At 43.1% G+C, this 50,985-nt stretch overlaps 3 protein-coding genes across 3 annotated transcripts; all 3 read right to left on the bottom strand.

The window, feature by feature from the left end:
* Positions 1 to 1,167: 1,167 nt before the first annotated feature.
* On the bottom strand, positions 1,168 to 8,275 carry LOC122101644 (cysteine-rich secretory protein 2-like). Its single transcript, XM_042672107.1, has 7 exons — positions 8,195 to 8,275; positions 7,329 to 7,445; positions 6,369 to 6,456; positions 4,873 to 5,018; positions 4,310 to 4,407; positions 3,120 to 3,208; positions 1,168 to 1,295 (listed from the first exon to the last, which is right to left on the bottom strand). The coding sequence occupies exons 1-7, from the start codon at positions 8,261 to 8,263 to the stop codon at positions 1,168 to 1,170; spliced, it is 735 nt and encodes a 244-aa protein (XP_042528041.1). The 5' UTR covers positions 8,264 to 8,275.
* A 5,456-nt stretch (positions 8,276 to 13,731) lies between these two features.
* Pgk2 (phosphoglycerate kinase 2) lies at positions 13,732 to 14,985 on the bottom strand. Its single transcript, XM_042671997.1, has one exon. It carries the CDS (start codon positions 14,983 to 14,985, stop codon positions 13,732 to 13,734), a length of 1,254 nt encoding a protein of 417 aa, XP_042527931.1.
* Positions 14,986 to 17,144: 2,159 nt separating this feature from the next.
* Positions 17,145 to 31,313, bottom strand: LOC122101566 (cysteine-rich secretory protein 3-like). Its single transcript, XM_042671928.1, has 8 exons — positions 31,232 to 31,313; positions 25,009 to 25,082; positions 23,954 to 24,070; positions 23,045 to 23,132; positions 20,682 to 20,827; positions 20,091 to 20,185; positions 18,858 to 18,946; positions 17,145 to 18,250 (listed from the first exon to the last, which is right to left on the bottom strand). The coding sequence occupies exons 2-8, from the start codon at positions 25,078 to 25,080 to the stop codon at positions 18,102 to 18,104; spliced, it is 756 nt and encodes a 251-aa protein (XP_042527862.1). The 5' UTR covers positions 25,081 to 25,082; positions 31,232 to 31,313; the 3' UTR covers positions 17,145 to 18,101.
* Positions 31,314 to 50,985: the final 19,672 nt, after the last annotated feature.

The raw sequence follows: 50,985 nt of genomic DNA, 5'->3' as shown, positions 1-50,985 counted from the left end.
GGGATTTCTTGTTAAAATACCTTTTTTTTGTTAGGAAAATGCACAAGCTGGTATTTGTCCTCGGGACCTACTGGCAATTTTTTAACTAGCTGATAGTTATTTGGTGTAAAATCATTGTATTCTGGTGAGAGTGTGTTCTGAAAAGATGTATTTCTCTGTAGTGAGAACTCTTATGAGAAAGTCTCTAGGTTTTCCACAATATATTGAGTACCATTATTTGAACATTGACATCACTATTCTGATGAAAGTTCCCATTTTTGGAGGCCATGGAATCATGAACTCAATATCATTAATGAGACCAACTAATTCAGAAGATCTGTATTATCTAAGGCATCAGTAGCCAATACTATCAGTAGCCAAGCCATCTTCTTGGCCATCGCTTTCTACTTTCAATAAGCAGTTCAGTATTTATAGATGTTTAGTGTATGCATTCTCATATAAAAATTGGCTATTTAACTGAATGGGCCAGGCAGTAGTGTGCCCTGAGTTCGAATCCCAATACTTCCAAATACGGAGTTACAGTAATTAATGTCTCTAAAATATTTGTTACATTTTTTTAAAAAATCAGACATCTACACTTGCATGTTGTGTTGGGTTACGTTCTGTGTCAGCAGATACTTACATATCAAACAGGAAAGACAGACAGGGTGACTGATTTCTTTTCCATGAAAACCTATTTTTAAAGGTGCCCATTATAGAAATTTTGCTCTGTGGTAATTGTTAATTTGGCATTCTTATGAACATGATAAAATACTACATGAGAAGCAGAGTTGGTTATATTAGTGCTTTATTTGACAGTCGGACTACTTTTCCTTTCATTCCTTTTTATGCAGGCAAAGCACAAGTAGTAGGGGCGACAAGGACATTATAGTTGTTTCTTCCTCTAGCATGCTGTTTTGGGAGACACAGAGTTCTGCTTTCGGATTAGAGTTTCTAGCCTGCAGTTAGTCAGCTTCCAAAATCCTCAACTTGATTTAACTCATGAGGGCAACGTGTTTATATCAGAGTCCAAATTGTCACTGTTGGTGGCGCCACTTTAGCTAAAACTCGCAGTTAAGACGTTTCTGTTGATTTTGTCCCTCGCATCCCTACACTTTCTCCTGGTGAGCCTGGCCGACGGATGCAGCCCTTGTTTCCATGGAGACCCTAACAGGGCACCCTGGTAGTTTAGTAGATTTTGTCTTCGCACAGGCAGGTGGCCTTGCACTTCTCTATGAGCAGTTCATGGTCACAGCCAGCTGAGGTCTTCAGGGAATCGCAGTTGCTCAGGAGATCTTCGTGCTCGCAACTATTGGCTGCAATGAAAACAGGCTTGGTTACCATCTTGCCATTGTGGGAGGAAAGCCGTCTATGTATGCGAAGCGCATGGGAGAAGTGGGCAGACCATTCTCCCTCCGCCCTGAAGGGGCCATGGGAGGGTCCTGGTCCTGGTTCATCTCATTGACTAAACCAGTACTTAAAAAATACATATAAGTTCCGTGATGGAGTTCTGAGATGGATCCACCAACTTTGATCCCTCAGCAAGCAGTGACGTGAACGCAAGCACACCTCTACATCCACAGACTAGTCACAGGAATGGAGGGTAAATGGATGTTAAATTGGCTGTGTGCCTGAGGCTCCCGCCTGTCATCCTGGCTGACATCTGGGGATGACAATGAAAAGCCTGCTCAGGCCCGAACCTCTGCGACACCCTGAGCTCCCATTAACCGGCAAAAAGGCAGAAGGGGAGCCGTGGCTCAAGTGCTCCTTAGCTGCTGCTGTGGGACAGGGTCGAGGCCCTGGGTTCAAGCCTTGTATTAAATGTTTTCATCTTACCAGCCCCCTCTGGAGTACGTGGAAGTCAATATTTCTATCATCCCACATGGCAGCACAGGATAACTTTATGTTTCAATGCTTTCTTTCTGGAGAAAGTTGTCTTCATGGGTGGACGCATGGGGCAGATGCAGTGGCAAACCTCTTTCCTCCTGATGCTGCCTGGGTAGACCTCATCTCATCACACTACCATCCAAAAGGTCGGTTAGCCTTGGGGGTGGACTCCTTATACTCCCCGTGCCAACACATGCGCAGTCTAAGGGAAGTGACCCAGCAGCTCAGTGTTGGACCCGGGAGCATCCTTTCAGGAGCACTCAACCGGCCAGACTCACACACTGTGCTGCTACTTCCTTTACCTGCCAGCCCTGTGCCAATGACCATCACTGTATTTGAAACCTAGATTTCCTACTTGCTGGCTTTTATTTGGTATGTTTGCATTCTTCTGCCAGAAAACCTCTATGAATCACCATGGTGACCCTGCCATCGTTTTAAGATTTTCCCATTGGGTACTCATCACTAATAAGCTGAATTCCAAGCTTCAGAGCAAACAGCTCCTGGTGGAGGATTAAACATTCAACTTTTACCCTTCTGGGTTTCTATACTGCTTTGGTGTCAGTATTCTGAATTACAGCTGTGCAGGTGAGTCTGGAAGAAAACCTCAGGGCGCAGGCCAGCTCATGCAGAGTAATTTGAATGGAACTATCACCACTAGGGAAAGCTTAGGACTTCACACACTTGGTCAGCTTGCTTGCTCTTGGCTGGTCCAGCCAAGCATTTTGCTGATTAACTCAAGTGGGATGTCATGGACTTTTTCTATGCAAGCTGGCTTCAAATCACAATTCTCTAGGTCTCTGTTTCCTAAGTAGCTGGGCTGTGGGCATAAGTCACTGGCATCCAGTTCCAATAGTTAACTTTCTTCTTTTGTTGCTGAGAGTTACTAGACATGAGCTACATACTAGATGACATTTTGTCTCCTTCTTTGCAACAACATGTGTGTTCTTTGAGGCAAAGCTAGGTACATAATGGCTCTTGTCATTAAAATGTACACAAACTACCACCAAATTCCAGAGCAAATGTCAGTTGTTAAGGCAAACACTGCTGGTCTAATTACACTTTAGTAGACCAGTATAATGAACTCATTGGTACAAAAGAAAGCAGCATTTGCTGACGTGTATCATCCTCCTTAGGATATTATGTTTTAATTGTTCAGATGCTATCTTTGTCCTATCAAATTGATAACCTGGAGTACTTGTCAATGATGTGTTTAGTTAAATGTGTTGCAAGGATAAGGTCTTTGGTCGACTTACTGCATAGCTTGTTTTCACAGTTATTACGGCAGCTGGCACAGGGCACTCCTTGTAGGTAAGGGGTGTTCTTTTTACTCAAGTTATTACCACTGAAATACAAAACACAGATGTCTTGTTACCTCTCTGTTTGGTTTGCATGCTAGTCACTAAATACACAGAGTCTTTTTGCTTTTAGTAGTGGTTTCCCAGTGTGTACATCAGGCAGCAATCCAAATTAAGAAAGAACTTCACACATGGCCCCATCTCTGGCTACAACTTCACAGGCTGAACAGACAGAGGTCACTGGCATGTGTGAGTTGATATTGCAACACCCTCCTCGTCCCCCGATGCTCTCCCACAAATTGCTTATCCAGAGTGCCCAGAGCTCTCTCTAGGGACACTGCCCACTCTCCTTAGAACAGAGAGGACTCTGGGATTATATAGTGCCATGTTCTGAGAGCTCAGCTCTTAAGCAGAGATGTGTAACCGCAGAGCCTTTCTGTTTTCTCTGCTTCAATCTAAAAGGTGCTTGCAGGTCACCCCCCAGCTGGGACCCTCCACCGTCTGGATCAGCTACCATCTCTGAGAAGCCCCTCTCTCCTGTAGTAAGGAAGTTCACACATGAGGCATAGTGTGACTATATATCGAGAGGGGATTTTCCTAAGTAACTTTAAACATGCTGCTTGATACAAGTGCGTGCTTGTGGCTAGACATCAAAACCTCAGGAGAAGGTTGGGGTTTCCTTTGAGCATGCTCACCAAAGAAGACTTCAGGTGACACGATTTGGGGGTTTGGAAACATGTTCAGTGCATCCTGAAATACCTTTGAGACACCAGAGGATGGGTTTTCTAATGGTGGCCATGTAAGTATTTACATACATACGTCCATGCACACATGCGCCTGTGTACACACACAATTGAGAAGACATGGCTGAAGCCACTGTATGTCACCTCTCCCTTTTCAGACTGCTTTGCTTAGACTGCAGTGTGAAATGAGCAAAAACGGATGGCACGAGGTCTAGAGAAATGCACACCCCATGGGCCCATGGGGTCACCCCTGCCCCAGGGAAAGAGGAAGGAAACCATTATATAAATGAGGAACGGGAGCTTCTGAGAAGTTAAAGGAAGAACTGTCCCACAAAAGTACCCTCCCTCTTGTCCCCTGTCTATTTTCCGTACAGGGGAACATTTTCGCATCTGGTGGATACTTACGCAGGGCAGTATTGGCAGACATAGTAGTACTTGAAATTTTCTTGATTGGGACAGTATGCTATTCCACACCCAACTTGGTAAGATGAGTACCAGGCAAGCTGAAAAAGAGGATGAATAGGCAGAAAATGGGGGGGGGGACATTAAAATGCAAATAGCAGCAATTCCTGTCATAGTTGCAGCCATGTGTCCCGCAGAGCACTGACGTTATTCAATGAGGCATATGCTTCTCAAACACTAAACTTTGATTCAGATGCATTGTACCCATAAACTGATGTGGCGGGCTGAACCCTTTTGTAAACTCCTTAGTGAGGGTAAAAATATAAACATAACAGAAGGGAAATGAGAAGGAAGGTCCATTTGCCATTTTCCTCGTTGGTAGTGTCGGGTAAAACGTGGTGTGTGTATGTCTGCATCTCTGTCAAGAAGACAGGCATAAGTGGTAGATCTAGATAGAGATCGGCCAAATGACAAGGCAGTGTGCTTAGTTCAGTCCTACAGGCTCAAGTTTAGTCTTCTATAGTAGCATGATTTAGGCCAAGGTATTTTGGACCCACTCCCCTTACCTGAGTATAATGCCCAACGGGTGTGGTAGGAGTCTTGGGTCCTACGCCATAGTTAAAGCCCTCTCTCTCATTGAACCAGTTTTGGATCACATCTGACCAGGAAGTTGGATCACTCGACATGTAGAGATTCTCACCACATTTTACAGCTAGGAGGGAAGGAAGGGGTCTTTTGTGAGGGAGACACAGTGGCAGCCCCCGTGTGGAGGTGCTAGGCATCCACTACTGAGTAAGACTGCCTATGCTCGCTCAGGCCTCACACAGCTGACAAGACCGGGCTGCTTTACACGGAGGGCGGGGAGTCTCCGGTCCTCCAAATCCTCATCCTTCCAGGAGGTCAAATGTTCTGGTCGTTTCTGCACCATTCTTCATGTGTTTATGTGGTGTGCCTTTTTTTTTGTCTTGGTGTTGTAGGCTTCCTAAAAGAAGGAGTGACTTGTCCTCTTTTTCTCCTGCCTTCAAAACCCTTTCCAGACATCTTTCACAAATAAGACCTTGAAAAACAAGGTTCAGTTAGGGGAGCACAGGTGTTTGTTTCAGGGTGTTTTTAAGAATCTCATCGCAGATACGTGACACCAGGAGGGAAAACAATTTTTTTCAGAATTTACGCATCTTCCCTCACCAGGAAATGGGGAAAAGCCACCAGTCTGCCTTTTCCTCAGTTTCCCCTGGATGTTCATAGCCTCGCACCTAATGTGTACATTGAAGTAGATGGAAATGTTGGTTCTACTGTGCCACCTAATTGCTGTGATCTCCTTTAGCAATGGAGCGCTGACTACACTTGGCTCTTTAAAACCTTCAGTCTTCCTGTGAATGGACTCACCTCCTTCCATAATTTTGTTGTCATTATCCTGTCATCATTGGCTGAAGCACCCATCAATCATTATCTGCTTTCCAGTTGAACTTGCCCATATAGATTCATACAACTTTTGATGATGGATTTTGTTGTAAAGTTCATGCATCAAAGTTTTTGATCCCATATATTTTTTTAGATAATTCCTCTTTTTAGATAATTCTTCTACATTTCATGGAGTCTTAATGTATTGTACAAATGAATTTTGAGTATATATATGGGAATTTTTGTCATGGTAATGTTTTATATTTTAGAATGTTACTTTTTGGAGCAAAGCTCAAGATATGAAGCATAATTCAGTGTTTGTAGTTCACTTTGATAAATTACTATCTGGTATGCTCAGAGGTAACTCAGTATGTTTTATGAATATAAAAACTGAAACATCATGTGTGACTGGCTTGGCTCATGAGCTGGCAGAGAGAACAAATGAATCATTGCATCTCAGTCATCTGCATAATGGAAATGACAAACACAAAATTGTTCTGAGCATGATTATCTCTCTACGTACATAGAGACCAAATGGTCAAATGATTTTAAAGAGACAGAAGCATAATCAAGCCTTGATGCATGAAGTTTTCTTAACCTAATACTTTACACAAAGCTCTGGTATTGCATTTATTCATCCAATATTTGCCCGTTTACATACTGGTCTTCCGTTCTTCTGCAAGGCTGTGCTGTAAAGTACACTTATTTGCCCACTTTTGTGCATTTCCAGTTGCATCCAGGCTCCATTCCTAGATATGAAAGAACAAGTATGACACTTAATGATTCAACCACAATGAAACATGTACTCTTATTGGTAGGCTCCTTAGCAGTATTTTAAAACTTCTTTGGAACTATTTTCGAATTTTCTTTGCTATTAAAATGCATTTTTGCAAAGGGGTGATTGCTAGAAAGATGGGTAGGGAAAGAAAGGCAGAAGGCGGGTACAGGGACAAACAGAGAAGGGGGTCCAGGGATAAGTAGATAAGGGATATGGTCAGGTAGGTGTGCATGTGTCTAAGCAATCACGCACGGGAGTCGACAGTCTCTCACTATGAAGCCACACCTACCTTTTAAGCAATGGTGCTACTCTAAATATTGATGAGCATGTGAATTTTTAATGGTATACTGATCTGGATTATCCCAACTTCATCTAAAGCCAATTTCTTTCATGTGTGAATATAGATCTGAATAGATCTGAATAGTTTTTAGGGGTAGGCCCTGGAAACAGAATTTATTCTTTCCCCACTAATAAAGACACTAAAGAAAAGGGTATAGTATCTAGATTTAAGACTCAGAATGAAAAAGTGTAATGGCTTCATGCTGGAGGTTCAAAGATTGACTCCTAATTCTGCCTTTCCAGCTTAATAATATATAATTACATGTTATATAGAATATATAATGTAAATAATAATATGTATAAATGTGTAAATATAATATGTATAAATATAGATATGAAACATATACTGTAACTCTACTATGGTACTTAGCCATTTCTTTTAAAGGAAAGAGTTCTCTCCATAGAAGAGTTCAAATAAAATAGTGTGTCACAGACAGGACCACTATAAACCACGACGTTTTGTGGAGCTGCCATCTGCTTGCCCGCCACACCCCTGCCTCTTACCATTTTCAGCATATTGCTGGCAGTGGGGGAGACAGATCTTCTTAATTCATTGTGCTTGTTTACAATCTCCCTTTGTACTTGTGTCTGAGTGGTTAACAAAGAAGTAAAAGCTGGGTCCTAAAGGAAACAAAGGTATTATTTGTTGGAAAAAAATATCTTGGTAGAAATGGCAAACAATGATCAATAAGCAAATTCAAGAGGGAAAAAAAAATCACCTTAAAAGTTTGTAATAGCTACCAGGATCAATCCATCAATCATTACATTATCAAAAGAAACTGTTATCTGGCAGACCATGGTGTGAGTCCTCAGAAGGCCTAAACAACACTTTAACAAAATGAATACCAGGAAGCTCAAACACAGTTTGTCTGGGTGAGGAAGGTGTTACAGAGAGAAATCCAGATGAATGATGAGGTGTAGAATAGGTGAATACAGTCATAGTCTACGTATCTGTGTGAGCATAGAACCATGGAGCTTACTATGGTGTCGGTGGGGTTAGAACAGATGGGGGAGGAAAATGAAGGTGTGACACTGATCAAGGGGCACTGGATTGAAACTGATATTGAAACACCTTTGTACCACTACTTCAAGATCATAATGAGTCTTATTTTTACATCATTGCAGAGAGGGCTTCCGTCCCCAGGCTCTGGCGTCTTCTGAGTACTTGTGATTGTTTTGTCTTTTGACGGTTCCATAGCCACGTGGCATGGCTGGCCTCTGTGCTGGACAGCACTTACCTTCCTCTCTCACTGGCTTGAATCAGAGCCCTGCCACCTGCCCGGTATCTTCTCCTCTTCTACTCTCAAAGTAGGAGGACAGCCCACAGAGCTGCCAGGCAGCTGTGGAAGGATCTTCCAGTTTAACCTTACCTTGGCCTCCGCGGGTAAAGACGGGAGCAGCATGGTGATGAGAAACAGCACCACTGGGAGAGAAGCCATGGCTGGAAACTGAGTCAAAGCAGACAAAGGGCTGACGTGAGTGCAGCGTGCCACCAAGAGGTAGGAAGACAATGTCATGGTTTGAGGTAGGAAGACAATGTCATGGTTTAAGTTATCCCCAAGGGACATGTGGATGCTGGGGTCCCACACGGGGAACGGGGCACGGGACAGTTGGGTTGTGAAGAGCCAAGCTTGCCTTTAATACAAGCAAGAAGAGGTAAAGCGAAGGACATGATGTTTGGGGTAGAGCTGTAGGAGGTAGGGAAATGACACCTTCTGTTTTCTGTACTTGTTCTGCTACCGTTTCTGCAGCAGAAGTGAAATGTGGTAGAAACAAGATTCCATCAGCGTGGTGCTGACATTTGGCCTGCGCCTCAGTTGTGCGAGGGTGGGGGGTTGGGGGTGGAGGGGGTAGGAGGGGGGGAACTTCTTTCCGTGGGTAGCCTCACTTGGTTTGCTGTCTTCTAGCAAAAGTAGAACCATGACTCCTTATCATTTACACCCTACTGGAATCAAGATTGTAAAATACACAGGAAGATATGTACAACCACCTTAGTGATTTGAAGGAATATTTTTTTTCTTGTACTTGTGTGTGTCAACAACTACAATGGACAAACTGAAATCCTGACCTATTCCAGTTTGTTCAGTCTTGATGGCCCATAGTATCAAGGTTGTTGTTATTTATTTATTTATGGCATTTTCAAAAGACATTCAGCATCGTGCTGTCCATATTGGCAATCAAAAAGCCATGGGACCTTTAGCTGAATTCACCAGAACATTCCGTTTAGGAAGCTCATCTTCCTATCCTCTGTCTTAGAAACTTTCCTCTGTAAATTAAAGTGATGGTGAGTGCCTTGGTTTCCAGACATTTGTCTCTTCTGATCGCCAGGTAGCCTGCTGTCCCATGAAATTGTCAGACAGCTCGGAAAAGATTTTCCAGATGGAGCATGTTTGGTACCTTCTAATTTTTGGAGGGACAACACAACAAACAACTTGTCTATGTGCTTCTCGGGCTCCACTGATTTTCAAGTAGATTAAATTCTCAATGATGTGGGAAAGGAATGAACATTTGTTGATGATTTTGGTAAAAAAAAAAAAAAGAAATTGCCCTGTTACTTTGCGCTCATACCTCAGCAAGTTTGGTTGTATTTGGCAGGTAAGAATTTTATGGCTTGGACGTGTTTGCCTGTGCTACTGGTAAATTTTGGCGTGGCGTCAGAAGTAAGGCTTTTCCGAGTCATGACTTCAGAGTCGATGAACTTTGAAAGTGCATTGACATAGACTCAATTGGGAGAAAAGTTCTGGTTGCAGCCTGGTAGAGGTCCCAGCCTCACTTTATTTTTTATTCTGACCTCAGGAAAGACCAGGTTTATATTAGGACATAACTTTATATGTTAACAGCAGGGAAAAAAATCAAAGATGTAGGAAAATAAAGTGTATAGAGATAGCCATACTTTTTCAGTTTCTCTAAAGGTAGTTATTGCCATTTCTAAAGGCAGGTGAATAAGAAGTAATATTACTTACTTACAGGATGAATATAAAAAATCATTAAGTATAAATGGATTCTTTGCACAACAGAACTATAATTTACTTTAGCTTTAAAAAACTATTGCTATTATTCTCAGTAAAAACAAAATGGATCAACTTTAAACCACAGATAATAAGTTCATTGAATATCTCATTTTACTCTTGGCAACATTATAGTGGTTGTCATGATAAACTATTCACTCTAGATTGTATAACCACTTACCGTTAGTTCTGAGAGCAGGATGAAATATCTGCTGTTTCTGTAGGAAGGAGTAAGGTGTGGAGACAGAGGGTTAGAACTGCATATATTTTAAGCTATACTTCTGATTGCACAAGTAACTACAGTTACTACTCTTCTGAAATAGGACTTTTCATATCCAGTCTCTAGTTTCATTGTCTTTCATCGAGCATATTTTTAAAATTATTTGGTTCCCATATTGCTTTTTTTCCTTTTTTCTTTGGGGGGGGGGCGTTGAACTCAGGATGTGCATCAGTATTCTACTAGTGAACTTTATTCTAGTTCTACTATCATAAGCTTTTCTTTTTGCTTATTTCCCACCATCAACTTCTACTTTGAGTCAGTAAGTCTGATAGCCAAGCTGGTTCATAGGCATATTACTATCTAGACATGTTTTCTGGATTCATATTTCCATGCTGACCTCCCGAAGACTGGTTAATCACTCAGATAACCAGGACTAAATATAGCTGGGTTGCTCCTAAGTCAGGCTTCTGTGGAGTCCATATCTAACTTGATGTTGCTCACAGCTTATGTTGGTTAAAGTTGATTCTCTTCAGGTCCTAGAGTCCACTGATATGTCTATAAGGTTTTGGGACCTTGTAAAATCTATCTGTCTATCTATCTATCTATCTATCTATCTATCTATCTATCTATCTATCTATCTATCTATGAATGAAACCAAGTGGCTTGACTGAACTGCTAATTTCAGAAGTGTCTATGACTATGAAACCAGTGTCTCCTTCTGATGTCATTAAAGAAAAAGCAGCATAGTCTAATCAGTGATCAAATAAATGTTCAAGGCCTTTTTCCCCATGAACTTTAGAGGGAGTGATGTATCTGTAATGGGGGGTTTCTTGGTCCTCCCTAGCTCATCCAAAAGCACCTGAAGATTCTGCATGCCCTAGTTGCAGTTGAGTTACCCACCATTCCATAGTGGTCCACAGGGACCACTGGCCCTAGGTGCTGCTTTCCTCTCGGGCACCTTCGTTACTAACCCATGATGTCGTGGCTGCATGAATGGAGCGGTGTTTCACCATCCCCTGCATTCCTGTCTTACTCCTTTGGCGCTGAGCCCTTCCTGGGTACTCACCAGTGGGAAGTACTGCGCTCCCGCAGGTGTTTTAAGATGACGCGGCTCTCTTAGGGGGCTGGAGGGGCAGCATGGTGGACTCTTCCATAATCCTAAGGAAAAAGGGAACGCAGAGTGACGTGAAGAAGGCCGTCCTCATCATTCCTGCCCGCGGCCTCTGTCCCGATCAGAGCCCGGGGCTAGCCTGCTCCCCCGGAGACGTCCTGGGTGTCTCTCGGGGCCGCCATGAGGACGCGCTGCCTTGCCACGCTAAGTGCTGGCGGCAGCATCTGGGCTCTCCCGGGACGGGGCGGGCGCCCTGGCCGCCCAGTGTCCCCCGGAGGCCGAGGGATGCCCGAGCCTCGGATCGGAGCGCGAGAGGCGCCTGGCCGGCCCTCTTCACACGCACTCCAGGCCCGGTGAAGCAGGCCGGGCCCCCCGGGGCCTCCGTCCCCCAGCCTGCTCTACACCTACCCCGACTGCAGAGCGCGGAGGCGGCGGGCCGGGCCGGGTCGGCCGGGCCGGGTCGGGTCGGCGGCGACTGTAACCCCCGCGGCCGTCGGGCGCGCGCTCGGGGCCTTCGCCGTTACCGTTGGCTGTTGCTCCCGGCTCAGCTCTCCTGGGCGTGACAAGGCCGTGGCCCCGCGCGCGGAAGGCCCGTGGACACCGTGACCCGCGGGGAGCCCAGGAGGAGGGAGACATGCGCGGATGGGCCACAAGCCCATCCAGCCTTCCAGCCGCCCCAGAGCCACGAGCAGACGCGTGGCGTTCCCGACCCCTTCTCAGCGTGCGCAAGGCTGTGCAGGCCTGCTCCGCTCCGCTCCTGCGCACTCAGTGTATTTGCACCAGGGGATGGATGACTTCCCCTATTCCAGCTACTTAAAAAGGCAATGCAATGATGCCTTCCCCTATTCTGTCTACTTAGGAAGACAATGAAACGATGACTGAGCTCTGACTACAGGAGGCTGCTCCTGAGAGGTGGTGGAGGGGTCACTCCGAATAATGGGCACGTGCTGCAAGAAAAGGGAAGGGTGGACAGCTGGGCTGACCTGGCTGGAGGGCAGGTCCGGCGGGCGGAGGGCAGTGAGCAGAGAGGGGGTGGACGGTGGGAATGTTCACAATTCCTCATGAGACCACACGTCGACGTGGGGCGAGGGAGCTGGTCCAGACTGGCGCTGGGAGGGGAGGGTTAGGGATCTGAGTGGAAATGGAGGTATCTTGCATAAATCCCCTTCGTACAACTGACAGATGCCAAGGGAAATTTGGTTCTTAAAAGGGTTAAAGAGTGGAGTCCTGAGTTACAAGTCTCAAAAAATCAGTTTCCATTTATTTCCCTCACTCCCTGTCCTGGCCCATTATGATGATTATATATTTTTTCTCAACACTTAAGAGAGTATTTCCTGTCACTTTTTGCTCTCTTGGTTCTCATTTCTAAGGAGCAGCTCACTGTCATTTCTCATGGTGATTAACAATCTCTTCCTAATAATGTGACCTTGCTACATTTATTTGTCAGGGTGTTTATTTTTAATTTTCTGTAAAAAATAAGAAAGCTCATTCTAACTTATAAACTCAGATCCTATCTTTTTAATTATTGTTTCTAACTTTCCTATTGTATTGGTTATAAATCTAAACAGAAGCAGGATCAATTCACATCTTCGTTCTTCCAGACCAACAAGGATTATGTTATTTTATATGTTATTAGTATGTATGTGTGAAAAATATCTACATATTGAGGCTCATCATACAATTGTCATTTTGCATTCTGTTTAGTGTCAACGCAGGGCACTGTGAGAGTGATTAAGTTCTTGCTAATCTACAGCATCATCATTCAGTCTAGCTTTATTTGTCCTGTGGGTACCCGACAATTCCTTGGGACGGGCATTTGGTGCTTTTCACAAGGACGTGTCCTTGCACAGTTGTGTGGAAGGCACTGGAGCCCACAGTCTCATTGCCGAGTGACAGGAATATACACACGCGAAACTCCCGCATGACAGGCATAGGAACAGGACCCCACCGGCTCCTCCAGCTAAGCCAAAGAGACCAGGGAGACATTTGGTGGCAACCACACACAAAGGTAGTTTTTTGCCAGGGAAGACATTCTTTTTTATACTGTGTCATTTATATAACAAGGATACATTAGACTTGTTATCTAAGGACTTGGACACAAGAGATGATATTTTTCTAGCCTATTTGTCTTGACTATTAGTCTTGATTAAAAAAACAAAACAAAACATTCCATTGTGAAGGACCTTACTGTGAATCTTGCTGAAATAACAGGAGGCTTTCTCTGGGACAGTTGGTAGAACTTGGCCTATTCTTCACCAATGACTTAGGCACTTCCCTCCCTGTTTTCAGACAAGGAACCAACACATACAGACAAAAGCACAGCCGCCAATTCCACTTATTCAAACGACTACTTTAATAGGCGTTAGGAATGACTCCTCCTTAGGAAGCCCGATGGTGAAGTTGGAATGAGATCTCCAGGATGCTAGGTGTGAGTGTGGCACTACTTGGATTGCTGGAAGGGCGTTAAGATCTTCGCACCGCCCGGGGCTGAGACGCACAGAGGATTGAGAAGAAAGCCATTTGAGTCTAAGGGCTTTGCGCTTGATGAGGAGACACACATGCAGACGACTATAAGTTGTTCAGGGCCTCCACCCCGGGAAGAACTTTCCCTTCCAGAAGCTCTAGGCTGGCCCCCCCGCCGGTGCTCACGTGGCTGACCTTGTCCTCCGTGTTCCACTTGGCACAGCAGGTGGCGGTGTCCCCGCCGCCTATAATGGTGACACAGCCCTTGGCCGTGGCTTTGACGATCTCATCCATGAGGGCCTTGGTCCCCTTGGCAAAGGCGTCCCACTCAAAGACCCCCAGGGGGCCGTTCCAGAGGATCATCTTGGCTTGGGCCACGACTTCCGCGTTCTTTTTCATGCTCTCGGGACCGCAGTCCAGCCCCATCCAGCCCGCGGGGATGCCCGACTCCACCGTGGCCTGTCCCACCTTGGCCCCCTCCTCGAACTTGTCCCCCGTGACGAAGTCCACGGGGAGGGTCATCTTCACCCCGTTCTTCTCGGCCTTGTCCATGATGTCCTTCACGATCTTGGCGCCCTCCTCGTCGAACAGGGAGGCCCCGATCTCCATGTTGCTCTGCACCTTCAGGAAGGTGTAGGCCATGCCGCCGCCGATGATCATGTGGTTCACCTTGTCCAGCATGTTCCTGATGAGCTGGATCTTGTCCGCCACCTTGGCGCCGCCCAGGATGGCCAGGAAGGGCCGCTCGGGCTTCTCCAGGGCGCGGGCGAAGTACTCCAGCTCCTTCTTCATGAGGAAGCCCGCGGCCCGCTGGGGCAGCTCCACGCCCACCATGGAGCTGTGGGCGCGGTGCGCGGTGCCGAAGGCGTCGTTGACGTACACGTCGCCCAGCCGGGAGAGCGAGGCCCGGAAGGCCTGCACCTTGTCCGGGTCGGCCTTGACCTTGCTGCCGCCCGCGTCCAGGCCCTTGCCCTCCTCCTCCAGGTGGAAGCGCAGGTTCTCCAGCAGGATGACGGCGCCGGGCGCGGGGCTGGCGCAGGCCTTCTCCACCTCGGGCCCCACGCAGTCCTTCAGGAACTGCACGTCCCGGCCCAGCAGCGTCTTCAGCTCGGGCACCACCGGCTCCAGCGAGTACTTGTCCGGCCGGGGCATGCCGTCGGGCCGGCCCAGGTGGCTCATGAGCACCACGGCCTTGGCCCCGTGGTCCAGGCAGTGCTGGATGCTGGGCACGGCGGCCCGGATCCTCTGCGTGTTGGTGATCTGGTTATTCTTCATGGGCACGTTGAAGTCCACACGCATGAGGACGCGCTTGCCCTTCACGTCCAGCTTGTCCAGCGTCAGCTTGTTGGAGAGAGACATGCCGGCGGGGGGTGGGGGGGGTGGGCCGCCTGCCTGGGGCGGATCTCGGGGCTGGAGCAGCGCTGTTCCTGCTGCTCCGGAGGGAGGAGGAGGAGGAGGAGGATTCCGGGCGGACTCCCCAACGCCTGTGCTCTTGCCCCGCCCCTTCAGCTGCTCCGCCCACCTCTTCCGCCACTCGGCCCGCCCCCCTCCTATGAGGCAGCCATTGTGAGCGTGGGGGGTGTGTGTAGGGGGGGGGAGAAATGGAAAGGAAATTGAGCTCTGTGATTGGTTCGCATTTCTGTCACTCTGGGCTCGCTGTATGATGATTGGCGACAAGTTCAAACTGTCAGGAAGTGATTTGGAGAGCTTGGAGGGAGACAGGGTGGGAATGGGGAAACTCCAGGACCAACTGGGCCTGCAGACCTGAGCCTTCTGGTTCCCCCCCCCCCCACTTAATTACAAAAGCAACCTAACAGGTAAATGTGCAAAGCCCCCAAGCCCTACATTTCCCCCCCCCCCCCCACTTTCTATATCAAATTATAATTCTATGAAAGTCTTTCTACAATGCCAAATGAAGGAGACATTTGAAATAGATTCAAGATAGTAGGATTCTGCTGTTTCCTTCTCTCAATTTATAGTTCATGGAAGGCACAATTTGGTGTTAGATTTTTGTCTTTATGGCTCTTCTGGGGTGATGTTGGAGTGGCATCATGTTTTCATTATATAGATATTTCCATATGTGTATATTTTCATAAATTTACACACACACACACACACACACACATGTATTTCCACTCTCGAACAACTATGAAAAACATTGATAGTTATTTCTACAGTAGAATCCTATAAGACCACAGCAAAGAAATTATTATTATGGGACACAGAAATTGGCGTTAGTTTTTCTCCTAGCTGGTGATATTATCATGAGACAAATCACCTTTTTTCTCCTTTCTTTTTTTCACCATCTGTGCACCTTAGAAACTGAGCTGAATGGGGGCAGGCTTTCCTTGAGGACAAAATTATCTGAGGGAAATGAAAATAGTATTTTTTAAAGTAATATATATGTGGCTAACTGGTTTAAAAAGTGCCTTTGTCTTTCCATAAATTAAATTAAATATGTAGAATGAGGGTTTTGGCTAAAATATATTTAGGTATCATCATATGGCATGTATTTAAAAAGTGATCTGCAAATATTGTAGTCTTTTCAGGAACTTTTCTGAAGTGGAAAAAAAGAAACCTAATCTCTCCTCCAGAGTGTGTTTTTCATTAGTTGTGAAGTGATATACCTCCCAAAGGAGGCTAGCATGCTAACAGAACTATTTTTACATTTACTATTATTCTGCCCATAAAATTTAGGATTAATCTAAAAAGTAGCTGGATACCAATGGCTCACATCTCTAGTCCTAGCTACTCAGGAAGTTGAGATCTGAGGATCACAGTTCAAAGCCAGCTTGGGCAGGAAAGTACATGATACTCTTATCTCTTATTAGCCTTTTCAACCCTGCCCCTCCAAAAAAATCCAGAACTGGAGTTGGGGCTCAAGTGGTAGAATGCTAGCCTTGAGCAAAGAAGCTCCGTAGAAGCCCTGAGTTCAAGCCCCAGGATACACACACACACACACACACACACACACACACACACACACACACAAACACACACAAACAAGCACACACACACAAACACACACACAGCAATTCAAGTCTCTGTCACTTATTAAAGTCTAGAATAAGTTTAGAAAGAGCAACATAAGTTATTTGATAGCATTATACATAGATTAGCCAACTTAAACATTTTAAAATATCTGATTTTTTTCATTTTATTCTATTTATCTTCCCATCTGTTCACCTTTGCATTACCCAATATAGTTCTGTCGCATAAGTTAATATTTTTTCTATCTTTATATTTTGATTATTATTTTAGGAGCTAAAAAGGTGATCAAACTCAAATAGCCAACTTCCTTAAGTTATAAATAGGTAATTTCTTTAGAATGATTGTATAATCCATTCCCACTGACCTCAGTTATAGATTTTTATTTGAGCTAAGCACTAACAAGGAACCATTCACCTATAAGGACCAAAACCTTAAATGTTATGAGAATGTATTTCATAAGACATTATAATGTTGTATGGTATAGAAGAACAACTGTCATTTCAAAAAAAATCCTGGGAGAGGATTAATATGTTGCTAAGATTAAATTTTATTTATTCCTAAAAGCCATTGCTTATGTAGTCACACCAAAAAAGAAAGTTATGTTTCATGAATTACACCAAGAGAACAATTAGATTCAAATTGAACAGAAAAAGTTGGCATTTAGATCAGCTGGTTATGATAGCATTTTTCAGATAGCGTTTTCCTTCATACAATTTTTTCCTTAGCATTAGTTAGTCTTTGAAAGTGAGTTCCTAACTTCAGGGTAGACACCAAAAATGCACACTGACTTCTAATCTCTTGTGGAGGAGAGAATGTATTATATTTTTTGTTTTAAAATATTTATTGTTTTAAAGAAGATGTATTTAAGAAAAAGTATGTTATGAATGAAAAAGTGATCCTATTGGTCAACTTATGCAGATAAAAAAATCAAATATCTTCATTGTCCTTGGCATGAGAAGGTAAGAGTTACTTTGGTTATAAGTTTCAACATAATGGTAAGGATGAAATCCAGGCTAATGGGTAGGAGAGTGAATTGGCAAAGAACACATAAAGGGAGTAAAAGTCAACATTTCTTTGCACATACTTAACTGGGTGGAGTTAGAATGGATGACTGTAGCTTAGGATTTATGGGCAATGATATAATATATTCTGTGATTTTAGTCCCAGTTTTACTGGGGCAATGATTCTATAATTTATAGTATTCACGACCATAGTCATAGAAAAATACAACTTATAGAATCCTCTGTTTGATTCAATTCACATTATAAATTTATACAACAAAGTCCCAGGAGACATACAGGGATTTCATTATTCTTCAATCCTTAGTAGGAAAGTGATTTCTATAAAAAAAACAAGAAGGAAATACAGAAGAAAAGGAAAAACTCTTTTTAGTTTTGAGTCAGATTTGCAAGAAACAGGCCTCCAACTTTCCAGGTTGTACATGTGAAGTCTAAGCAGACGGTGTGATCATCCTCCACAGGGCTCTAGTTGTCTGTGATCGGCCCATTGAAAATTTTGCCATTACAATTGCAGGAGGCAGCACAATTACTTTTGACCATTGGGTGTTCACAGGTTGCTGTTTGTTTCAAATAGTTGCAGTTAGAATATTTGTTGTTGTGAGGGCAACTGTTGGCTGAAATACAAACAAATAAACTTGTCACTTGAGGATGATGTTCTTGCTTAGCAATGACACAAACTCAATGTCAATGAGGGGGAGGGGACTGAGAATGGAGGCTGACTTCATTACACCCAGATCACTGTGTCCTGTGGAGCATGGAAGTTCTCCACTCTGTGTGTGTGTGTGTGTGTGTGTGTGTGTGTGTGTGTGTGTGTGCGCACGCGCACATGTGCATGTATGCCAGTCCTGGGGCTTGAACTCGGTGTCAGGGCACTGTCCCTGAGCATTTTTGCTCAAGATTAGTGCTCTACCACTTGAGCCACAGCTCCTCTTCTGGCTTTTTGGTGATTAATTGGAGATAAGTGTCTCATGGACTTTCCAGTCTCGGTGGGCTTCTAACCTTGATTCTCAGATCTCAGCCTTCTGTTGGTTAGGATACAGGTGTGAGCCAATGTCACCCAGAAAGTTTTCTATTTTTTAAAAGCAGCACTGAATAAAATAGGTTAATAAAATATTTACTGTACTTTCTTCTATGTACCTATCTCTTTTCACAGTATTTTCAACAATTGCTGAAAAGAAATGTATTTTTTTTTATCTGAGTGAGTTATTGTGCCAGACTTACTGCAGAGTCCATCGTCACAGTTATTTGGACAAGTGCCACACGGTTTTCCTTTGTTGTAAGGGGTATATCTTCTATCATAAATATTACCACTGAAATTAGAAAAGTAGGATGTCAGTTTCCTGAAAATACATCTTATCTAATTTACCTCATAAATTAGTACCCAAACATAAATGGATATCTATTAAATGATGTAATTATTTCAAATCACCAAACAAGAAATAATTCACCCATTCACTCATTTCTTGGGCTACCATCTCGGACCTGAGCAATTGTTGCAATGGGGTAACTGGAGTTTCTGTCTCTAGTGGGAAAATTCTTACGTGTCAAAAATGAATCTAAAAAGAATGGGTAGGTTGTAAACTCAGACAGAATTGCTTGAGGATGGGTAGGCTTCTGGCTATCAGTTGAGATCTTAGTAGATAGTTTCTTAAGTGATTTTTGTGGCAAATTTTGAGAAATTAAAACTTAAAGATGTTATCTTTCTATGACTATTTGAAATATATTAGTATTCCTCTAAAATCCATTGAAGTCTAAGATTTAATCATTTTTAAAAGGTACCAACTAATCACTTTTTATAAACAAGAGTAGATACTTGAGCCAAAGTATGGCTGCAATCACTGTTCTATTCAGGTTCCATTTGCTACCCCATTTTTACCCTTAGCCTAGCATAAAACTGTCATTATTTTGGATCTAAACCTATAAAAACTGATCATACACACTGCATGTCCTCCTGGGGTAACCCTGGGTCTAGGGAATGGCTGTGGAGATGGGAAAACACATGCCTCTTTAGGCATGAGGAAAGAGTTCCGGAAGAATGTTATGCTTTGTCAGGAAAAAATGGTCTTTCTCAAAATTTGGTTAACTATACTTCAACTAAAGAAAACCATTTTTATTCCTCTCCTCTTTTCTAAAGTATACTCGGAGCTGGTGGTTGTTGTTATATGATCACTTAATAATATTAAATTTCACTTGGTGTTATTGAAAGCAAACTCTTTTTTTTTTTTTGGGAGTCCAGTCATGGGGCCTGAACTCTGGGCCTGGGCGCTGTCCTTCAGCTCTTCAGCTAAAGGCTAGCGCTCTACCACTTGAGCCACAGCGCCATTTCCAGCTTTTTTCTTTTTGCTTATGTGGTGCTGAGGAATCGAACCCAGGGCCTTGAGCATGCAAGGCAAGTGCTCTACCACTGAGCCACCTTCCCAGCCCCTGAAAGCAAACTCTTGCATGGATACTTACGCAGGACAATACTGGCACACCATGAAGACTTTTAAAGATTGTTTAGGGCAGTAGGAAACTCCACACCCAACAAGATGAGATGCGTACCAGACCACCTACACACCATATGCAAAGACAAGAGTGGGTTAGAGGAGGGAGGTCAGTAGAACAAAGGAAGAACTTCATCATCAAAAAGGCTGTCACTGGCATTCTCTGGATGGAGGTATAATATTGAATAAAACTAAAAAGTCTTTAGAAATCTCACAACTCCACATATATTCATTTTTGTGTTTATTTAGCCTATTAAAAATACAGTGTGTTTCTTTGCCAGTCTCCTACAGATGACTAAAAAGACAGCCTAAATACCCAAGACACTTCTAGATCCACACAAGACTTTCCCCACCCCTGGGATGAGGATAGCACTGCACTCCTGTAATTCCTTCATGCAGAAGTCTGGGACAGGCAGATTGAGCCTTGGAGAGCATCGTGGGTTATGTAGCGAGATAGTTTTTCAGAAAGAAAATAAGTGTTTGTCAAATTCAAACACTGCACAAGTGCAAGTTTGGAGTTCTCTTCAAGATCACCTAGGGTTGGGGTGTTTTGTGTTCTTACCTGAGTGTAATGTCCCACGACAGCATCAGAAGTCTTTGGGCCTACACCAAAGTTCAAGTCAAAGTGCTCATCATACCAGGTTTGGATGGCATGGGACCATGTGGTGAGGTGACTTGACATAAAGAGATTCTCGCCACAGCTCATATCTAAGGATGAATGGATGATTCAGGAGGAAGGCAATGGAGCAAGAAAATAGGACCCCTCCTCCGCCACCAACGAAGCCCCTTCTCTGCTGACGTAGTACCATGGTTGCCATGGCTACTGCTGGTTCTTACAACCATAAAGATGAAGCCACAGGTTTTAGGATATGTCTGGCACCTGTGGACTGGACACAACCCTGCAAAGCTGTGCTTAGACTGAGAAGTCTCTATCTTTGTTATCCACTCTTCTTGAACACACTCATCTACATAGCATGCTCTCCATATGTGCCAGAATGTTTGGCTTTGTGTTGTAAATGTAAGGAGTTAGACACCAAATGGTATATTTTGACTCACTTTCTCACCAGTACTCCCCAGAAAACTAACTTCCTACCTGCCTGCCTGCCTGCCTGCCTTCCTTCTTCCTTCCTTCCTTCCTTCCTTCCTTCCTTCCTTCCTTCCTTCCTTCCTTCCTTCCTTCCTTCCTTCTTCCTTCCTCCCTCCCTCCCTCCCTCCCTCCCTCCCTCTCTCCCTCCCTCCCTCCTAGTCTCCCTCTTTTTTTCTTCCCTTCCTTACCTTCCTCTTTCTCTCTTTCTCCCTCCCTTCTTTCTTGCCTTCCCTTTCTCCTGTCCTGTTCCCTTCCCCTTTCCCTCCCTCTAGTTTTCCTTCCCTTCCCTCTCTCTCTCTCTTTTCTTGCCTCGACTATTGGGCTTTTGGATTCAAGGCTTCGAACTTTCTAGGCTGGTATAACCATTGAACCATAACTCCAAATCAAATGAGATTTTCACAGAAATATGAATAGTTAAGATTGTTATTTTGTATAGACTTTGTAAAACTCTTATAGTTTGTCCTTAAAAACCCCAAGTATTGCCAGGTGCGGGTGGCTCATGCCTGCAATCCTAGCTACTCAGGAGGCTGAAATCTGAGGACTGCAGTTCAAAGCCAGCCTGGACAGGAAAGTATGTGGTACTCTTTATCTCCAATAAACCACCAGAAAACTGAAAGTGTCACTGTTGCTCAAGTGGTAAAGTGCTCACCTTGAGCTGAATAGCTGAGGGACAGCGCCCAGGCCTAGAGTTCAAGTCCCACAACCAACAACAACAAAAAACAAATCCACTAGATAAACATAGTATTTTCAAAGTTTAGGAGTGTTGTCTGAATTAGTCAATTAGAATATTACAGGCCAAAGACTTAAAGAAAAGAGTGTCTTCCAGCCAAAAGTATTTGAATATTCTTTTCAATACCTACTAATAAAATTTATATTTGAATGGTGAAATGCAATGCTGATATGTCATCTAAAGGGGGTGTAAACTACTCTTAAATAACTTCAAACTGGAAAGGAGCTAAAGCTGTGATTTTTAAAGACAATGCTTTACAACTTTGAAGATTGTAACTCCTCTTCATAATTTCATTGTAATTATGATCATCGAAATGAAGTCCTGCCTTCACAAAAGATGTCATTAATTAATTACAAATTGGTCCTGACTTGATATCATTTTAATAACAGCATTTTGTCTTGTATATATTTTTGCCATTCTTTTTATGTTTCTGAAATGTCAAGATCATGTCTCCTAGGTTATTTTTACTCAGCATATAATTTGTGTTATAGGCACCAAGAACACACAATACTTGCTGTCATAAAAATTAAGGAAGAGAGAGCTGTGTACACATATCTAACACTTGAAGGGCTAGAATAGGGGCGTAACCAGGTAGACGGAAGCCTGGGCTACACAGAGACTTTGAGGCCAGTCTGGACCTTACAGTGGAGCCTTCTTTAAAAATTATCCTCAAGAAAATAGTAAAGGTAAATGCTATCATTCAACTTTTTTTTCTAATTCAAGAGCAGACACTAAAAAATCATTTCTACAATCCTGATAAAGCACATGAGCCCCACAAAAGCAAATATTCTTAGCAGACAGAAATTCCCTATATTTGTCCCTAATTTCTACTCAGTTCTTCCCTGACAGTTGGTTCTCACTGTGTAAAGGTAGAGGAAGCTATGAAGAATGAACTGCTGCTGAATTCCTGGCAGGAGGAGCGATGGATGAGAGTCCCTACATGAGAGGCCCTTCCACTCCAGAACTGCAAGAAGGAGCCCTCGGGACTCACACACACCGAGATACTTGGCTTGAGAAGACCAGCATGGGAAGGAGGATTAATTTGTAAAGGGTTCTTATGGGTCCCAGAGCTGTCCTCACTGCGCTAAGTGCTTACTAATGTACGTACTGGTTCTTCTGAATTCACGGTCACTGTGTTTGTAGTCACACTTCTCTGCCCAATTTTGGGCATTCTTGGCAGCCTGGGCGCTCCAGCTCTAAAAAATGGAAGGAAATGAAGATTTCCCTTAACCACAATTCAAAACGCAAATGCACATCACCTTCACAGTCAGGGTGAGGGCTTATAAAATGTCTGTGTGGGTGCCTTCTGAATTTTCACCACATCCACATCATACCTACATATCACATACATATATGACACACAATATATAATAGATAGCACTGATAGACTTCCCAGATGTGACAATTCTATACATTAGCATGTATAGGTGCTAATATTTATCATTAGAAAATAGGTTTTTATGCTCTGGAGAAATGCTGATAGTAGATATACTAGCCCAGGTCACTAACAATTCTAAAATAATTATTTACTTGACTAAGTACATCTAAATAAAGACATTAAGTACTTATTTCGTTCTAAATATTATTAAACATGTAGAAGTATGGAGGTGTTCTTCACCTCATCATATTAAGATGCTGCCTTCTTAGTTCCCAGTTCCTTTTCTTTTTCTCTGTCTCATGGAATACATTTGGGGAACATGGATTTCCATGATATACAGAGAACAAAGAAGTGGACGGTTGGTTGTGTTTAGTATTGATCCCAGATTGAGACAGACAGAAAGACTAGTGAGCAGAAAACACACTGGTCTTTCATTGGATGCCGTGGTATGTGGTTTCCTTTCTGCACCCATGGTGAAATGCCCACAAATTCTCCTGCAAGTTATTTAGCAGTTCCCAGGGGAACTCAAGTCATCCATTCCCAACCACAACACAAGGGCAGAGCCTCCTGAGCCAGCAGTTCCAGAGCCCTTGCAGGCCGCCGGCTTGCCCGCTTTGCAGACATGACGGTGTCTCCTACCATCTTCAGCATGTTGCTGGCGCTGGGGGAGACCATTTTCCTCAGTTGGTTGTGTTTATCTACAATCTCCTTCTGGATAGAGCTCAGGGTTGTTGACACAGATGCCACATCTTTGTCCTAAAGGGAAAAAGCATCTAAATGTTACGTTTTGTGGGCTTGAAGTTGACATAGAAGAGGCAATCACCTGGTTCAAGTGAACAACGCCCATGTTTCAAAAGTGTAAGTTCAGCCAGTGTTATCTGTTGCACGTTGTCCAGGAATCTGACTCAGAACAGTCACGTGATTTTATTCATTGCAGGACACTCCATGTTTCATTTAAGGAGTAGCATGCCACAAAAGCAAGTTTATGGAACATAAGCACACGATGGATCGTATGAAAATGTGTGAAAAGATTCTGTCCATAAAGTAAGTATCAAGCAATAATGAGTTTGGAAAAAAGTGAACTTTAACTGATGTGAATTTCCATGTATTTTATATAAAGAGCTCTTGCAAATTTCCTCCTAGAAGGATTAGCAAAGGCTCGGAAGAAGGCAAGCCCGCACAGCCAGCCAGTGCTGGGACACACAGCCTCGGTCGTTGGGCAGCACAGAGATGAGACACAGTCCCCCTGCGTCCAGCAGGCTGGCTCACAGTGTGGCGCAGTGAGACTGATGGGTGCTGGGGAGGGAGGAAAGGAGAATGCTTGCAGATGGCTGGTGCACATGTGTGCGATGGTAGCTTTTCCCTGGAAAGTGCTGTCTGTTAAATGACCCAGCCATCCCGTTCTGGGGAGCTAACCCAGAGAAACGAACCCGCCAATGAGAGGTATCCATGGGAAAGGACAGTTGCCGTATTTGTTTGTTCCTCAGCCATCCTGGAAGCTAAGTGGATCCTGATGAGTGTAGAAATGGTCGATGGTGAGAAATGGTACAGGAGAGTGTAAACTTGATCACCAGCCCATCTGACTGAGAAGAGTAGCTATGGGGTATTACTGAGAAGAAGGATGGGAAATGTGGGACTGGTGGCCTGCTGCCCCCAGGGCTGCCTGGCCAGGCACTTTACCTTAGCATACCTACCGTATTCCCCACGGCCGGGGAGAATGGACACAGCACAGCGACCAGGAGCAGCAGCACTGGGAACGGACCCATGGCTAGGAAGAAAGAACAGAGGGAGCAAAATCCTCCATTACAATAGGCAGTGCACGGACTTTTGGGTGACATAGGGTGGGGGAAGAAAGGAGATCCACCGACCCACATTCCTTCCTTCCAGTGTGGCCCTTTTACAATACTGCCTTCAAGTCACGGTAAAATGGGGGTTCGTGCATGTCAGTTTATGAGGACAATGCATCTTGATTCATGTCACCCCTTCCTTCTCCCTCAGCCCTCCCCTTGGTTTTCCTAGTTCCATTTTCTCTTATATACATCGAATGTTCTGACTGTATCGTCTGCCTTTCCTCTCTTCATCCCTTACCCCCGTCCTCTCGAGCTCACATCCTGACATCTCAAGTTCCAGATTCCTGGTGTTCATTTTGCTTAGGCTGGGGTTAGTTATTCAAAGGTGTTCTATCATGGACTTTCTCTCATGCCTATGCCAAACTTTAGTTCATACCTTGGAGTACAGGTACATATGACCCAGTGTATGTGAATGTGACATGAAGTCTAACGTCCACAAATGAGAGAAAACAAAAACAAAAACATGTGTCTCTCAGCAGCAGTATTGTGATCTGAACTCAGGCCCCCAGGAGCGCCTCCATTCGGAGCGATAATGGAGCACCCCTAGCCTTGGAGCTCACCCAGCTTCCCTTATGACCTGGAGCAGCTCCTCTTTCTCAATCTCTCTCTTATCTTGGTAGCTTCTCTGTGGGTTCTAGGAATGGCTTCTTCACATTGTCCCTTTAGCAGTCCTAACAGCTCCAAACCAGCTACCATCACAGGTCTGTACTATGCCGGGTCTTGCTGCTTATCCTAAGCCCGGCTTCCATCTCTACACCTAGTCCTTATGAACATTTCTTTTTTTTTTTTTTTTTTGGTCAGTCGTGGGGCTTGAACTCTGGGCTTGGGCACTGTCCTTGTGCTCTTCAGCTCAAGGCGAGCGCTCTACTACTTGAGCCACAGCACCACTTCCAGTTTTCTAGCGGTTTATTGGAGATAAGAGTCTCATGAACTTTCCTGCCCAGGCTGGCTTTGAACTGTGATCCTCAGATCTCAGCCTCCTGAGTAGCTAGGATTACAGGCGTGAGCCACCAGCGCCCAGCCTTATGAACATTTCTTTCAGTGAGAAGTTAGTATGGGCCGTTTCTTTTCTGTCAGGGCTCTGACATTCTTAGGACCCCGAGTGAATCCTATAAGAATGTGGTGTTCTCTTACTATTCGGGACTGCTCTTCTTAATTAGACTTATGCAAGCCTGTGTGTTAAACCACTCACAATCAATCCCTGAATCCTGGCCACATTCGCGTTCTCACCCGAGGTATCTTAGTATGCTAAATGCAACCACATGGTTTTCCTTACACATTTGATTTCTTATGCTTCCCAGGAGGGCAAAAGCTATGTTGTAACAGCTTTAGACTTAATTTTTTGTATTGTGTTAGTATATAATGGTAAATTCATTTTATGAACTACAATAGCAAGATAAACGTCTAAGTAAATTAGGATGCATTCTCTTATAAAGGATATTAGATATGAAAGCTACTATGTATTTCTGATCATTTTGACATAAGAAAAATGCCTATGGTTTAAAGTTAAGTTCGAACAAAAACTATTTATCTGTTATGGAGTGGAACTTCATCTGCGGATAGGCTGACCACTTTGTGTCTGTTTTTGGACCTGAAAAAGAAGGGTTCTAACCCAATAGGACTTATTAAAAACAAAACACCAGAACGTTCTCTCTGCCCTTTTTTTCCCCATCTCTCTCCTCAAACAAAGCACAGGAAAGAGCAGGAAGAAAGTGCTCGCCAGGAACCAACCCTGCTGGCATTTTGATCTTGAACTTCAACATCCGGAGCTAGGAGAAAACCATGGTCTGCTGCTCGGATCACTGAGTTTGATATTTTCTTATGAAGGCCAGCGAAACGAAGGAGCATTCTCCTTGTGAATATCTTAGAGTGAGGTTAGGTTATGTTTGAGTGAGTTTCAAGGTTTCCACCGTGTAGTGATTTCACGAGCGCGCACAGGGTGGATGTGTTAATTGAGCGCCCTGCCAGGGTGGTTTGGCTCTGGCTGCCATCTAGCATCTCGGCTCCAGCAAGCTTTGTTTTCCCTGTGAGTATCAGAGGATAGACAGGCAGTACTGTCTTCAAGGCTGTCTCATTGCTTAGTGGGGTTGGTAACATGGGGGCGTAAGGAGACACCATTGGAGATGAAGAAATGGATGACAGAGTCACCTCCTGGGGTTCTCATGAGTTAAGAGAAAACCAGTAAAAGGAAAATACTTTAAAACCGTGATTGTTTCCTCTGTGAGCATATTGCTGGTACAAATGCCATCACGTGTGTGGAAGACACGCTCCTCTCCATTTTTGTTCTGTTACAGTTGGGCATCAGGTGGCCACCCCAATGCCCGTTTGCTGGGGACAAGGTCCCCAGGGTACAGCAGTTTTGGAGGAGGTGACTACACCATGTGTTTTCTCAAACAGCATGGTATCCTTGTGCAGTAGCTGATGACAGCGTGCTCACAGTAGCCAGGCTCTCCTTGCTTATTTTGTGCCCATATGCTATCACCAGCAGTGTTGTTTCGGTGGCTGCAGAATTTTTCTAATGAAAGGGAAGCAAAGGTTTCCTTAAGGCAACAATAAGAAGTGAAGCAAATTACTTTTGGTGGTATCTCCACAATAGACTCGGCTCTTGCCTGTTTTTCTTGGGAACAGCAAGACTTCTCTCCACTATAAAAATATACACACATACAATCTCACACACGCACTCAAACATGCAGACACAGACAAACATATACACACATATACATGTATACATATACACGCATGCCTGCACACACATGTACATGCCTGTGCACACACACACAAACACACACACACACACACACACACACACACACACACACACACACACAGATCACGAGAGATACATATTTCCCCAGATTCTCACACTACCTTTTTTGGCTTCAATTTTTTTAAACCTGTATTTCCTTTTTGTTTCTCTGATTCCTTCAACATTCTTTTCCCCCTCCATCCTGATAAATAGAAGTCAAGCATGTACTTTTTAAATAGAATGCTTGAAAGTAGGCACAACTTTTCCTACCCAGTAATTCTCAAGTCCTTGTTTCCTTTATAAAGTGGGACTGTTATTATTCCCTACTGTGCTTAACCGTTTGCTGCTAATCTTTAAGTTTAACTTCGGGGGAGGGGGAGGGATCCAGCATTTGGAGGAGTCAATATGAAGCCGAGAAAAGCAGCCAGTGCTGGTGATTCTGGATCTGATGACTGAACCCACTGTTGTCCCTTGGGTGTTGTTTGTAGCTCAGAGGGAGACATCCTGGGAGGATCTGGGTAACCTCTGAAGAAAGTAGCCTGGCCGCAGGGCCTTGGGTCAGTGGTGATCGCTGTTCTCAGAAGGGGTTAAAGTCGTTGTCTTAGAGTCTGATGGCAGCGCTGGTGAATTGGTAGTTACACAGCTGGAGTGGGGCCTGACTGAGGCCTCTGGCTCCGATCCAGGGGTGTGCCCGCTCACACCGCTGTGTTCTCATTGGAGTGAGACACTATCCTGACTGCCCGCATACCACCATGGCTAAGGACAGTGCCGGGCCTCTGAACGGGGAACACTGTTTGCTAATTCACCTTTTTGTCTTCTTTATAAAGTGACCTTGCCTCCTGTATTGTATTGCAGGCATGCACAGATCCCAGTGCTGGGTAAAGCCCCTTGCATAAATGAAGTACCAAAAAAAATCCTAACAGCACATAAACCCAATGATTTCAAAAACACAACCTTCTGGGTCTCTGTGCATGAGCAGCTGGTAGGTACCGGACTCTTGTTCCTAACAGGTATGTGCTCACATAAGAAAAATACCAGCCTTAATTAAATGAATGTGAGCATCATTTATAATCCAAGTACAAATTCAGACTGGCCCATGAATAACTAAGTGATCTTTTACTTTAAATTTTTTATTTTTATTTCTTTTTTCATAGCAGGGATTCGACCCCAGACCGTGGGCACAGCCCAGTGTCCTTCCTCGAGAGCCTTCCTCCCAGCCCCCGTCCAACCTCAGAAAAAGTGAATGACCGGGTGTGTTTTTGTCTTTCTATAATGGTTATCACGATGGATTTTGCTTCTCTCATGATGAATGTAATGTTACTCTAGGAACAGACAAATGACACGAACTGTCAGAGGTGGCAGAATGTGAGAGGGCAATCCGGGGCATCAAAAACTCTGAGCAATGAAGATCACCACATAATATTGGGGAAACTGGCTTGCCAGCTAGAGATACAAATGAGCTAGAACCCAGTTCCTCTAAAACCATCACCTGTTAAATATAGATGAATTAAGCCTATCAGTAGATAAAATAATTTGCACACACAATTCTGTTTTGGGGAGTGCATCCTTTGCCCTAAGTTAACCCCGTACAGTAATAACATAGATATGCTGATGTGTTTTGTGCCAAGCACTGGGGCACTCCCTGGAAGTCTCATTTAAAACTCATAAAAACCTAGTTATAGATACGGTTACCCCAGTAACAATGAAAAAAGTATCTTAGGATCAGAGATTTAATAATGAGTTGCCATGAACGTTTGAGTAGTCAAGTTAATTGATAAGCCCAGTCTGTCTGTCTCCAAAGCCCTCCATTCTGAGAGCAGGGGCTAGAAATTTTGTACATGAATAGATGGAAAAGGCAATCGCTCCGGTCATCGACACCCACATGGGATGTATTTGTCATAGGTATGGATGTATTCCTTACCAATCACAGCGTCAGGAAGTATCGGCATCTGTTTTTCTAACTTGGATATAATATCCAGTCATCATTCGGATCACTCTTCTTTGTTGATACCATTTCAGCATGCTGGCTTTCATAGATCACATATTAAACACACCCGTCGGAATTCTTACCTGAACCTGATTCATGTTGCTAGAAGTTTCTAATACTGTTTCTCAATTTACCTCCGTCTCTGCCACAGTCCAGGAACTGCAGCTGACTCACTTGGAACTTTCAAGAGCGGCTCCTGGGCTGGAAACTAACCAAGCCCACTTCTTTTGACTTGCCTTCAGGAGTTTAGTCACACAAATAGGCACTCAGGGCGCTGGTATTCACTAGCAGAGGAGCTGACCCTGGCCTCTGGCGGTACTGTCTTCCTGGATGGCATTTATAATGAATACTTTCTGAAAGGAACGTCTCCTCTGGAGTAGAACAGCTGCTTTTATTTTGATCTGAGCTATTTCTTTTTTGTATACTAATCAACTCCAGAGGTTTGCCACAAAATATAAAGATCTCAGTGGACATAGCTACATAAAATATACACAACAGATACTACAGTATATCAAATAGACATAACAGATTGCCCCTATAGATTACCTATATAAACGTAGCTGCCGGAGTAGGTTGTTTTTCGATTGGAAAACAAAGTCATTTTTTTCCTTTTTTATCATGAGCATGTACATGGGGTGAATTATATGTCTAATAAATGCAATTTTAAAATATACTTATCCAAAGATCCTATTATATGTTTGTTTAGACTTAAGCATTTTTAAATGAATAACTTCTCATTTTTTATTCTAGCAATGTACATATGTAAGTATTAGCAACAATGACTCCCTGTATATAATTATAGTTTTTCAATTTTCTAGTAAAGATAGTTTTATAATTATTTATAGAGCCATATATGTGAAATTCTGTTGCAATGTTAACTTTAGAATTTAAAAAAATTCATACAAATGTCATTTTGGTTTTCCTTTTAAAAATAATTTTTATTCTCTTTCTGTAGTTGTATAAAGGAGGTGCCATTTAACAAAGCAGTTAATGAATGCAGTATACCTTGATCAATGTCACCCCTTTCCACCTTCTTGTCCATCTGTTCCCTACCTACCCTTTCCCTCACTCATCTTAATTTTATAGGATTCTTGTTGTAGCAAATGTCATTTTCGATGCAAATGCTTTTGGTATAGTAGAGCTAAATAAATGTTTGCCCTTTTAGACTCTCAGACTTAAAAGAGTATATTAAAATAATTACTTTGGATGAAAATGATCAGGAGAGACTTAAAAATCATAGTCAAATTTCATAAATATATCATTTTGCTACTGCAAGTTTTTAATGCATAGGCACAATGAAATCCATCCGTTAAAACAAAGGAACGGTTGCTTACCGTGGTGTCTCTAGGCAGATCAAATGTCTGCTGTCCTGCTGGATGGAGGGAGGAAGGTGGCTGGAGCAGCTCAGGGCTGCATATATATTACTCCTGTTTCCTGCACTGGCAAAATCTGGTCAGGCAAGTCAGGCTTGGTCAACAAGGTCAGAAACAGGATTTGTCATAGCAGTTGACTCCAATTGCATTGCCAGTCTGATCTGAAATTTTAACATTATCTGGTGACATTCTGTGTGATGATGGATGATAAATGGTTGTGAAACTTGTGTGCTTATGCACACATATTCTTCAGGGCTCACCCTTTCCTGTAACTTTTTCCCCATCAAGTGCACTGAAAATTTCTAACCAAGTTACTCTCACTACAACAGCTACATTTTCAGGATTACTTGTAGAAGAATAAGCTGAGCTTATTGCTTGCACAAATGCTAGCAAATCCAAGGTTTTCTAAAGGAGATTTAAAATGCGAATTTGTCCTGAATTTGGAAAATAACTTGCTGTTTTTACCTTGGTAAAGGTGATACCATTGTGTCTCTTAGGAGCAAATGGCAAAGGATACCAGAGTTCCCTAGTACTGTTTCAATTATCCTATATCGGCTATTTTCTGTGTCCATGAAGCTGAACCGAACAATGAATACATCTCACCATTGAGCTTGAGCGTCTCTGGAATATTCCCAATATTTCTAATATTTCCAGGTTTCTTTTCCATGACAACAAATGGCATTATCATTTATGGTATCATTATCAATGGTATTAGCTCTAAAACACAATGATCTCCATACTGTGGTTTTTCTACACAAACACATGTGAGTGACAGGTGGCTCTTTCTAGCTCTGGCAGGCATTGCTGGATGCTCGTTGTACCAAACAGATGCAGTAATGTGTTTATTTTCATCGTTACTCTTTTCTTTATTAGTGTATGTGACAAAAAATGTACAACAGGCCAGTGCCTACTCCTTTACTCCGTAAAGGAGTATATAACTCAGTGTAGATTTTGCCATTAACAACAAAAAATAAACACCAATGATTTTGCTGCCATGACTCTCTGTCGAACCCTGGCATCACGATATTCCACGTACAAGTGAAGCAGAGAGCTCTCAAGAGGAGAAACACATGCTCAGCACCAGTGGCTCACACCCATAATCCTAGCTACGCAAGAGGCTGAGATATGAGTGTTGTGGTTCAAAGCCACCCTGGGTGGGGAAGTCCATGAGACTCTCAGATGAATCAGAAGCATCCTGGAAGTGGAAGTGTGGCTTAAGTGGTAGAACACTTGACTTGAGTAAAAATCCCAAAGCAGAGCAACACAGTCTGAATTCAATCCCCAGGAACAATGTGCGTGTGTGTGCGCACGCGTGCGCACACACACACACACCACATGCATGAGACACCCTTGGATCTTCCATCTGGACTGCCATGTCTCTGTGGGAGAACGTGTTTCACAGGTAAGGACTCCATCTTCTCTTCCTAATGATGTCGAATATTATTAAGACCTTGGGATTTATCCTCTAATGAACGTGTGTTAAATTTCTGCACCAGTGTGCATTGCAAAATTATTTGTCTGTCTATAAATTTTGACATGTGTAAATGGAAATAATATTTTTTCTATGTAATTGTGATAAAAAAAATGATAGAAGATATGTAGGCTCATTGAACCAACCAACATAATGATCTCCAGCTCTCTCCATTTATTCTTCAAGTGACATAATTTTACTTTTCTTTGTGGCTGTATAACACTTCATTTTCCATAGGTACCACATTTCATTTTTCCGTGTTTATAGGATGATGGGCACCCACTTTATGGCAGGAGAGGAAATAATTTGTTAGTTCCTATAATAGCAGCATCTCGCAGAACTCTAATAAATATTTGTTTAAAAATGTCTAAGTGAAATGTATGATCACTAGGAGAGGCTGAAGCAAAATTCTCCAGGCACTCATTCCTTCAAGTCACTCAAGTTTTTAATCATTATCACAATATATGACACAGTATGAAAATGCATTAGAAAGAACATTGTATTTTCAAAAACTTAAGAAAAATTTAACAGAATACTTTGGGGGTATTATTCTTAGTGTGTTTTGTATATTTGCTTTTACAATTTTTTTTTCATCCCAAAGTGGAATTCACACTTTGTCTACAAAATGAACCCCAGTGACACTACATGATGAATTTGAAGACTAACAGACAACATTTTGAAAACTGTCTACCACTGAGTGATTCTAGAAATGTGTGTGCTTTGGGGAAGAATGACAGCTACCCAGTATATCCAGTACTGGTGTGGGTCTGAGAAGGATTTGTCCCTAACGGAACTCACAGGAAGGCACGGATGTAGGGCTTGTTAAGAAGAAACAATGCTTTTCTTATGCTGTGTGTAGAGTGCATCTACTATCAATAGTGTCTTGTTAGAAAACGAGCGTGACATTTCACTCCTCATCCTCCCTGGGAACTACTCATCTGCAGTTACCCTCTGTTCCCTTTGCTTCCAGCCTCCAGGGATTCAGCCAAAAACCTGTGGACTGACGTCCAGCCTCCACAAACATGAAGGAGGATAAATCTTTCCAGGTCCCGCTCTTCTTTTCAAGCAGCACAATGTGTGGACTTGGTAAAGAACAGATCCTACAGGTGGTAAAGCCCATGAAGCTACTTTATTGAGCAACAGTAACCATCACTAATAATTGCATTTGGATGTGTGTATGTGTAATTAACAAAGATTAAATCTCCACTGTCGAAGAAAAACTATGAGGAAGGAAGATGTATCTTTTGTTGCTTGAGCAAGAAGTTTATTGGTTTTAAATCCCTTGAGCAATTAAGCCAGGATCAGTGTGCTTTACAATGATGTATTTTACCTCTGACAATTAAACTATGAAAGGTTTACATAGAAGTAAAGCATGCAAAAATCAGAGGTTAACGATGCGCGATTTGTAAATAACCTTTCAGGCAGTGGTCTGGCAGGAATAGTGGCAAGGTTTTCCAATGAGTTTAACTGCTTGGATTAATGTTACCGTCCTTACTACTAAATTTAAATTTATTAATACAGTCTTTGATTTTTGATTCATGTTACCTAAAAAGAAATATTCTATATCTATATCTTTAACCAGGAAATTGCATTATATGCCATGTTATGAAGTATTTGCTTGAATAATGAGAATTGGTTCTAAATCATTGTTTTGTCCTTACTCAATATTTCCACATATTTTTTTGGGGGGGGTCCGGTCGTGGGGCCTGAACTCTGGGCCTGGGCGCTGTCCCTCAGCTCTTCAGCTCAAAGCTAGTGCTCTACCACTTGAGCTACAGCGCCACTTCCGTCTTTTTTCTTTTTGCTTATGTGGTGCTGAGGAATCGAACCCAGGGCCTCAGGCATGCAAGGCAAGCACTCTACCACTGAGCCACCATACATAATATATAGTGTACATATATACAAAATGAAAACATAAACATATGGTGAAAAAAATATATATATACACATATATATATATGCATAAGTCGGTTACCATTCTCAACTTTTATTTGTAGCATGTTTAACTCCTGACTACTTGATTTTCTTTCTTTCTTTCTTTTTTTTTTTTTTTTGCTTTTTTTAATTGTGAAAATACTGTACAGAGGGGTTACAATTACATGGGCAAGATAATGAGTACATTTCTTATCAAGCATTGTCGCCTCCTCCTTTGTTTCCCCTTCCCATCCCTTCCTAGCCTCCCCCTGCCGCCTCCCCCTCCCCCCCGCCCCTCCCCTCCCCCGCACCAAAGATGTAAAGTTCATTTTCGACATAATGACTTGTACATCTCATTGTTGCAATGGGTCCACCTGTATCCCTATTTAAACAATTTGTTTTTCCCCTTCCCCTCCACACATCTGACTACTTGATTTCATAAACTAAAATTATTGTCTTTGATCAGCAGTATTTCTTCTGAGTGTTATGAGAGATACCCACATAAATGAAAATTTGCATATATGTCATTTTCATACATTTATGTTCTTCATGACTATAATTCCACAAAGAAATTCAAATGTCAAATTAGAATGAGCATTGTATTGAAAAGTCTGAGGACTCTCTTTTCTTTCTTCAGTATTGGGGTCTGAACTTGGGGCCTGGCACTTGCTGGGCATGTGTGCACACTCTGCATGTCCTCATTTGTTTGTTCTGGCTGTGTTTGAGATGGTCTCACTTCCTGCTTGGGTACACAGGTGGCTTGAGATGCATTTGCCTTACACTTCTTGCTGTCGTTGGAATATATGGGCCCCTGCATGAAGTTTCCATGGAGAGGGAGAACTGAGGATGTTTTCCCCTGGACTGGCCTCTAACTGTGATCCTCCTATTTTCACCTTCTGAGTAGCAGGGATCTCAGACAAACGCTATCACGATGGCTTATTTGTTGAGCTAAAGTCTTACGAAACATTTTCCCAGGCTGACCTTGAACTCCAGTCCTCCAGATCTATACCTCCTGATGGTTGGGATTACAGATATGCACCACTGTGGCCATTCCCTACTCCTTTCAATTCTTCATGATTTATGCCTGATCAGTATGTTTCAGATCATAGTTACCTCTGGATTGTTAAACTATAGTTTCATTAGTATACCTCCCTCACTCTAGAGCTTCTTTTGGATCCAATATGCATATGGTTGATGCTAAAGTAAGAACTTCAGATCTCTATCTGTGGGCATGTTACCAGACACCAGTACAGATATTTTGATTATTATCATTTATTGTCATTATTATAAATGACATACAAGTAGACCATGGTAGAAATATGATGGTGTAATTATTTCTTTTAATTTGCTGAGTATTCATCCACAGTATTTCTATGTAGGAAATTATGCTTAATATCTCAGATAAAAATGTTGCAAATTAGATAAACCACTTATTTTTAGCAAGTGATTCCTATCTGCTAGATTTTGAGGAAGACAGAGGGACTGATGTTGAAAAGCATGGGAAATATCACTGTGCACAGGAAGAGGAGGAGAGCAGGAGGTAGGGGAGGAATTAGCTTATCCATTTTCCATTCTTCCGAGCTTTTACACTCACATGGCTGAGAACAACTTCTCTTAGCAGAAATTCGTGGGTAGGACTTTCAGAGTTATAATTCCAGGCACCAGTGGCTCACACCTGTAATCCTGACTACTCAGGAAGCTGAGATCTGAAGGTCATGGTTCAAAGCCAACCCAGGCAAGAATATCCATGAAACACATTTCCAACTTACCCACTAAAGGCTGGAAATGGAGCCATGGCTAAGTGGTAGAATGCCATTCTTATGTGGCAAAAGCTAAGGGACAGCACCTAGGGCCCTGAGTTCAAGTCTCAGAAAATAGCACCTTAAAAAAAATGAGTTGTAACATGAGGAGACCTCTTGTTACTGTCAGTTGTGCCTGAGAAGTTCCATTCTCTGTCCCCACCCTATCTATTTCTCCCTTTTTTTCAGATCCAATTAACTGCTCATCATCCCAATTGGAATCTCAGGTTAGGATAGGGAGTGTTCAAACCCCATTTAGGGGTTTGAACTCAAGGCCTTGCAGTTGTTAGGCGGGTGCTCTGCCACTGAACTGTGCCTCCAGAGTTACTTGCTTTTCTTGTGTCTCAAATACAGTCTTTTCCCTGTCCCCTGTGCATTCCTGTGTCCTGATCCTCCCGTTGGCGCCTCCTGTGGAGGTAGAATGCCAGGCACCCACAACCCATCTCCGCCTTTATATTGGCTGAGATGCTTTTGGCCCAGGTGCATCTTGGGTCACCATCATTCTTCTCTGCTTCCCACGTAGGGAGGGTTCCAGGCAGGACCCACTACAGCAGGGAAGATGCGATTTTCAGGGGCCTCCTCGATGGTATTGCAAGCTCGGAGGCTCTCCGAGGAATAGCAGAGCACTCTCTGTGGATTGAGTCAATGCACCCTCACCCTCCTGCTCTCCTGTGTCAACCCCTGGTCGGAGGTCTACACCTTTGGAAATACCACTGTGTGCCTTTCCCACTTGTATTCACATTCTAACTCACAGCCCTCTACTCTCTCCCTGTTGCGGTTCCCTTGCCCTACTCCAGAGTTGCCCGGCCTCTGTCCTTGGACTCATGTGGGCCAGCTCTCCTCTGACAAAGGGCGAGGTGAAGGCTGGCTGCGCAGTACCTTTCTGGACCCAGATCTAACAGTCTAACACCAGGACTGGCGTTGAACTGCCATGTAGTACTTTGTTTTCTGCATGGAGAATAACGTTCCTCGCTGATGTAAGGAAACACTCCAGGTCTGGCTCTTTTCCATCTTATCCACACCGTGGTCCATGCCTTTTCCATCTCCTCCAATGCTTTTCCACCTGGGCTGCACTTTGCTCTCCCTTTCGTACTCCTAAACTCTTATTTTAAAGTCTGTAGCAGCCTAATAGATCTTTTGTTCATGAAAGACTGGCACGCTTTCCCTAAACTGACATTTTTCTCTTGCAGATATCTCTGTCTCTGGTCCCCAAAGGGTGACCTGTGATTGTATGCTGGTCTCCCCTCAGAGCTGTGAGTGTCTTCACCCCCAGCCCCCTGTCTCTTCTGATACACACATGCCCAGTCTCCAGTGTCTTTCTGAATGTAGGTGGGTGCAGTGAATGTTCATTTCATGTTTCTAAGTAACAAAAGTAACTGGTTAAAATGGATCGTAAGTGTGACACCTTCTGTGGAAGGCAATAACAGACCTGGTAGAATGGAGATGAGATGGAGGCACACGGGGGCAAATGGTAGGTCAGTAATAAGAGCAGAGCTCAGGGAGGGCTCGGAGCGCACTGGCTACAGGGGAGTGACCGCATTTGAACAGTAAGTAGGTGAGCCTGAAGGAAGAGAGCCATTCTTAGAGCTTTTCCCTTCTTCTATGCCAGTATGAAAATTTACAGCCATAGTACTGGAACCAGTAAATCCCCAGTTTTATGTGTCCACAATAACCTTGGGTCTGTAACAATTGATAGTTTGTTCTCCTGGGCCCCCTTCCAACTCCATACACTATCACCAGCTATACCACAGAAGGAGGCCACATCTCCACACTGAGCGCTCATTGTTCCCATGCTTCCTTGGGTTCTTCTCGTTCTGCTCTCAAAGGTCAGCAGGTGGTGGCTTTGGCCTTCTAATTCATTCTCTGAAATAGGTATCTCCTTGCCAAATGTTAACTCCCTTCAGATGTACCTCCCAGGAGGAAAACCCATGGGAGGTTTACCTGAATGTTCCTATACTTGGCTCTGGTCACTTCGACCTGTGACCTGTAAAGAAAAAGCTCGCTTAATGTTTCACTGGGGTCCACAAGGTGACAGCTGACTAAAGATAAGCTGGTTACGACAGCCATGAGACTGTCAGCCTTTCTGCAACTTGGCATCTCATGGGCTTCGAGATAAAGCTGTGGATGGAGCTGCAGTTGTCTATTGCAGTGAATAGTTACCTCTGTAATATTCTTAGTCGGAGAAAAGTCATGCCTTCTCCCAGTTACTAAGTTCTAGCATGGGATTTTGTTACATAACTCCAAGTCACAATAAAATTACAGCAACCCCTTCTCATGTCATTGTAATCTTCAGCCAAAAGTTTGTGCAAAGTGCTTGTGGTTAGAAGAGCAATGGTGATTCTATTTTCCACAGGCTAGCAAGTTCCTCATTACTCTGACACAATAACTGGGAAGAACACTGTAGGGGAGAAAGGGCTTATTGTGGCCCTGTCGAAGAAGTGTGGTGTGTGATTGGCTGGCCATGTTGTTTCTAGGCTGCAGTGAGCAGAGACACATGGTAGGAGGATGGATAGAGAAAAGTTGCTCATCTTACGTGGGAAGCAGTAATGACGCACGCCTGTACTACACTGGGCTTCTACTTCTTTTCAGGGCCCAAACATAATAGAAGGTGCTGTCTGCATGCAGGATGGGTCTTCCTACCCGTAACCGATTCTCTCTTGAGACACCCTCACAGCCAGGACTAGAAAGCGCTTTCCTAGGCTGACGTGTGCCGTCTCTTAGTCCAATCAAGTTGACAGTCAACGAATCATCAGAGCTCTTCATAAGAATTTGTTGAATAAATGACTGCACAAGTCTGACATAGACACCAGATGTGAGGAGCGGTGCTGAGGGTACTCAGATGGTGTGTGAGGGTTAACCGAAAGACCAGAAGTAGATACTAGTAGCGTTTGCTCAGCACCTTCCAGTTCACAAACTCACTTGAAGCACGAAACCCATTTGGCGACTGTTAGGAGGTGACTGTCACTGCATGCATTCTCCAGGCTTTGAAATGCTCATATGTCAAGGTCATGCAGAGGAAATCACCACTATTTTCTCATCCCCAAATTTAAACTTTTGTCTTCTGTGCTATCTTGGAGTTCCCCGACTGAAATTTGTCGTACTTAATATGACATGGTGTCTCTCATTCTTATCAAAGTCTTCCCTTCTTAGCACAAAATCCTTAACGACTCCTTTTGTTTTGGAAATGAATCTAAGGGTAACATCCTTCATCTCCTGCAGAGGGTGCAAAATCTAGAGAAAATACTTTTGTGGGGTCACTTTCTATTGACAAACAGGGCAACAGGAATGGACCCTCTAGAGCCCACTATTATTTGATTCTATAAATACACACACACACACACACACACACACACACACACACACGCACACACACACACACACACACACACACACAAAGCGATCTGTTACGCATTCACCAGTCAGCCCATCTAGAATTGAGCACTGGTGGTACATCACAGGGTTAATCGCAGTGCTCTGGGACATTTAGACCCCTGAGAACACTAGGGAGTTGAAGAGCGGCTCATGGGAGAAGCAGACGCTGAGCTCACACAATCTCTGGTCTCAGTTGAGTGCACAGTCTACTTCAGCAACAGAAAGGGCTCTGAGTTATGCCCAAGGAAGTCAGTTCAAAGAACAAGAGCCCCAGCCACTCAGCTACAGAACAGGATCTCCGCTTGACTACTGCTCAAGACAATACTGAACATACAGTATATCAAAAGATTGATATCATCAACGCCCAAACGTAATATAACAGGGAACAAAAAGGACTTCACGATAGATTACATCATTTCATGCATTAACGTGAGACACTTTTAGAAGCTTTCAGAAGCTTCCAAACCCTTTTCATGAACCCCTGTATATTTAAGAGAACAAGCACGTCATGAGCCATTTGGTTCAAATGTAAAGGAAGGCAATACAGCTACCCCAGAACAAACAGGATTAGCAAAGTTACAAGGCAGAGAGGCTGGTACGTGATAACAGCAAGAGGGAAATGGCTCCTAATGAATTGGGAATTGTGGGACCGAGTGGATTAAACTGGGAAATGATTGCTCTTTGCAAATGTATTGGTAGACAGATTCTTTGTGCTAAGATCTGGGTGTCAGGAAACCATTTAGTTTCTGAGTGATTTCTCTCAAAACTCCTGAGACCTGGGCTTACTGGAGCATGCTGGTCTTCATGCTCATCCCTCCCTTTAGGTTTCTCCCTAACACCCCACAAATGGGGCAAAAGCGTCATTGTGGATGACCTCCAATGTCTGGCATGTACTGAGGAAACCTTTAGGCTTGACTATTTAAAATACCTTGGGAAACAATGTTCTACAAGATGCGATAAGAAACATAGAGTGTATTTACAATAAACAGAGCAACTTGTTGGCTGATAATAGCATAATATCACTATTGAAAGCCCTACACAAGTAAGATTGAAAAGATCCTTAATTCCAGAGCGTGTACCTGTGGTGTACGCTAAGGACATGGAAAGGTGGAAGACTCAAGAGTTGAGTTACTAAGTAGTGTGGAAAATACAATTGCCTCCCCATTTTCATAGTATGTCCTTCGTGCATGGCGGAGTCAGAATTTCAGTATAAATACAACTGACTTGGTATTCTACTAAACCTTTTCTGATTTTATTTTAAAACCCTGAACTTAACTGGAATTATTAACTCTATTAACTCTAATAATTAACTAATTATTAGCATGTTGTTAATATATAGTTTTCATTGCATGTTTGAAAAAGAAGGCACATTATTTTATTATTAGCAAACAATGTTTATGTTTGTAAAGATTTTTTTTACCCAAAAGAAATGAGAACCATTGAATAAGTGCAACATAGAAATCAAGATTTTTTTATTGTAAGAGTAGGATTGTCTTCCTGACACAGATATCTGTGATTATTGAGTGATCATAGTTTCTTTGAACTCTAGTTATTGAAAAATCCATAGGAGGCTGGCGCCTTTACCCTTAGCTACGCAGAAGGCTGATATCCAAAGCCAGTTTGGTTTGATATCCAAAGCCAATTTGGTTTGAAGCCAGCCAGCCAGCCAAGGCAAAAAAGTCTGTGAGGTTCTAATCTCTGATTCTGCCATGCATGAAGGACAGACTAAGGAAATGGAGAAGCAATTGTAATTTTCCACACTACTAATTTGACTCTCGAGTCTTCTACCTTTCCAGGTCATTAGTGTATGCTGTAGGTACACTCTTTGCAATTAAAGATCCTTTTCAATCTTGTGTGGTGCTTTCAATAGTGTATTATGCTATTATTCTACATATACCGAGGCTTTCAAATCTCTCTCTCTCTCTCTCTCCCCCCCTCCTGCCCCCCCCCACACATACACTACCATTGCAATATAAGGGACCTGTCACCATATAAAAAATAATCACTAGACATCACTAGACAGGTGAGATTGCTCACACTTGTAATCCTAGCTACTGAGGACTGAAATATGAGGATTTTAGTTTGAAGTCAACCTGGGAAGGAAAGTCTATAAGGAAATTCTTATCTCCAATTAACTACCCAAAGATCTGGAAGTGGGGCTGCAGCTCAAATGCTCAGGTTCAGTGTCCAGGCCCTGAGTTCAAGCCCCAAGACCCACACACTCACACACAGACACAGACACACACACATGAAACAATTACTACAATGAGTCTTCATTACTGTAAGAACTGTCTCCAAAATATAACGTTATGGTACCTCCTAGTCATTCTTTACTCAAATATTAAGAAGTGGAAATTTATGTGCTGATTTTTATTAGTCATATTAAATATTATTCAAAAGTCTCAGATCTGTCATGGGCTACATTGCTGACACTTTTTCTACAGGATCTCAACATATCAATTGTTGTTTGAGTCACCTCTCCAAACTGTCCAGCTTCTCTAAGTATGGTTAGGAGTAAGCATGGATTTTTTGTTTGGAATATTAATTCAGAGAAATAATTCTTGACTGCATGCCTTTAAGGTATTTATTAAGCCATTTATTTCTTGCCACATAAATATATATATAAATATATATAATATATATAAATATATGTCAGCCACATAAATGATAGAGAGATTGGGCAGCAAAGAAACTGTCTAGCAGACAAGGAAGCTCACTGCTAGCCTAAGGAGACTGAACAATCTCTGGAACATGTCAAGATAGAATTAACTAAAGAACATTACATTCTGTATGGTGTGTGTGAGTGTGTGTGTGTGTGTGTGTGTGTGTGTGTGTGTGTGTGTGTGTGTGTGTGGCAGGAAGGGGGGAGAGAGAGAGAGAGAGATTTGAAAGCCTCATTTTCTAAGACATCCAGCTCTGAGTTAAGACTTAAGTTTCTTTCCTCCCCAAGAAATTTAAATGGTGCAAAGCTGGAATGCATGTTTAGGGGGTAAATACTGAGCAACCCCATGCATAATTTTATTTACCTCACAGACCTAGCTTTAGGAATTACTGTATTACCTATTACTAAATAATACATGAATTAAAATAATTGCAACATAAGTTTGATTTGTCTTATGTGTTCCAAGTAAGATGTATGTATTCATTCGTCCACTGGATTTTTAGTTTATAGTTATTTCATGTGCTTGGATTTAATGTTTTGTGGATTTTTTTTTGTAAATAATTTACACATAGTAGAACTCTCTGGAGACCCAAGATATATGACATACAATTATTTTAACCCTGTGTCAAACTGCCCAATCATTCCTCAGTTAATGTGGCTCTAATTCCCTTTTCTCACAAAAACAATAACAAATTAATCACAAAAACACACAGAGGATGCTCTTATTTAACTGACTGCTGTAAGGGGCAAATGAAGAATGGTTCCACCCTACAAAGCACAGGATGGCGAGGTTCAAATGAGATCTCCAGGATTACTGTACAAATGCCCAGGACAGGACTAATCCAACTTGAGTTTCTCTCTAGACTGCACAAGTTCCTCCACTGCTTGTTCATGATCTGAGGCTTGATGGTTAGTGAGTGTGAAGCTGGAGTGGAGGCTTCCTGCATGCCGGGAATAGGAAGGGAAGGACACTGAACTAAGTGTGGCTCAGGGCCTCCACCCCAGGAAGGGTTTTCCTTCCCAGAAGCTCTAGGCTGGCCTCTCCCAGGTGCTCACGTGGCTGACCTTGTCCTCCGTGTTCCACTTGGCACAGCAGGTATAATGGTGACACAGCCCTTGGCCGTGGCTTTGACGATCTCATCCATGGGGGCCTTGGTGTCCACTCAATGCAGCGTAGCATACATGGGTGGTTTCCTTGTCTTGGTAGATATTTCTGCTTGGGGTAGATGTGGGTGGCTTTCTGGCTTTTGTTGTATCCCAAGGAGGGGTGAGGAGGACGCCACATTTCACTATGACTTTGTTGCTGTGGTGGTGGTTGTTTTGTTTGTTGTCACAGTTTAGTCTCTCAAGGTTGGGCTCTTCAGAGGTGGTACCTTAGAAGAACATAGCAAAGAATCTCAGTGGGAAGGCTGGGCACGACTCCTCTTCCAGCTGAGCTGGGCAGAGGCTCATTACCTTGTCTTTCCTCTGCCTTTCACCTCACTCGACCTGAGCTTTAGAAATCCACCTGAAAAAGACACATAATTTTAGTGAGGTTCAGATTTATCAGAGATGAAAAATAAGTGAGATTTTTTTTTGAAAAGTCCAAAAAAAATGTATCTAGGTGACTGGATTAAAACTGACTTTAATTTTTTAAATTCAAAAACTTACAGATGTTGAATAAATTAAATCTATACAGTGGTAGTTTTGATGGATGGAGCTCGATACAACTGAGTAAGTTAATAAAAGAAAGAAGACAATGTCGAAGGTCTTAGATGAATCTCATACTAATATTTTAAAGCGATTGCTATACACACTGTCTTCCATACAAAACAACTGGTAGATCAATGAAACAGAATAATCTAAAAACTGAAAACCAATTTTGTGGTCATCTCATTTCCCACATGGACACTAACTTACAAAAAGATAATTATTTTCAGGAAAGTGATGTTGGGATAGCTTGGAAGGGGAGGAATCTTCAAGCTAATATCATAGAAAAATCATTGATTTAAAATAGATCATAGGGAGGGGGCACCAAGATGGCAACGGGGCAGTGGGGAAACGCCACAGCTCTCCCCAAGCAAAAAGAGAGTTCGAGTTCCAACGCTTAATCTCCCCAAGAGACCGACAACAACAAAAAGACGAACACCCAGAGAAAAACAGGAGGTGGAAAAAAACAAAAAAGAACGAGAGAAAAAGAATTTCAGAACAGAGAAGCGCAAAGACCCCTCCCCCAACCTTTACTGGCCATGTGGCAGCGCGCCATGCCGCAGCCAGCCCGCCCGGTGGGGGCTGCCGGAGTCCCAGAGACACAGGGGGCTGCCTGCAGATCACCCGCACAGAAGCCGCCTGAGAAACCAGTGTCAGACCCACTGATCGCAACCAACAGAGAAACCTCCAAGCCGGGAGCTTGTACAGAGATCCCATCCCCACCCCTCACTCTCCATCAGAGCAGAGAAGCTCCATCCTGCCAAAGCCACTCGACCCCATGGCAGGAACCCCAGAGCTACACGGGACGCCCACAGAACACCAGAGCAGAAGACCTGCAAGAAACTGGTGCTGATCTGGAGAGCGCAAACAGAGACAAACCCCAGGGCTCAGATCCTGCACGAAGGCCCCTCCCCCACCCCTTGGGTGGAGGCCGGAGCCCATCCCAGTGCAGACCTGAATAGCATCAACCGAGGCAGAGACAGAAGCACACAGAGCCACCACCGCCCAGCCCAGCCCACATCTACCTGAACTGACCTCTGATTGCAATGGCAGCCAACGACCTACATCACACAGAAACAACTAGCTCCAGGGTGAGTACCCCGCAGGGGACAGTGTATCCCTCAAGGGAGACCAGAGCTGGAGGGAATCCCCAGACCCTGACCCTGACCCCCTACCCCAACACCTGGACCACAGGACCCACTAAAACTGGGAACTGTTCGAGAGCTCCACCAACCCGTGGAGCACACTCCACTGGTCAGGCTAGAGCAAGAGCGCCCCTGGAAGGGAGCTTAAATGCCCAAGCCAGGAACAGCGCCCCTGGGTCAAAACACCCAACGGTGGAAGAAATTTGAACTGTGTACTCCAGGCTGCGTAACCTAGGCGGGATACACAACAGCACAGGTCCAACCGGCGTGCCCCAAGCAATACAACCAACTCCTCCCAACTGAAGTCAGAAGCTGAGCCTATGCCTCAGCAGAGGGGAGAAAAACAGGGAACTGCACCCCCTGGGAATCATGCCTCTGACAGCAAGAGACCCAGGGGTTCAGGACAAGAGAAGCCCAAACCCCACCAGAACCCACCCATATATCCTAGGCTGGGAATTGGACAACACAGGCCGCCAGCACCTGATAATAGTCAGGAGCTCAGGCTGGTAAGGTGGCTCAGCAGTAGAGTGCTAGTCTGGGGTGCATGAGGCCCTGGATCTGATTCCTCAGCACCACATAAGCAGAAAGGGCCAGAAGTGGTGCTGTGGCTCAAATGGTAGGGTGCCAGCCTTGAACTGAAGAGCTGAGGGACAGCACCAAGCCCAGAGACCAAGCCCACAACCACCCCCCCTCCCCCAAAAAACCCCATCAGGAGCCCATAGCCGACTCCAGCATCTGGGAGAGTGCATCCAACACATCAGATCTCGCCAAGAGCACCTGTAGGAGCAAACAGGAGCAGTCTAGGATGTTCAACCCTTTTAAAGGTGGGAACTGCCAGTGATCTACAGCAGAGAGCCGAGAACCCTATGTAGGTCAGACCAGCAGCTGGAGGTTGGCCCCCAACAGAACTGAGATCAGGTACAGACTCTCTCTACCAGCACAGAAATAGCAACCAAGCAAAGACAGACACACCAAAACAAAATTTCAGATTAGTCTCCAATAATCCCTGAATCCCAATGTGAAAATCACAGAGAAAAATTACAAGGTTTATCAACACCCAGGATAGCAAGCTATCCCCAATAGCCAGTATCCATGCAGCGGAGATCCCCAGTGGGAGCAAAGCAGGAATGGAAGACAAAAGCTACATCCAAGAGATGCTGGAGGCAATGACTCAAGAATTAAAGTGAAGAGTAGATCAGAACTTGAAAGAACACAGGGTCGAAATATTGAAAGAGATGCAGGATTTCAAGCAGGAGATGCATGCAAAAATAGAGGCAGCACACACCTCACTAAGAGGTGAGATTAGCGCAAAAATAGAGGCAGCACACACCTCACCAAGAGCTGAGATAAGTACCCTGAGGACCAACATAGAATCCATACATGGATCAATTTCCTCCATGCAAGCCACAATGGAAGCCACAGTTAACAGAGTGAATGAAATGGAATGTAGAGTGTCAGATACAGAAGACAGAATACACCAACTGGACCAAAAAGTGACAGATATGGAAAAATCACTCAAATTAAACCAAAGGGAAATTCAAGAGCAAGCAGATAATGCCAAGAAACTTAACCTTCGTATAATTGGAGTGGAGAAAGGTGAGGAATATCAAAGCAAGGGAATGCAACACGTATTCAAGATAATCGGTGAAAATTTTCCCCATCTCATAAAAGAATATCTTACCTACATAACAGAAGCATATAGAACACCTAACAAGCAAGATGCCAGGAGAAACACTTCTAGACACATTATAGTAAAAATGATAGATCTGAATAATAAGGAAACAATCTTGCATGCAGCAAAAATGAAGAAGGAGCTATACTACACTATACTACAACGGGAAAAAATTAGAATCCTGCAGATCTCTCCACACGAACACTGAATGCAAGAAAGGCCTGGGAAAGTACCATACGAGCCCTGAGAGCCAATAACTGCCAACCCAGACGAATATACTTGGCAAAGCTAGCATTCACATTCAATAGAGAACTGAAAAATTTTAATAGCAAAGAAAAACTAAATGAATACATAAACATTAAGCCAGCATTACAAAGAATATTAAGAGGGGGAACACAACCTGAAGAAAGCAACAGGAACAGGGACCTGCCCCAAACAGGCATTAATAGAAGTCTAACTGAGCAAGCACAGGAGGAAAGGAAAGAAGAAAAACTGAGGAAAACAGGGAATGACAGGAACCACAATGCATCTCACTACACTATCTCTTAATATTAATGGGCTTAATTCACCAATCAAAAGCAAAATAACTGCAGATTGGATCAGAAAACATGACCCATCCATCTGTTACCTTCAGGAGACCCACCTCTCAGCCAAACATACAAACAAACTCAGAGTGAAGAGTTGGAAAAGGATCTACCAATCAAATGCCCCCAAGTAAGAAAGCAGGTGTAGCAATCCTGATTTCTGACAAAATAAACTTTTCATTAAAATCAATACAAAGAGACAAGGAAGGGCACTACATATTAATACAGGGAACAATCCAAGAGGAGAATATTACCCTCATCAACTTATATTCCCCAAACATTGGTGCACCCAGGTATGTGAAGCAAATACTCTCAAACTTACAGAATAAAATAGATCCAATACGATGATACTAGGAGACTTTAACACTCCACTCTCACCAAAGGACAGGTCTACCAACCAGAGGATTGGCATTAAGTGAGGGCATACTTCAAGTGGAACTAATTGACATCTCCCAAGTATTTCACCCTAAAACAACACAGTACACATTTTTCTCAGCAACTCATGGAACTTCCTCCAAAATAGACCATATCATAGTTCATGCAAGGAACTTAAGCAAATACAAGGAGATCGACATAATCCCCTGTATCCTATCTGACCACAGAGGAATCAAGCTAGTTCTCAATAACAAAGCATACCGCAGAAATTACTCAAATACATGGAAATTGAACAGCACACTTCTAAACAATTCCTGGGTAATGGAAGAGATCAAAGAAGAAATTTAAAAATTCCTACAACTCAATGATAATGAAAACACATCTCAAAGAAACTTGTGGGACACAGCAAAAGCAGTCCTGAGGGGCAAATTTATTGCCGTCAGTGCCCACATCAAGAAAATAGAGACAGACCAAGTAAATAATCTCATGTTACAATTAAAATAGCTAGAAAAGCATGAAAAAATGGAACCTAAAGTTACTAGATGGAGCCAGATAATCAAACTAAGAACAGAGATTAATGAAATAGAGAATCAGAGAATTATAGCCAAAATTAACCAAACAAAAAGCTGGCTCTTTGAAAAAAATAAACAAAATTGATGGACCATTGGCAAGATTAATTAAAAAAGGAAGAGAGGAAACCCATATTAACAGGATTAGGGATGCCACAAGAAAAAATCACAACATGTACTCAAGATATCCAAACTAAGGGACTACTTTCAAAAGTTGTACTCTCTAAAGAAAGAAAACCTGGCAGAAATGGATGCATTTTTAGAGAAATACAAGTTACCCAAACTGAGCAAAGAAGAAGTAAATCAATTAAATAAGCCAATATCCTACAACGAGATACAGGAAGCAATCAGAACTCTTACAACAAAGAAAAGCCCAGCACTAGATAGATTCACAACAGAATTCTATAAGACCTTTAAAGAAGAACTAATACCCATACTTCTCAAACAGAAACAGAGAAGGAGGGAGCTATCCCAAACTCATTCTACGATGCCAATATCACCCTCATCCCCAAACCAGGCAAAGACCCAACCAAAAAAGAGAATTACAGGCCAATTTCCTTGATGAACACAGATGCAAAGATCCTTAACAAAATTCTAGCCAACAGAATCCAGAAACACATAAAAAAAAATCATACACTACGACCAGATAGGCTTCATCCCAGAGATGCAGGGGTGGTTTAAAATATGTAAGTCAATAAATGTAATCCAACACATCAACAGAGCCAAGGTCAAGAATCAGATTATTATCTCCACAGATGCAGAAAAGGCCTTTGATAAAATTCAACATTCATTCATGCTAAAAGCTCTGGAGAAAATAGGAATAGAAGGAACATTTCTTAAAACAATAAAAGCCATTTATGACAGACCAATAGCCAATATTATACTTAATGGGGAAAAGCTACAACCAATTCTCCTAAAATCAGGAACAAGGCAAGGATGCCCACTGTCTCCACTCCTCTTCAATATAGTCTTGGAACCGTAGCCAGGGCAATAAGGCAAGGAAAAGACATTAAAGGGATCCACATAGGGAAAGAAGAAGTTAAACTATCCCTTTTTGCAGATGGCATGATACTATGTCTTCACGATGCCAAAAACTCATCCCCAAACTCTTAGAAATCATAAATCACTTCGGCAAAGTAGCAGGATACAAAATAAACATATAAAAATCAGTCGCCTTCCTGTACACTGACAATGTACAAGAAGAGAGGGAAATAAAGGGAGCAACCCCATTCACAATAACCTCCCCCAAAATAAAATATTTAGTAATTAACCTAACCAAAGATGTAAAAGAACTATTTAATGAAAACTATAAAAAGTTAAAGAAAGAAATTGCAGAAGACACTAGGAAATGGAAAGACCTCCCATGCTCTTGGATACGCAGACAATATAGTGAAAATGGCAATACTGCCAAAATTAATATACAAATTCAATGCAATTCCTATTAAAATCCCAATGATGTACATTTCTGAAATACAGAAAACAGTCCAAAAATTCATATGGAACAACAAAAGACCTAGAATAGCCAAAACAATTCTAGGGAATAAAGACAACATGGGAGGGATATCCATGCTGAACTTCAAACTCTAGAGCCATAATAACAAAGACAGCATGGTACTGGCACAAAAACAGACCCGAAGACCAATGGAATAGAATAGAAGATCCAGAAATAAACCCACATGCCTACAGTCAGCTGATATTTGACAAAGAAGCCAAAGACATACAGTGGAAGAAACACAGCCTCTTCAACCACTGGTGGTGGGAAAACTGGGCAGCCACATGCAGAAGAAGCCTATCACCATGCACCAACATCAACTCAAAATGGATTAAAGACCTTAACATTAAACCTGAATCTCTGAAACTACTGCAGGACAGAGTAGGAGAGACACTTGAACTTAATAGGCACAGGAAGGAACTTCCTGAACAGAGTCCCAGGGTCACAACAAATTGGAGAGAGACTCGACAAATGGGACTACTTTAAAATAAAAAGCTTCTGCACAGCTAAAGCTATCACAACCAAGCTAGAAAGACAACCAACTAATTGGGGAAAAATATTTACCAGCAATATATCAGACAAGGGGTTAATATCTAGTATATACAGGGAACTCAAGAAACTAATCCCTCCCAAACCTAACAAACCAATTACTAAATGGGCAGGGGAACTAAAGAGAGACTTCTCAGATGAAGAGATTAAAAATGGCAAAGAAACACATGAGGAAATGTTCACCATCCCTGGTTGTGAAGGAAATGCAAATGAAGACAACCCTGAGATACCACCTTACCCCAGTCAGAATGGCCCACATCCTCAAGTCAGCCAATGACAAATGCTGGAGGGGATGTGGAGAAAGAGGAACCCTATTACACTGCTGGTGGGAATGTACACTTACACAACCACGTTGGAAAGCAGTCTGGATTGTCCTCAGAAAGCTAAATATTGACCTCCCTTATGACCCAGTCATACCACTT

This window comes from Dipodomys spectabilis, unplaced genomic scaffold (assembly GCF_019054845.1).
Source record: "Dipodomys spectabilis isolate Male_0828 unplaced genomic scaffold, ASM1905484v1 ptg000669l, whole genome shotgun sequence".
Taxonomy (NCBI): domain Eukaryota; kingdom Metazoa; phylum Chordata; class Mammalia; order Rodentia; family Heteromyidae; genus Dipodomys; species Dipodomys spectabilis.
Note: the sequence above shows the minus strand (reverse complement) of the source record. Positions and strands in the feature narration are given on the sequence as shown.

Bases quoted from the DNA above. Each gene is read 5' to 3' on its own strand.
- Pgk2 (XM_042671997.1), bottom strand. From the start codon at position 14,985: ATGTCTCTCTCCAACAAGCTGACGCTGGACAAGCTGGACGTGAAGGGC.
- LOC122101644 (XM_042672107.1), bottom strand. From the start codon at position 8,263: ATGGCTTCTCTCCCAGTGGTGCTGTTTCTCATCACCATGCTGCTCCCG. The intron at 6,457-7,328 runs GTAAGAGGCAGG...TTTCATATCTAG, and splicing joins CCAGCAATATGCTGAAAATG to GAATGGAGCCTGGATGCAAC. The intron at 4,408-4,872 runs GTAAGGGGAGTG...CCTCTTTTTCAG, and splicing joins CCGTTGGGCATTATACTCAG to CTTGCCTGGTACTCATCTTA.
- LOC122101566 (XM_042671928.1), bottom strand. From the start codon at position 25,080: ATGGGTCCGTTCCCAGTGCTGCTGCTCCTGGTCGCTGTGCTGTGTCCA. The intron at 20,186-20,681 runs GTAAGAACACAA...TATGGTGTGTAG, and splicing joins TCGTGGGACATTACACTCAG to GTGGTCTGGTACGCATCTCA. The intron at 18,251-18,857 runs GTAAGTCTGGCA...TTTGTATTTCAG, and splicing joins CTGTGACGATGGACTCTGCA to CCAACAGTTGCCCTCACAAC.